This window comes from Azolla caroliniana, unplaced genomic scaffold (assembly GCF_043228905.1).
Source record: "Azolla caroliniana isolate FFs.n. ecotype wild unplaced genomic scaffold, voAzoCaro1.0.p SCAF_13, whole genome shotgun sequence".
In the NCBI taxonomy this organism is placed as follows: domain Eukaryota; kingdom Viridiplantae; phylum Streptophyta; class Polypodiopsida; order Salviniales; family Salviniaceae; genus Azolla; species Azolla caroliniana.
The window spans coordinates 4,298,777-4,359,724 of NW_028230448.1; the positions used below are offsets into that span (position 1 = coordinate 4,298,777).

The 60,948-nt window shown below is 41.4% G+C and overlaps 3 protein-coding genes across 4 annotated transcripts; 1 reads left to right on the forward strand and 2 right to left on the reverse strand.

Moving 5' to 3' along the window:
• Positions 1 to 14,605: 14,605 nt before the first annotated feature.
• LOC147855986 (shikimate kinase 2, chloroplastic-like) lies at positions 14,606 to 18,718 on the reverse strand. 2 transcript variants are annotated; one of them, XM_087329017.1, is made up of 10 exons: positions 18,577 to 18,718; positions 17,436 to 17,500; positions 17,236 to 17,290; positions 17,039 to 17,111; positions 16,628 to 16,715; positions 16,410 to 16,492; positions 15,602 to 15,734; positions 15,376 to 15,454; positions 15,176 to 15,240; positions 14,606 to 14,825 (listed from the first exon to the last, which is right to left on the reverse strand). In XM_087329017.1, the coding sequence occupies exons 1-10, from the start codon at positions 18,689 to 18,691 to the stop codon at positions 14,781 to 14,783; spliced, it is 801 nt and encodes a 266-aa protein (XP_087185143.1). In that variant the 5' UTR covers positions 18,692 to 18,718; the 3' UTR covers positions 14,606 to 14,780. The 2 variants fall into 2 exon arrangements, with proteins under 2 accessions (XP_087185143.1, XP_087185144.1); XM_087329018.1 differs by lacking the exon at positions 18,577 to 18,718 and adding an exon at positions 17,655 to 17,679.
• A 29,880-nt stretch (positions 18,719 to 48,598) lies between these two features.
• LOC147855987 (uncharacterized) lies at positions 48,599 to 53,177 on the forward strand. Its single transcript, XM_087329731.1, has 2 exons — positions 48,599 to 49,078; positions 52,747 to 53,177. The coding sequence occupies exons 1-2, from the start codon at positions 48,654 to 48,656 to the stop codon at positions 52,979 to 52,981; spliced, it is 660 nt and encodes a 219-aa protein (XP_087185857.1). The 5' UTR covers positions 48,599 to 48,653; the 3' UTR covers positions 52,982 to 53,177.
• Positions 53,178 to 56,908: 3,731 nt separating this feature from the next.
• Positions 56,909 to 60,561, reverse strand: LOC147855988 (purple acid phosphatase 2-like). The gene is made up of 9 exons (XM_087329737.1): positions 60,513 to 60,561; positions 60,222 to 60,437; positions 59,483 to 59,683; positions 59,278 to 59,389; positions 58,221 to 58,444; positions 57,980 to 58,118; positions 57,672 to 57,892; positions 57,372 to 57,490; positions 56,909 to 57,268 (listed from the first exon to the last, which is right to left on the reverse strand). The coding sequence occupies exons 1-9, from the start codon at positions 60,519 to 60,521 to the stop codon at positions 57,097 to 57,099; spliced, it is 1,413 nt and encodes a 470-aa protein (XP_087185863.1). The 5' UTR covers positions 60,522 to 60,561; the 3' UTR covers positions 56,909 to 57,096.
• Positions 60,562 to 60,948: the final 387 nt, after the last annotated feature.

A 60,948-nucleotide genomic window follows, 5' to 3' on the forward strand; every position in this document is an offset into this window, starting at 1 on the left:
TCTTTACTGCTTCATGTCCTGTGTGAGCAACCAGCTCTTCAGCTATATTCGGGATGCTAAGATGCCAAAGGACACGTGGGCGAATCTCAAGAGGATTTTCGCCACTAGCAGAACGGCCAGGAAGCTGCAACTCAGACAAGAGCTCAGCAATGTCCGACAGAAAGATCGTTCTGTGGCCGATTACACGGCCCGAACCAAGGAGATCTGCGATTCCCTCGCCTCTATCAACGTGAACGTCGAGGAGGAAGAAATGGTGTAGGTTTGTCTTGGAGGGTTACCGTCAAAGTTCGGAGCATTCCAAACAGTGGTATGCATTAGGGAGATTATGCCTTCGTTCTTCGAGCTTCAGTCGATGTTGCTCGTGGCTGAAAATCACGCGGGTGCGTCAACAAGTACGCACACCGAGAACAAGATGCTGTACACGGAAGAAGATAGGCCCCGTAGTCGTGGAAAACGAGGCGGATTAGTGCGCAATGGAGGCGGCCGAAAAGAATAGAACGTGCGGCATAATCAAAATGCCGGAAGCAGGGGGAGTCACAACGGCACCGGAAGCCATCAAGAGACAACTGCGACGGAATGCTGGTACTGTGGCAAGAAAGGCCACAGGGAGAGTGAGTGATGGAAGAAGAGAGCCAATTCGGACAAAGCCGAATCGAGTGGAAGAGACATAGGAAGGCGTCAAAAATCGCACTACGCCGAAGGCTCCGAATGAGCCGGAAATGGATCGGGCCCAGCCTTCATAATGAAGCACAAGGCCAATTCGATGGGCGTGAACACCTCGAAATCGAGCAAGGTGTGATATGTTGATTCCGGAGCATCAAATCATATGACGAGTCATGAGGAATGGTTCTCGTACTTGGAGAAACCGGAAAAACAACGAATGGTCGAAACGGGAGATGACACTCCGCATACCATCGAACATGTCAGAGAAGTTCCTCTCAGCCACATCGGGCAGAAAGGGAAACTTATGAACGTGTTGCACGTCCCGACAATAACCAAGAACCTGGTGTCGATCGGTCAGATCATCGACTAGGGGATGCAAGTTCAATTCACGCACCTCGGGTGCTACATCGAAGAGGAAGGGCAAGTTATTGCACAAGGGCGCCGTGAAGGGAGGATATTCATCCTCCACACCAATCAAGCCGGAACCGCACTGTTCACTAGAGGACAGAAGGTCGAGTCAGACATTGACCTGTGGCACAAGCGGTTCGGCCATGTTAACTTCCCACAGCTTCGTGAAATGCAGACGAAGAACATTGTTTTCGGTTTGCCGAAATTTCGATACCGTAATGGCCAAGTCTGCGAAGCCTGCCAACTCGGGAAGCAGCACTGGCTTCCATTCCCCATGAGAGTAATCATAGTTGAAATCCGCTGGATTTGATCCATTCGGATGTGTGGGGACCGACACAGAACATGAGTCTCGGTGGAAGCCGTTACTTTGTAACCTTCATCGATGACTTCACTTGGCATACCTAGGCATGCTTGATTGCGAAAAAGAGCGAAGTCTTCATGTGGTTCCTGAAGGTGAAGAGCCTTGCGGAAAGGGAAACTGGACGAAAGATCAAGTGCCTACGGCCGAATGGTGGGAAGGAGTACTTCTCCGACTAGTTCAGGAGATATCTATAGAAGAGGGAATTCGACGCGAATACTTGTGTAGATATACGCCAGAGCAGAACGACGTAGCCGAACGGAAGAATTAGACGATCGACAAAGCCGCTAGGGCAATGCTTGAAGAGAAGCATATGCCGAAGTTTTACTGGCCTGAAGCCATAAAGATAGTTGTTTACTTGCAGAATCGGACCTCTGCTAATGGAGGAGTGTCACCACATGAGTTGTATTATGGCAAGAAGCCGAACTTGGCACACTTGAGGATTTTTGGCAGCATCGCGTACGTGCATGTGCCGAAGGAGAAATGGAGGAAGCTGGACGCCAAAGCCGAAAAGTGCATATTAGTTGGCTATTAAGATGAACAAAAGGTGTCATGAGATGGCAAGACGCGAACCCATGACCTTATGGTATATGGGTCGAGCTCTTAACCATCACACCATCTATTGTAATTCATAGGATATTATTTTCATTTATGTTTTATTATAAGAAAGTAATGTATATTCCAGATTTCTCTGGAACATTCTAGAAGTTTCAGGATTACTCCTGACAACACTATAAAAGAAGGCACTAGGCATTATGTTGAACCAAATTGGTTCAACGCCGGTCTTAAGCCTCTCAGCCGCTTTGTACTTATCTTTTCACATAATATATTAGCTGCTGTCATCATCTTTCTCTCTCTCTCTCATCCTCGCTATCTCTCTCTCTCTCTCTCTCCTCTTCTCACTTCCTCTCTCGGGAATCTTACATAGTCCCATCCTCTAAGTACTAATAGTACTACTCTTCTGAGTACTAATTCCATCTATGCTTTAGTACTAATAGTACATGAGAATCGTGCTCTTGCTGGGTCTTCGAATAAATCAATAGATCATCAAGATAGATGATCAAACAGATATCCACGAGGTCTCTGAATATATCATTTGCCATGTGTTGGAAGACTGCGGGTGCATTGGTTAGGCCGAACGGCATAACAGTATACTCGAAATGCCCATACCGTCTGCGAAAGGCGGTCTTCCATTCATCTCCCGGTCGGATCCGCACGAGGTTATACGCTCCTCGTAGATCGATTTTGGTAAAAAACTTGGCACCATTAACTCGCTCCAAAAGACTTGATATAAGAGGAAGTGCATACCTATTCCGGATGGTGACCTTATTCAATCCGCGGTAATCAACGACGAGACGAAGTGAGCCATCTTTCTTCTTGACAAAGAAGATGGGTGCACCGGCCGGAGATTTCGAATGACGGATGAACCCGCTTGCCAAGTTCTCCTCTATGTAGGCTTGAAGGACTTCTAACTCGGTGGGTGATAAGTTGTAAATTGGTCCCCATGGTGGCTCGGTTCCTGGTTGTAAATCAATGGGACAGTCATAGGGACGGTGATGAGGAAGGGTACCGGCTTTTACCTTTTCAAATACATCGGCATAAGGATGATATTTTGCCGGAAGTAGTACTGAGGAGTCCTTCTTAATAGTGCTGGAAGGATGTACTGATATTGCAAATAGGAACATTGCCTCCTTGTGTCCTTGTTCGCGTAATTGATGGAGTGAAATGGTCGAAACTCGGTGAGTAGATTCTTGGGGTGGTCGATAGCGGACTTCTCTTGTTCTCCAATCTATGGCTGGATTATGTAATTCAAACCAAGGTAATCCTAGGACAATGGGATGCTCTGGACTACTAATTATATTAAATGATATTACACACACAAAACTACCTAGGACAACTTGAATGGGTTCTGATTCTTCTACAATATTCCCGGAAGCAATGGGACGACCATCAATGACTACTACAGATGCGAGACAAGGATGTTTTCTTAGGGATATCTGAGAAGCTTGGGCAAAATTTCGATCGAAACAGGAATTAGCTCCAGAATCTAAGAGTGCTAGGACGGGTACTGGGGGAGTACTTTTAGTACTAACAATGACTTGGGCTAGGAACACATTGCTAACTTGCTTGGAAGGAATGGAACCACTAATGGGCTGTACAGATCTAGGGCTGCTGTCCAACCAAACGGCTCCTATTTTGGCTGGACTCAATCGATTAACTCTTCATCTAATTGACTAAGGATTTCAAATTTGTTTGAGATACTTGGGCTATTAGTACTATGAGTACTATCTGACACTCTATTAGTACTATTAATACTATCAGACACTCCGAAGGGAAGAATTGACTCGGGTTTAGTACAGGCGATGATTTGATTTACCTGTCTTCTTGGCCTATGGGGACAATTGATGGCGATATGCCCTGGTCCACCGCAATAAAGGCATAATCGATTGGCATGTCGTCGTTGCTTTTCTTCTTCCGATAACGAGCCGCGTCGACGCATGGTGTCGATCTCCATCGGTGTCGGAATATTGGCTTGAGCTACATCGCGTGCAAACAGTTTAGCCGTGACTGAGGCGTATGTGGGTTCCGGCCGAGAGCGTGGTATTTGTAACTGACGCTCTGAACGCCGTTCGAAAAGGCGGTTGTCGCATCGGACCGCTCGACTGATTGCCTCCGTAAGAGACTTTGGTTCTTCGGGGAAGGTTAAAAGCAGATCTTTGACATCATTGCGCAAGCCGTAGCGAAACTGCTCCATGAGGGCCTTATCATCCCAGGGAATATCTGAGGCGAGTAGACAGAAATCCGCCGCGTAGGCAGAGGCTGGACGATCGCCTTGACGCAATCTTCGGATCTTGTTGATCGCCGTCCTGATGCTGTCGGTATCTCCAAAGCAGGCTTTAAACTCACCAATAAAATCTTCAAAGTTATTAAGCAAGGGGGATTGTTTTTCTAGAAGCGGAGCGAACCATGCCAAGGCTGAGCCGCTAAGTAACGTGCCTATTAGGCCGACTCGAGATGCATTAGTGGGATATCAGGAAGGATGCATCTGGATGACTAAGCGTACCTGATTAAGGAATCCCCGGAATTGCGATCGCGTTCCATCAAATTTCACAGGAAGTCCAATCTTGGGCTCTTTATGAAATCCTTGGGGACTTGATCCTTGTTGTTGCAACGCTGCTTCGAGTTGTTGTACCCGTAATGCTAACTCCCCATGTTGTTGTTGCGTTTGTTGTTTTTCGAGAGCGATTTGTTGCAGATCCCCTATCAACCATTGGTTTTCTTGTTCCAGGGCAACAAACTTTTGTTTTAGGCATTGTAACTTGGAGAAAACGGATTGATATTCTTGGGCGCTAACAGTAGCCATAGTATAGGGAAAAGGGTAGGAGGATGAGGGAGAACGACAAGTAGGCTGGAGGAAAGGAGAAATTGGTTCAAACTGTCAGGAATAGTACTAAAGCAGAGATGGAATTAGTACTAAGAAGAGCAGTACTATTAGTACTAAGAGGACGGGACTGTGTAAGATTCCCGAGAGAGGAAGTGAGAAGAGGAGAGAGAGAGAGAGAGAGATAGCGAGGATGAGAGAGAGAGAGAGAGAGAAAGATGATGACAACAGCTAATATATTATGTGAAAAGATAAGTACAAAGCGGCTAAGAGGCTTAAGACTGGCGTTGAACCAATTTGGTTCAACATAATGCCTAGTGCCTTCTTTTATAGTGTTGTCAGGAGTAATCCTGAAACTTCTAGAATGTTCCAGAGAAATCTGGAATATACATTACTTTCTTATAATAAAACATAAATGAAAATAATATTTTATGAATTACAATAGATGGTGTGATGGTTAAGAGCTCGACCCATATACCATAAGGTCATGGTTCGAGTCTTGCCATCTCATGACAAAAGGGGTATAAGTGCTATAACCCCCGAACGAAGGAAGTTCGTGTAAGCCAAGATGTCGTGTTCGACGAGTCCGCTTTGTGTTACTTGTCTTTGCCTCCAATCCATGATGACTCCATTCCGAATTCTGAAGAAGAGATCAGCGAGGTCGAGCTGCCTCAGCGTGATGAGGAAACCGAAACTCTAACAGAGAGTCCGATCTCATTTCGGCTAAGCAGGCCGAATGAAGAGCCGAGGAGATTGGAGACTCGGTCGTGCTGTCCCCGCGCAAAGAGCCGAGGAGATGGTTTATGCGTAAAGAAAAAGGGAGGAAGAAAATGTCAGATTACAATTTTGGCAATGCCAAGTCAGACCAGAGCGAGTCCGATTTCAGACCAATCGAAAAGGAATCTCCACAAAAGAGGTCGAAATTGGCCGAAAAGACCGTGAAATTGGGTAATCACGAATTATGCCGATTTACCCACCTGAAGAACCCCGTAAAGAGGTACAGGTACAATGAATACATGGCACACCATTACGCGTACATGACATGAGTGGCGGAAGTGCGTGAGCCGGAGAGCTACGCAGAAGCGGCGAAAGACGCAAATTGGCGTGCCACGATGGAGGAATAGATGCGCGCATTAATGGACAATGAGACTTGGGACCTGGTTGACGCACTCAAGGGTGTAAATGTTGGCATAAAAGGCCAACTCCTTCCAAATTGTATCCGTCCGAGTGTCAACCTGTTAATAAGTTAGGGCTTAGTATATAAGCGAATACCTAACATTGTAATGAGTGATGACGAGCAAAGTATCGAATCTCTGAGAAAGAACGAAGCAATAAGAAGCTTTCCATTAAAGCTCCATCTGTGTAAGTCTCCACACCTATGCTATTTTTCTGTATGTGTTGTTTGCTATCTAGTACCGACTACAGATCCATACATGTTTCCGCACATAGAACTCGTACCCAATAATTAGTATCAAAGCATAATCTTTAGTGTTCGGCGGCAATAGACAACAAAAGAAGCTGAAAGAAAAGACCAGGTCAGAAATCTCAAGTTCACAAACAGAATATGGCGTCAACATCCGGAACAGGAGTTGAAATCAGAAAATTCGACGACAAAAACTTTGCCTTGTGGAAGGAGATGATGTTGGATGTGCTAATCATTCGAAGACAGGTCAAAGCCATTCGGCACAACGAAAAACTTGCTTCAATGACATCCGAGGAGTGGAGATCAACGGACGAAATCGCACGCTCCACCATCCGAATGCATCTAGCCAAAAACATTTATTTCAGCATGGCGAAGAGACGATAACGTTCTCATTGTGGGAGAAGCTACATGCCATCTATGAGAAGAAGTCCTCGTCTTCGAAACTGATCTTGACCAAACAATTGTTCAACATGAAGATTAAAGAGACTGATTCGGCAACCTCTCACATCAACACCTTCATCTGAGTGTTGTTAGAGCTTTCGTCACAAGGGATCAACTTCGAAGAAGAAGTGAAAGCCCTTGCCCTCCTATCGAGCTTGTCGGCGAGTTAGAAGGTATTCTGTACGACTTACGCCAATAGCCGACCGATCCTAAATCTGGACGGAACAACTGGCCAAGTCCTCACAGAGGACATTAGGCGAAAATCGATGGGACTAACCATCAATGAGTTAGTGGAAGCCCATCACTCGACTGAGTCGTTCGACCGATAGAGTCGAACAAAAGAAGAAGCCGACAAAACCGGTCGACGCTACAACCGATCGAAAACAAGGGGTGACCGACAACGGTCGAAGTCGAGAATGGGCTGAACAAGTGAGTACTACAAACATTGCAGGAAATCTGCCCACAATGTTTTCGACAACTGGTCAATAAAAAGAAAAGAGAGTGGTCAGCGATCTGAGCGGAATGCGGGACATTCTGACTCGGACCACTCTCCAGTTGGCAACCAGATCAATGTTACCGACACCCGATCCAGAGAAATCCTCTCCCTAGAGAATTCGTTGATTGGAGAAGTCCTCTACAGTGCACAAGTTGCACACACGTGGCTACTAGACTTTGGTGCCACATTTCACGTGACCCCCAACGTTGAATGGTTCTCGAACTATTCAGCTGATGCCAGCGGCACAATCCGACTAGGAAACGGGCAGGAGTGCAAGATAGGCGGAACCGGGGAGGTTCCCATCAGATTGCCAAATGGCAACACAATAACCCTGCACCGAGTTCGGCACATACCTGATCTAAAGAGGAGTCTGGTTTCCATCGGCATATTAGCGGAAGACGGGTATTGAACGACTCTACACGAGTTGACATGGGTGATTAGCCGAGGAAACCTCAAAATCAGTACTGGGCATAAGTATAATAATCTATACCCATTGATGGCGATCAACCCTGAAGGGGCCGTGAACGTAGCCGAGAAAATCGACCCGGAAAGTTTGGGCATACTCCATAAAGTCCAAAGATGAAGCGCTTGAGGTCTTCACTCGACGGATATCTGAAGGGGAGAACCGGTCGGGACACAGAGAGAAGACACTCCGATCCGACAATGGAGGTGAGTACACCTCCAAATCCTTCAAACAATACCTGTCCGAAAAAGGGATCCGGCATCAAAAGATCGTTCCTTACACACCCATGCAAAATGGGGTGGCTGAACGGATCAACCGAATGATCCAGGAGAGGGTGACGGAAATGCTCCAGCAAGCCGGACTGAACCTGGAATTCTAGGCCGAGGCATTGCAGATGGCAGTGTACCTAATAAATCTGGCGCCATCAAGAGCAATCAGGCTCGAAGTGCCACAGGCACTATGGTCAAGCAAACAACCGACCTACAATAGGCTCCGTATATTCGAATGCGAAGCCTATGCGTTCATCCCCAGGGACAAGAGGTTGAAGTTGGCACCCCATACAACAAAGTGCATATTTCTTGGTTATGGAACCGATGGGGACTTCAGCTACTGGCTATGGGACCCTGAGAACCGGAAATTGATCTGGAGTAGTGACATAGTATTCAATGAAGACTCTATCATCTCTCAACGGAACCAACAAAAAACAATTGGTAAGAAGGTATCCTTCAAAGATGACAACATTGTCATAGAAGGACAGACCCAACGGGCCAAATCAGAGACTTGACAAACAATCGAACTCCAACAAAGTGCCAACTTCCCCGCCGACACCGAATCAGCAACAAGTCCTAACGTCGAACTCAAAGACCAAGCAATCAAAGACACAACCGAATCGACAAGAGTCGACAAAGGCAGAGTCGTGAAGAGGCCAGTAAGAACCAAGTCGACAACAACCACAAGGGAGAACCAACAAACACCTAACAAGACTCCTGACACAACTGGTTCAACAAATACCGATCGTCAATCCGAACCGATCGAAGAATCCAAACCAGATATTACAGCACCTAGGAGATCTGGACGAGCTCGAAGGCAAACAAAGTTTTATTAACCAAGCCTCGACTATGTCCACTACATGGATGTAGGCGAACCACGCACGTATGACGAAGCTATGGCCGCACCGGAAGCCAAAACATGGTTGTAGGCCATGAAATCTGAAATAGACTCGATTCATCAAAATCACACATGGGAGTTCGTCGAACCACCAGCAGGAAGAAAGCCGCTACCTTGTAAATGGGTGTTCCGATACAAGTATGTATCTAACTTAGAGAAACCCAAGTACAAAGCTTGGCTTGTCACGAAAGGATTCAAACAGGAATACGAGGTCGACTACGACGAGATATTCTTACCAGTAGTCAAGATGACCACCCTCCGACTCCTACTAGGAATCGTGGCGACAGAAGATCTAGAGCTCGAGTAGATGGATGTAAAGACGACATTCCTACACGGAGATCTGGAAGAAGACATATACATGTCTCAATCGGCAGGCTCCACGACGACGGGGGAGGACAGTCACCTCGTTTGTCGACTAAAGAAAAGTCTATATGGCCTAAAACAAGCACCGAGAATGTGGTACCAGAAGTTTGACTCCTACATACAACAACTTGGATACAACAAATTAGACTCCGACCCATGCATGTATGTTCGGCAACTGGCCGATGAGTCAAGGATCTATATGATCCTATACGTTGACGACATGTTGATTGCAGGGAGCAATCAAACAGAGATCGGTAAGCTAAAGCGGAGCCTTCATGCAAAGTTCGCAATGAAAGAACTCGGACAAGGCTGACACATACTGGGCATGAGGATAGAGCGAAATTGGACGACCAAAACTCTCCGACTCTCCCTGTCTGAATACATCCGCAAGGTGCTGAAGCGCTTCAACATGGAGAAGTCGAAGCCAACACCGACACCGCTTCCGACGTTGATTAGACTATCGGATAGAGACTCTCTTGCCACGGACAAGGAGAGAGAGCTTAATGGAAAGATACCCTACGCATCGGTAGTAGGAAGTATCATGTATGCAATGGTGGCGACCCGACCTGACCTAGCCTATGTCGTAGGGGTAGACAGCCGGTACATGTCAAACCCAAGAAAGAAGCATTGGGAGGCCATCAAGCACATCCTTAGGTATCTAAAAGGAACCCTAAATGCACAACTGAATTTCGGACTGACAACCTTAGCCGAAGTCGAAGGCTACACCGATTCCGACTATGCCGGAAATACGGACAATCAAAAATCGACATCAGGCCACATCTTCACCTATGGTGGCGGTGCGATATCATGGAGGTTGAAACTTCAAGAATGCACGACTCTGTCTACCACAGAAGCCGAGTATATAGCAACATCGGAAGCAGCGAAGGAAGTGATCTGGCTGCACCGACTGACTGCCGACTTCGGAACTCCAAACTGAATAGACCGACCAGTGCTAACTATCTATTGTGACTCACAGAGCGCAATACACCTCATCAACAATCCCGTCTACCATGCGAAGACGAAGCACATTGAGGTGCGGTATCATCATATCCGGGAGATCGTGACCGAGAAGAAACTCGAAGTCCGGAAGATCGACACCGAGGTGAACATCAACGATTGCCTGACGAAGCCACTCCCAGATCAACGCTTCGGAACGCTAAGGACGAAGATGGGGCTATGATAAGCGACCAAGTAGAAGAAAGCCAAACGAGGAGCAGAAGGTAAGAGCTGACCAACATTCATACTATACCTCTGCCGACTTGGCTACTTGCCGACAGACTTGTAACATAAGATCTAGTTAAATTTGTAATCTAGGTTTACGAGGGAGATAACCCCAAGCACTTGTACATGCAAGAAAGAGTAGTCCTTTTACGGGGGAGTTTGTTGGCATAAAAGGCTGACTCCTTCCAAATTGTATCCGGCCGAGTGTGAACTCGTTAATAAGTTAGGGCTTAGTATATAAGCGAATACCTAACATTGTAATGAGTGATGACGAGCAGAGTATCGAATCTCTGAGAAAGAACGAAGTAATAAGAAGCTTTCCATTAAAGCTCCATCTGTGTAAGTCTCCACGCCTATTCTATTTTCTGTATGTGTTTTTCGTTGTCCAGTGCCGACTACAGATCCATACACGTTTCCACACATGGCACTCATACCCAACAGTAAAGCCGATTGGATGTAGATAGGTGTTTAAGGTGAAATACAACACCAACGGCTCGGTCAACTGATATAAGGCCCATTTGGTTGCGAAAGGCTACGCGCAGAAGCACGACGTAGATTACGATGAGACCTTTGCCCCAGTCGCGAAGATGACTACCGGGCGAGTTCTGCTAGCCGTAGCGGCAACGAAGGGGTGGCATCTACATCAGATGGATGTAAAGAATGTGTTCCTCCAAGGTGATCTCGAGGAACAAGTGTACATGGTACAACCCCCTGGATTTCTATCCAAACTGAAAACTTCGGCAGTCTGCCGATTGAAGAAGGCGTTGTACAGACTTAAGCAAGCCCCGCGAGTTTGGAATGCAAAGATTACGCAACGGTTGCATAGAATGGGGTTTACGACATAAAAGTTGGACTCGTTGTTCGTTCGGCAAGGTCAACATGAACTGGTTTGTCTTTTACTTTATGTTGATGATTTAGTCATTGCCGGTGCCGACCTGGAAGAAATCGGCCATGTAAAGTCTCAGCTTGTGGCATTGCTCGAAATGAAGGATCTTGGTGACCTTCATTACTTCCTCGGGATCGAAGTGATCCGTTCCCCCGAAAGCATATTGACCAATCAGCGTCATTACGCGTTGAATATGCTCTTCAAGTTCGGGATGGCAGATTGTAAGCCCATCTCGATCCCTCTGGATAGAAACGTAAAGCTTCGCCGAGATTCGGGAAAGGCATGTGACTCGACATGGTTTCGACAGATTGTCGGAAGCCTCATCTACTTGATGATCACTCGACCGAACCTCAGTTATCCGGTCGGAATGATCAATCAATTTATGTCACAACCCATGATCAAACATCTTCAGTGCGCACAAAGGATATTACGATATGTCAGTGGCACGAAATACATGGCGTTGTTGTATCGTGCAGACGCAGTCAAGTAGTTAGTCGGCTACACGGATGTCGATTGGGCGGGAAATGTTAACAATCGTAGATCCACATCCGGATATGCATTCTCATTGGGAAGTGCGGTGATCGCGTGGAGCAGTAAGAAGCAGCCGACAGTAGCATTGCCGAGCACTGAGGCAAAATATCGAGGGGTGACTGTCGCTACGTGCGAAGTCATTTGGCTGAAACAGCTATTACGGGATCTACACTTAGAGGTGTTCGATCCAACGACTACTACGACAACCTCCGCAACATCCACCTTGCAAAAAACCCTGTATTCCACACTCGAACTAAGCACATTGAGATGCATTACCATTTTGTTCGCGAGTGTGTCCTTTCTGGTGAAGTCGAACTGGCGTATGTTCTGATGGGTTGGCAGATTGCCGATATCTTCACCAAGTCCCTTGGTCTCGACACGTTACGACATTTCTCGATTGAGCTGGGTTTGCGTCACCTCGACACGCCGAACTTGAGGAGGAGACAGGAACATGAACAGGAGCGTGAAAGGAGCGGTAGTAACCGCGATGCCGAATCGGATGAAGAATTCGATTTCGGGCCGACTGAAGAAGCCGAAGAAAAAACAGGGGCCGTAATCGCAAGGAAGAGCCGAAGACAGCCAAACAAAGGGGAAACAAAGCCAAGAAAGGTGTAAAAGCCAAGACTAAGACATGGTCGGACGTAGTTAAGGGCTTGAAGACAGAAGACGAATTGGAGACAGCCAATTTGAGTGAAAGCGAGAATGAATTGGAAATGTTCAATTCGGATACGCTAAATCAACTAAGGGCCAAGCGGAGAAAATAGCAGCGAAATAGGCGCCAACACCGCGACAGCAAGGGAGCTGAGAAAGGCCACATGAGTAGACAAGCCGACCGAAAGGGTCGAAGCGCGCAGAATCAGATGTGTCGAGGAGCGCGAGCGAGGCGTGAAGCCAGGAGAAGCCGGAGCGAAGATCCGGAAAAGCATATGGAACCTCAAGTTGAGCTTGAGGGGGAGTGTTGAGAGACAAGCGTAACCCAGTGTGTAGACTAGGTGTGTAAAACCATACGCAAAATATGGCCGTGGCAGTGTTTAAACCGAAAGGCCATTAGAACGTTATTCCACGTAAGGAATAGCTTTGGGAGTTAGTGTAGAAGGCTCATTTATGAGCGGTCAAGTACTGTTAGTACTTGTGTCAGCCCGATAGTCAGGGCTTGTATAAAAGGTGCTCACTGAGCACGAAATATGTACAGAGAACATACAGAGAATTATTTTTTAATATAGTTTTTGTATTTTCTGCTCACTCTGTCTCTCCCTCTCTTTCTCTGTGATTTCTGCGTTTTATCGAACTGTCGTACTTCCGAACCGTGTACTTTGTGCTCTTATGCATACGCTTCCACACATGTATTCTTTTACAAGGAAGAAATAGGTCGGTCAACTTTAAATAAAGTATGGCCAACATAAGAGTCTGCATTGTAACATTGAACAAAACACTAAACTTAATAAGAAGATTTTGAAGAAAAAAGAATACCTCATTGGCATGTTGGGCTTTCTCATGACCTCATCATTTACCTTATGAAAGGAACGAGGCAATAAATAGAACATGAGGAGTTGAAGGGCCATTGAATGTCTCAAAGAGTGTTATCATGACGGAAGGGTCGAGGAATAAGAATCAAAAGAATACATGTATATTCACTACAAATGAACACATTGGGTTCATATAGCAGTAGAGACACTAATCAACATTGAGATGTTAAGTAGTTAGTTGTGGCATTGAATGATCATGGATTTTCTAGATCAATCTCATGTCACTTGAGCTTTATCAAAAGGCGCATTACAAGATAACAAGTGACTCAAAAGAGGAGCAAGGGCATCACGAACATGGTCATGATGAGTAATTGATGGAAGAGTGCATTGACTTCATTGATAAGTATATCTATAACCTACAAGAATCTAAGGATAACAAAGGTGTAAATTAAAATCATCAAATTTTGTTACCTCAATTATTTAACCTATATGGTTTTTAGTTTAGAAGTTGTCAAAACTTGCATAGAGGGGAAATTAATTTCTCGTAATATGTTTTGTTTCTATATGCTCAAGCCAAATTAGTAGTTCCTAAGTTATAAAAGGGAAGTCTTGGGATAGATTGATGGATTTTTTGCCGTGTATTGAGGAAACTAAGGATTAGGGAAGTGAGGGAGAGGGAGAGGGAGAGGGAGACCTAAATAATTGTAATTACAAACTTGATTAGTAAAACATTATATTCTACGTAATTGGGTGTTGAGCATGAGCTAGCGGTGAGAGGAATGGAAAGAGAGATAGTAGTGACAAAAGTGAGAGAGAGTTGACAAGAGTGCTAGGAGTGAGATGTGAGATTGCAATGAGAGTAGTCCTAGTAGTGGGAGGTGAGCTAGAGGTGAGAAGAGTGCTAGGAGCAACACTAGTTCTAACAAGTGACACGAAAATGGGGAGGTTGAATGCAAATGGTCATGGATGAGGGCATGTTGTCTAGATGAGAGGTACACTAGAAGGGTCGTGGTGGGTGACCATAAGGTTGATGGTAGAAGCAATGGAGAGGATGATTGTAGTTGCCGCTTAAACAGGTGGGATGATAAGGCATAATATTGATGACGGCAAAAGGAGCCATGATATGGAATCCCTGGAGATTATTGAATGCATGCATTAATCTTGTTTGATAATCTTGTTTTGGTTAGAAGAGAGTGCACCCATGAGTGAAACTATCAATCATTTACCAATGTAAAAACATTCTTAATCTCCCAAAACTATCAATTTAACTTATTTGCACTCATTGTCTTTCCAAATGAGCACTTTTCCTTTTAACGGAATTGTGAGAAGCCCTTGCAATCTTCAAAATGTTACCATAGTCCTTGAATTTGACCCCGAATACTATATACATACGACTATGGTTGAATGCCTTGTGCAATACATTAAGGGACACCTTCATGATGCCTAAATGCTTCTTCTATCAAGAACATCAGAGATACTTCCATAAGAAAAGCCATAATAAAGGAGATGTGATCATTTGGACCGATGCTTCATGAGATTGTTGATTGCATTGAGTACCTGTGAAGGAATCAGACGGTGTTAAAAACAAACTTCTATAATATGGTGTGCAATAAACCCTAGTATGAGAATCCATCCATCTATTTTTTTTAAATTTGATTCACTTTGAAGTACTAATGCCATTTTATGAGAGTTGATAACAAATGTTGCACCAGTTACAGTTCTGGATGATCAGTTTTCAATACACTACAATCTCAGAAAGGAAGCTGCATAATGTTTTAATTGAGCGTTTTTATTGTCAAAGACAAACTTTGAAAGATTTATATAGTTCTTTTAATGATCATAAATAAGATCTACCTCACACTGCCTTTTACACTAATGTAGAAATCCCACACATTTAACTTACATACCTGAAGTGCAACCATTTCTGCAGTAATATTGTTGAGATTATCATGTCCATATTCAGAGGCCAGTTCTGTTGATAGTAATTAAGTCAGACGGTTTAAGTGATACAAAAAAAAGGAATGTCTTACCTGTGGAGGGGGAGGGGGGGAGACGATTAAGACATCAACCATAAGGATTTTCACATGGACAATAACATTGATCTTACTCATTAGAGAGATTGAAGTATCAGCATTCCCATAGTATTGTTTCCTGACATTAAACATGCTCGAGAGACTCTCCAAGGCCTGCAAGTTAACATCTGCTGTATGAAGGTTTTGGAGAAATTTCTCACATATGCATGACTCCCTAAGACCTAGCATTATTGCAAAGAAAAAACATATTGTCTTCTATACTAGTTACCGTTGTTAGTATCCATTTTGTTTCCTTTTTACCTGGCTATGATCAGAAAAGGTGGTCCTCTCCTCTAGAAATGAGTGAGAGTCCGATGTGACACCAGCCGCACGTTGTGCTAGAGCCTCAACTGGAACATCGAGCCACACCGTTACACCATACCTAAGGTAGCTCCTGCACCGTAGAAAAAATAGATATAACGTTGTTTCTTTATACTTGGATCTTTATATACATGTGCACAAAAAAGCATCAAAACGTCCTTGGTCTCAAACATCCTAGCTATATAGCACATGTGCATTAATATCAACAGAGCACCCATCATCGTACGATGCAGTCACATGGGATGCAATTCAGCATGTCAGACAGGTACAGCGACTAAACAAGAATAGAATAAGGTTGGCCCAGCCCATTTTATATGTCCAAACCTTTTGTACAAATTTTCAACATAATTTTTAGGAAAGACTGATAACTTTTAGGGTTCATCCATCTGTAATGGAATATAGTTGAAGTTTTCCTTATTATGACGAGAGAAAGTTTTCCCCGACTTAAAAATGATATAGGAAAATGATGAATTATATATTTTAGTTCAGGGCCTTACACTTTAGATCAAGATCATCAGACCTAGCTTAGGCCAATGATGTAAATGAAGGAATGAATAATGTCAAGTTTAGCAATTCCAAATTTGTATTGGTTCTTGCATCTACTTATCTTTAGTTTAGTACTGGTGATAATATGTCTTGTGTACCAAAAGGAACATGTGACCTATTTTATTATCCTATCTTTTGTGGAATCACTAAATTGAAGACAAGACCAGAAATATAGCAACAGTTAATAATGCAGTTTACTAACCAATTAGTCGGCTGCAAAACTGTGTCCCCACCAGTTGCTACAACTAACCGGCCCATACATGAGAGCTGCTTCAATACTTCAGTCTGTACCATATACACATAACATCAAATGCAAATGTTTGAAAACATTTTCTTTAACTAAAATATATCTTTTTCTCAAAGGCTTCGACAAAAACATTTAACAATTTGCTTCAGCAGAAAAGAAAGAAAGAAACCAACCTCTGCATCTCGAAAGCTTTCACCATCTTCTTCCATCAACTGAGAAACGCTTTTCCCACCACCCGCAGCTTCTTCAATAAGCTTATCACTGCAGCCACAATACTACAGTGTCGTTATTTTCTTCTACATCAAAAATATTTGTTTATGGTGAATGAACATATGACTAATTTTTTATGTTGTAAGAAAAGAGATGACCAGAGAAAGAAAGGGGCATTTCCAAAGATATTGCCTATTGTAAAGAGTTTCAAATAAATTAAAGACGAGAAGAGATTATTCGATTATGTAGATGAGCGTATTCCATTCATCAGGGTTTACAGATCATTGTGTTTCATGCTGTATGAAATGCTCAATGACTTTGGGAAGGGTTTGTTTTACTTATTGAATCAATAGTACACCATGTTAATGTTTTACCTGTCAAAGAAGTAGTAACCTAAAGATTCTGCCAAACTTTTGCCAACTCGATATTTACCACTTCCCATCATACCTGTATGAAAATCCATTGCCAGAATATATATTCCAGTAGTTTGAAAACATGAACCACGTGCTATTATATATTTAGATACCCAAAAGAATAACGGATGTTTTTTAGATTGAAGGCATAGACAGACCTACAAGATAGATACAAGTCCCTTTCAAGTCATCCACCATTTCGCGAGCTTTTTCCTGCATCGGCCAGCATTCTTAAGGAGATCAATGGGATGTTCTTTTCAATGAGAAAGCTGAGTTCATAAAACAAGAACTCAAATAATATGAGATTATAAGGCTTTGGCACAAGTTCCTACATTATGATCTAAAACAATGGGGGCACCTTTAGAAGCAGCGCATGATTGCCATTATTATCGGCTCGAGATGAGGTGCATAAAACAGTGCCTCCTTAATCAATCAATCAAAAAAACAAATAGAAAGCGTCAAAACTTTCAACGTGGTTTTTGATATTAGCTTCCGTGATTGAGTTCATTATGATTTACAAGTAGAACTTTTCATCAGCAAAATTGTCATGAATCTAGCTAGATGCCATGTATCTTACCATTGCTCATAACTCTTACCCTCAAATGTTTTCTCATCAGTATCTTTCATGCTCCCCTTAAAGGTACAAACAAGGGTGATTTTGATACCATCATAGTTAATGCAAAATCTTTTACATGAATAATCAGAAACCTTAATTTCACTTTCAACTGCTTCAAGCACTGACCAATCATTTCACAGTTTTTCCAAGTTCGTTTTCCAAATATGCACTGACCAATCATTTTTCTTTCTTATGGTTTTCAGATCTTAATCCAATACCTAAATGATGTTTTGACTGTGTTCACTCTTTTGAGACATTCCTGGAACTCTTTTAACACATGCTTTCTGTTCATTCACAGAAGGCTTTATGTGGTGGCTCAAATCCATAGATTGGCCTTCGTCCATGCACATTAGGCCTAGGTTTTATGGATATGAAAAGGATTCTTATGTACGTTCTATTCATTTTCCATCCATTCCTTGTAAACAAATACCCTCTTTGTGTATTCAGGATTTGTGAGAGTAAACTGTTAAAATTTCCATCCATATGTTGATGTGTCATCATGTCATTAGAAATTTGAAAAACATTTAAATAAATGATGCTGATGATGATATGTCATGCATGTCACTAAAACATTTGCGTTCCTTTCTTCTAAAAATATGATCTTACTTAGCTTACTATTCCCTAAAAATGATAAAACTCGAATTTTCAATGTCTCGTTCAATTCAGTCACTACCATGACATGGGTTCAGTTGGAAATAAGGCTTTAATCTCTAATCTTGCCATTTGTTTTGATGGAGCAGGAATTGAAGTACTAATACATTCTTAGCGAATTCGAAAATATCGATTACAAAACAAAAATACTTGCCACATGTTTAATAATGAGGATCAAATTCCAATAGAAAATTCACCCCAAGAGAGACAAAAACCCAGTATGTAATAATACCTGTGAAGGTTCTTCTTCTTCTTCTTCTTCTTCTTGGGTCAGGTGGAGGAGGCATTCTGTAAAAAGGCTGTGAGAGGGATGGGGGAGGTAGCAGTGGCAATGAAACCATCTCCATTTGGATGATGATGAAAACTCAAGAGTGGTAGTGCAGAGAGAAGCAGACAGATGAAAGGAGATTTATCTCCCCTCTCTTCCCACATTCCACTTTGTCACATTACACATTCATAGCTTCTGAGTTCTAACTCCACTCGGACAGGCGCAGCCCAAATCGCCTCACCCCAATTGATACACCCCGGTTGGTTGATACGCCCCCCGTGTTGGAGCTAAGATCGCCAGTCCTGAAACAATATCAGTAGTATATGATGAAGACTAACAAGTTATGATAGCAATTGTAGACTATGGTGGACAGATCAGACAATGCAACCTCACAAAAACAAGATCAAAGAGACAGGATACAAGTGAGAAAGAGAGGATAGTGTGAATACGTTCATAAAGTACCCGTATTCGACACTCCCCCGTAATGGGCATATACAAAATAAAATATGTACTACATGGACTAAACAAAAGAATACATATTTATACAACAGTTGTTAGACATATCGGCCTTGTCCAAATTAGAAATATCTGGGTCAGAAGGGCTGAAGCTGAATCGACCAGTCCGAGAGTACATCTAAGTCGGGGTGTTCGAAGATGATTCATCTACGCCGATTGTCGAATGTCGGAAAACCTGTCCTGTGTACGACTCAATCAGATTGTTTTTCCTGAACGCCCATCTGGTGCCTAAGAGACCGAAATCGGTCTGTCCAAAGACACTTGGTCATCCCTTCTACGACATTATCGGCTGTAGATATCTTCTCAAGGCCGATTTTCCCTGAAATGACGCAGTCCTGAACGAAGTGGTATCGAATGTTGATGTACTTGGAGACTTTATGATGAATCAGATTCTTTGACAAAGCAACAGTGCCCTGACTGTCGTTGTAGACAACTAGAGCTGAACTGGGATCGACATGTCGAAATGCACACGCCAATCGACTGAGCCATAGAGCCTCTTTCGTCGCATCGGGCGCGACTAAGTATTCGGCCTCGATCGTTGAAGTGGTTGTACATTCTTGAAGTTTCGACTTCCACGAAATTGCTCCATTGCCGAATTTGAAGAAGTATTCGGTCGTCGACTTTTGACTGTCCACACAACTGGCAAAGTCTGAGTCAGTGTAGCCGACTACGCCTAGGTTCTTATTCGGACTGAAGAGGATTCCAAGGTCTTGTGTGCCTACCAGATATCTGAACACATGCTTGATTTTGTTTCAGTGCGATCGGCCAGGGTTGTGCATGAATCTACTTATGACTCCTATGGCATGATCAATGTCAGGCCATGTTGCAACCATCGCGTACATCAGGGAGCCGATTGTCAGTGCGTATAGTACTAACTTCATATCATCCCCCTCTGGACTAGATATCGGACAATCTCTCAGAGAGAGCCAAAGATTAATGCGGAGCGGGGTCGAAGCAGATTTTGATCAATTTCATGTTGAAGGACTCCAGGACACATATGATGTAGTCGACTTGATACAAGAATAATTGTCGCTAATTTCGGAGCCGACTAATCTTCATTCCTAGTATGTGTCAAGCAAGACCTAGGTCCATTGCAAACTTCAACCACAGTTGTTGAACAAGATCAGCAAGCTCTCCAGCATGCCGGTCAGAGTGAAGCATGTCGTCCACGTAGAGGATGACGAAGATGGCAACCCATCTTGAGTTATTTTGGAGAAGAGACAGTGGTCCTCATCACTCTTGGAGAAGCCAACTGATTGTATAAAATCATCGAACTTCTTATACCATGGTCGTGGAGCCTGCTTTGGGCCATAGAGACCCTTCGTGAGTTGGCAGAATAGATGTTCACGGCTAGGTTCAATAAAGCCTTTCGGTTGTTCCATGTAGATTTCCTCCTCGAGGTCACTGTGGAAGAGTGTCGTCTTCACCTCTAGCTGTATCAACTCCAAGTCTTCGGTTGCCACTACGCTGAGTAAGAATTGAAGGGTGGTCATTTTCACAACTGGTGAAAAAATCTCGTCGAAATCGACACCATATTGCTATCGGAAACCCTTCGCAACTAAACTAGCCCTATACATGTAGAATTTGACGTTTCTTTTAGTCGATAGACAATTTTCATGAAAGCGCACATCCATTTCTCGGTACTTCAACTAGGTCCCATGTCTTATTGTGCCTAATGGAGTTAGGTGGCCGAATCAATGCATGTTGATGCTTCTTTCCTAGGAAGTCGGATTGCCGGTGTCCATAAAAAAGAGACCAAGAGAGTATCTCTCCGGTGGTTGAGATAATCGTTTGGATCGTTGTGACGGGAACTCTACGCTCCTTATGTCCAACGCTCGGCCACAACCGAGCTTCTTTTCATACGCAGAAAACGGGAAACAAATGCACGACACAAAGGAGAGAAAAAATTATACACAGGAGGTTTACGTGGAAAACCCCAAACTAGGGGAAAAACCATGGCAGCCCACAGGCTGCAAACTGTCACTATGTAAGAATGTACAACAGTGAGTTCATTGAGGCAACGACCTCGTGCTCACAGATCTTCGCCACAGGCGGCGGTTACAACAGAGGCAACGACCTCTTTATCTCTCTCTCTCTTTGTGTACAATTACGCACACTGATCTCGTGCAAAACAGAAAATGACAACAACTAACTAAAAGTTTGCCCTAAGTCATATTTATACTAATATGACTTTTTGGCTATTTACAAATATAGCCTCGATGAACTCTTGGAAAACATATTTACGAATATGTCTCTTCATCCGGTTCTCACCGGGTCTGCACCATCCGTCTCTCCGTAGCCGGGTACTCCTCTTCCGGTTTCGGTCGAGGCCTATCGGCCTCGGCCGAGATTGTTCGTCGGCACTCCGTATCTGCACCATCAGGCTCTCCGTAGCCCGGTACTCCTCATCCGGTTCATACCGGGTCTGCACCATCCGGCTCTCCGTAGCCGGGTACTCCTCATCCGGTTTCGACCGAGTTTATTTATCGGCACTGTTCTTCTCCCTTCCCATCCGGAGGGACCTGTCTCCCAACACGTTGTAGGACGAATGGGCTCACCGGATCATCACTGATGATCATCTCTTGAGTCTCCGATCCACTCTGTGAATCGCTACTTGGGCGTGCTATGTTGCCGCTCTAGTGTGTTGTGTTGGGTCGTCAAGAGGAGTCAAGGCATCCGAAAAAATGACTCTTTTGACTTCAATTAGCCTTTCGATTGACTTGTGCATTTCTGACTCATTGAAAATGACGACTAAGCTTCGAATGATTTGTCTGTTTTCCAGATCCCAGAGTTGGTAGCCGAATTCGCCTTCTGATCCATAACTGAGGAAAATACATTTCCTGGATTGCAGCTCTAACTTTTGGTGATCGCCCTTTGGCACAAGGGTGAATGCTTCGCAACCAAAAACCCGCAGCTTCTCATCATTCGACCTTTGGCCGGTCCAAAGCTCCTGCGGGATTTGAAGTCCTAAGGCCTACTCGACGACGTATAAATTATGTGCACGATAGTGAGTAGCGCCTCTACCCAGAATCCATTTGAAAGTCCAACATGTTGCATCATGGTGACAATTCGCTTCTTAATTACATCCGATTCATTCGTTCTGCAACTCCATTTTGCTTCAAACTATGTGGGATCATGAGTTCTCATCTTATGCCGTGTCGTAGGCAAAATTTGACGAATTCGTCTGATTGGAATTCTCCACCATTACCCGATCTTAAGCATTTCAACTTTCAGCCTGACTGGTTTTCAAGCATTGCAAGCCATTCTTGAAAGATCATGAACACTCGATTTTTTTTTCATCGGATAAATGTGAATCTTCAATAAATGTGATGACCTAAGAAGTGTCACCGAGAGACTGATGTGACATTGGACCACAAACGTCCGAATGAACCAAGTCAAGGGGATTCAACTCTCTTGGCTCTCTTGTTGGGTGTGTGGCGGCAATTTGTTTGGCGTATTGACAGTGTTCGCAAAACTGATGGTTAGAGAATGAGAGCTTGGGGATGTAGTTGGCTCTAGATAGATGCGTGATGCTGACTTTGCTGAGATGACTGAGTCAACCGTGGCATAGTGATGACATGGGAATGTCTACCAAGAATAGGTCACCCTCTCTAAGAGTGACATATAATGGGTACAGTGAGTGCACCTTTCGTCCTCTAGCAATCAAGAGATTCCCCTGGTGGAGTGGCCACCCTCTTGTCAAGAAACCGACATGGATGCCATCTTCATCCAATTGTCTAACCGAGATCGGCAGTCTTCAAACCTCAGGTACGTGTCAGACAGTGAGTGCACCTTTGGTCCTCTAACAATCAAGAGATTCCCCCGGTGGAGTGTCCACCCTCCTGTCAAGAAACCGACACGGATGCCATCTTCCTCCAATTGTCTGACCAAGATCGGCAGTCTTCAGACCTCAGTTACATGTCACACATTACGTAATACTAATGTAGAACCACCTAAAAGGTTAAGCTCTACTATGCCGATTCCAATTATAGCACAATCCTACGAATTTCCGACTCAAACTGAGTCGGAATGCCGGGCTGAATATTCTTGAAATTGGGAACGATGAGGTGTGACATGGTAGGATACACCCAAATCCAAAAACCATGTGTGTGATTCCTCAATCATAAGTAGAACTTCCGATTTGACTGTGTGTTCTATGAACAAATGTTCGGGTTGTCCGTCAATACTTCGGTTAAAGAGTCGATGTAGTTGACCTCCTCATGTTGGTCACCCTTCTGATTAGTTCGTTGAGCCTTATCATTCTTGGATTTGAGTGTGCGGAAATTGGCCTTGATATGTTTGGGTTTCTTGTAGTAATTGCAGATTCAATTATCTTGAGGCTTGCTCCAGCTTCGCGTATTGGTGGGTGGTCGAGAAGAACTTCTTCCTCGACTGAACCTTGTACTACGTAGGCGTCATTGGCCAAATCGTTTGCAAATGATTTCCTCTTAGTAGCTTCCGTCAAGATTGAGCTCATGACTTCGGAGTACTTCATGGTGTCAGTCGACGCATTGCACACAGTTGTGACAAAAGTTTCCCACGAAGGGGGGAGACTACTCATGAGCAACATTGCTTTTAATTCCTCTTCAATTGTTGTCCCCTAAGCTGAGATTTGGGAGTTTAGGCTTTTGTACTTGTTGAGGTGTGCCTGGACCAAGTCGGATTCTTTCATCCGAAGATTGTAGAGGCGTTGAATCATATATATCTTTGTGGTGGCAACTTTTTTTTCGTAAGTGTTTGAGAGTGTCTTCCATAGTTGGAAGGCAATCAAATACGATTTCACTATGAAGTACACTAACTCTGACAAGTGCATCCAAATGATGGCACGAACAATTCTATCTAGCTTCATCCACTTATTTGATTGGTATCCTTCTCGAGGATTCTCAAACTCGATCGGATATATCTAACCTTTGACAATCACATAGTCCTGCATTTGTTCCTTTTAGAAGTTGAAGTTCGATCTGTCAAACTTCCTTAGACTCATTTCTGATGAGTCGGATCTTGATGCCATTTCTATGTCAGCTGACTAGGATCTGTCCGGGGTCGACTACGAACAGTGGTGGGATGTAGCTGACTGGCTCACCCGATATCATTCTAGTCGGATTTGGACATGAGTCTAATCGACTTCAACTATTGGCAGGATAGCTACAGTCGATCGACCTAGCCGAATTGGACACGAATGCGCCGATTGGTTAGGCAATTGAATATTCAGATGGCAATTGGGTACTAAACTTGCTCGGAGTGGTTATGGAGATTGGAGGGACAAAGCCAAATGTTGCCTAACTGAGTTGAGCACAATGAACTGCTGATCTGAATCCGATTGCCGATTTTATGGGCGGATCACATATTATGTGCCGATTCTTCATGTCCGCCTTGCTCCAGATGACTGTCGTGGTTGAGCAAACAACGTCGAGTTGCCTATCCAAATACTACTCAATCGGATGGAACTGTTGGGGACAAGGCCGTCAATGCGGAAGTGCAAGCAACATTTGTGATGAAGGAGAACCTGTGTATGCATGAGCAAGATAGACACAGAGGGAGAGAGGCACAAACAAAACGTTATATTCCAAATAGCAACTGTTACAAATGAAAACCAACCTTCACTAAAGGTTACAAAGTCACTATCCTAGGGCAACTGCCCTTTATGCTATTTACAAAAATAGCCCGAACTTGGGCTGTCCAAAGGGACAGTGTGAATACGGCCATTATACACTCGTATTCGACACTCCCCCGTAATGGGTGTATACATGGGTTATCTTAAAGAATTACAGGTATATATACAAGGTTTATCAAATAGATCGGTTTTGTTAGAGTCGGCAAGATCCGAGGACAGAAGACCGAATCGGTCGGGTCGGAAGAGCTAAAGCTGATCCTCAAAGAACCGATGTCGGAAACCATCCTGTGCTATGTGTCTAACTTTAAACGAACCGATTTTTCTTTACGCCCATCTGGTGGCGAAGGGACCGGAAGCGATCCGCCGAAAGACACTTGGTCATTCCATCTGCGACATTATCGGTTATGGATATCTTCTCGAGACCGATTTTCCCTGAAATGACGCAGTCCCGAACGAAGTGATATCGAACGTCGATATGCTTAGAGGCGTTGTGGTGAACCGGATTTTTTGACAAAGCAACAACACCCTGACTGTCGCTGTAGACAACTGGAGCCGAGTTGGAGTCGACCTGCCGAAGCGTGTGCGCCAGCCAACCGAGCCATAAAGCTTCTTTTGCCGCGTCGGATGCATATTCCACTTCGGTCGTTGAGGTGGTTGTGCACTCCTGAAGTTTTGACTTCCACGAGATTGCTCCATTGCCGAATTTGAAACAATATCCGGTTGTTGATTTCTGACTATCCACACAACCGGCGAAGTCCGAGTCGGTGTAACCGACTATGCCTGAGGTTGAATTCGGGCTGAAAAGAATGTCGTGGTCTTTGTGCCAGCTAGATATCTGAACACATGCTTGACTGTTCCAGTGCGATCGGTCGGGTTTGTGCATGAATCTGCTGACGACTCCTACGGTGTGAGAAATATCAGGCCGTGTTGCGACCATCGCGTACATGAGGGAGCCGACTGCCGGTGCATACGGTACCGACTTCATATCTTCCCCCCCTGGACCAGATGTCGGACAGTCTCGCTGAGACAGCCGAAGGTTGATGGGGAACGGGGTCGAAGCAGACTTGGCCGATTGCATATTGAAGCGTTCTAAGACACGTCCGATGTAGTCGGTTTGAGACAAGAAAAGTTGTCGTGTATCACGATACCGACTAATCTTCGTACCAAGTAGGTGTCTTGCCGGACCGAGGTCCTTCATGGAATACTTCAACCGCAGTTGCCGAACGAGTTCGGTGAGCTCTCCGACTTGCCGACCGGAGAGTAGCATGTCGTCCATGTAGATGATGAGGAAGACGGGAGACCCGTCTTGAGCTGTTTTGGTGAAGAGACAGTGGTCCTCATCGCTCTTTGAGAAGCCGACTGATTGGATGAAGTCGTCAAACTTCTCGTACCACTCTCGGGTGCCTGTTTCAGGCCGTAGAGACTCTTCTTGAGTGGGCAGACTAGATGTTCCTGGCCGGATGCCACAAAGCCTTTCGGCTGCTCCATATAGATTTCCTCCTGTAGGTCACCGTGGAGGAATGTCTTTTTTACATCTAGGTGAATCAGCTCCAAGTTGTTGGCGTCCACGATGCCGAGCATGAAACGAAGGGTCGTCATTTTCACCACTGGTGAAAAGATTTCGTCGAAGTCGACGCCATATTCTTATCGAAATCCCTTCGCAACTAATCTGGCCTTGTACTTTGAGGTGGTCGATTCAGACGTCTCTTTTAGTCGATAGATCCACTGACACGGAAGAGCACATTGATTCTTCGGTAATTCGACCAAGTCCCAAGTCTTGTTTGCTCGAATGGACTGCATTTCCGACTCCATCGCCATATGCCATGTGGCTGAATCGGCAGATGCCGATGCTTCTTCATAAGACGTCGGTAAGGAAAATTTCGGGAGAGTACCTCTCCGAAGGTTGCGACAGTCTCTCGGATCTGCGAGGTATGACTGGACTAGTCGCACCAGGTGTCAATGTCGGATGGTCGGGAGCCGAGCCATTCGGCTGTCCCGAATCGGTGGATTCGGTGCGAGAGTTGTCGGTTACCTGTGAAACCGATCTCGTGTTGTGGACTGGGCCGTCATGAAGGGTTGGCACTTCGGAAAATATTACCCTTCGGACTTCAATAGGCCTTTCGGCCGTTTTATGCATAGCCGACTCGTTGAACACGACGTCTGAACTTCGGACGATTTGTCTGTACTCGGGGTCCCAGAGTCGGTATCCAATCTCACCGTTGGGTCCATATCCAAGAAAAACACATTTCCTTGACCTTGGTTCGAGTTTCTGACGGTCGTCTTTCGGTATGAGAGCATACACCTTGCAACCGAAGATCCTCAGTTTGTCATAATTCGGCTTACTCCCGGTCCATATTTCCTGAGGTATTTGAAGTCCTAGAGGTCTACTTGGCGACATATTTATTATGTGTACTACCGTAAGTAGAGCCTCCACCTAGAAGCCATCCGACAGTCCGGAGTGTTGGAGCATGGATACTACGTGTTCTTGAATCGTCTGATTCTTGCGTTCAACAATTCCGTTCTGCTCCGAACTATAGGGTGCCGTATATTCACGTCAAATGCCGCGTTCCCGACAAAATTTGACGAATTCTTCAGACTTGAATTCTCCTCCATTGTCGGTTCAGAGACATTTCAGTTTCCGACTGGTCTGATTTTCAACCATTGCAAGCCATTCAGAGAAGATCGAGAACACCCGATCTTTGGTTCTGATGGGATAAGCCCACACCTTCCGAGTCGAGTCGTCAATAAAATTGACGAAGTACGAAGCACCGCCAAGAGACTGATGTGGCATCGGGCCACAGATGTCCGAGTGGACCAAATCGAGGGGACTCGATTCTCTTGGTGCTGATGTCGGGTGTGATGTGGCTACCTGTTTTCCGTACTGGCAATGCTCGCAGAATTGGTGATCCGAGAAAGAGAGTTTGGGGATGTAACCGGCTCTGGATAGGTGTGTTATGTCGGCCTTGCTGAGGTGTCCAAGTCATCCGTGCCATAACGATGACACGGGGATATCAACCAAAAATAAGTCACCCTCTTTGAGTGTGACATATAAAGGATACAAGGAATGTACCTTTGGTCCTCGAGCAAGTAGGAGGTTCCCTTTGTGGAGTGTCCACCCTCCTAATGAGAATCCGGCACGGATGCCGGCTTCGTCAAGTTGTTGGACTGAGATCAAGGGTCTTGAAAGCTCAGGAACGTGTTGGACGTTGTGTAGTACGAGTGTAGAGCCTCCCGAAAGATTGAGCTCTACGGTGCCGATTCCGATTATAGCACAGTGCTGCGAGTTTCCAACTCGAACTGAGTCGGAGTGCCGGTCCGAGTATGGCCGAAACTGAGATCGGTGAGGTGTCACATGATACGATGCGCCTGAGTCCAGGAGCCATGTGCTCGATTCCTCAGTCATAAGCAGAACTTCTTATTCGATTGGGTTCTCTATGGACAGTATGTTCGGGTCAGTCGTCAAAATTTCGGTTGAAGAGCCGACGTAGTTAACCTCCTCATGCCAGCTACTCTTCTGATCCGCTCTCTGAGCTTTGTCGGTTTTTGCTTTGAGTGCTCGGCAGTCGGCTTTGATGTGTCCTGGTTTCTTGCAGTAGTTGTAGATTCAGTTGTCTTGGGACTTGCTCCGGCTTCACTAATTGTTCGGCGGTTGGGAAGAACTTCTTCCCCGGTTGTTCGATTGGTCGGTTGAACCTTGTACTACGTAAGCTTTATCTGCCGAGTCTTTGGCGAAAGACTTTCTCCGAGTTGCTTCAGTCAGGATTGTGCTCGTGACTTCGGAGTATTTAACAACAATTGTTGAAGCATTGCACACGGTTGTAACGAAAGTTTCCCATGAAGAGGGGAGACTACTCATGAGTATCATTGCTCTGAGTTCATCCTCGATTGTTGTCCCCTGAGACGAGATTTGGGAGTGTTGAGAGACAAGCTCAACATTGGCCGGATCGGCTGAGCAAGCCGAGGATCGGATCGGTTGGGACCGATCGGTTAGGCCGGATCGGTACCGGTATGCAGACCGGTGCGTAGGGAGGCCGGATCGGTGCAGAAACCGTGAGGCCATCGGAAAGATATTCCGCAAGGAATATATTTGGGAGTTAGTGTAGGGGCTCCTTAATGAGCATTGAAGTACTGTCAGTACTTCTGTTAGTCCGAAAAGGACTTGTATAAAAGTGTTCATTGAACACACACGATACATAGATTGAGTATTATTTCGAATATAGTTCTGGTTTTTACTCTCTCTGTCTCTCCCGTGCGTATGTGCAAACCTAAGCTTTCCATTAAACCTGCATTTTCTGTTGTTCGGTTTCCTATATTGCTTCCGCACGCCATTCTTTTCAGGGAGCTTATGCTTTCTTACTCGTTGAGGTGTGCCTGAACCGAATCGGATTCTTTCACCTGCAAGTTGTAGAGGCGCCGGATTAGATACATCTTCGTTGCGGAAACCTTCTTTTCATAAGTTTCCGACAGTGTTTTCCAAAGTTCAAACGTTGTCGTGCATGATTGTACTGTGAAGTACACTGACTCCGACAAGTGCATCTGAATCGTGGCGCGGACGATTCTGTCTAGCTTTAGCCACTCGTTTGCCTTGTATGCTTATGGAGGATTTTCATTCTCAATAGGGTCTATCTGACCCTTGACCATGAGATAGTCCTGTATTTGTTCCTTCCAGAAGTTGAAGTTGGAACCGTCGAACCTCCTTAGACTCATCTCCGATGAGCCGGATGTTGATGCCATCTACTTCGGTTTTGGTTGGTAAGACTCAGTTCGGAGTTGACTACGAACCATAGTGGGGTGCAACCGGTTGGCTCACCCGATATCGTTCTAGTCGGTTTTGAACCTGAGTTGGTTTGGTTTCGGATACTTGTTGCTGAACCTGCTTGGAGTGACTCCAGTTAGCTTCCGATTGTATGCCGAATACCGATTACACGAAACCGATTGTTTGGGCCGATTCTGCTTCGGATGACTGCAGCAATGAGAGGGACGGATCCAACTGATCCTCCCGAATGTCGATAAGCCGAGTGAAGCACGAAGTGGTTGTTGCCAGGAAACCAATCTACAGCAGGTGGTTACAGCAAGCGGGTGAATAGCGTCCGGTGACCTATTCGAATGTTGTTTAACTGAATGAAGCACGATTGGGTCAGTTGTTGCTCAAGGAGCTCCCCTCAAGCGGTTACAATAATAGGAACAAAGTACAACCGACTGGCTTACTCCAATTTGTGATTTAACAAAGTGAGATGCAAGATTTTTGTTTTTCTTCTCCCTTCTCTGTTCTTCAAAGAAAACGAAAACAGAATGTTGTGTTGTGCGATGACGGCCATCAACGGGTTGAAGAACCTCCAACACTCTGATACCAAATGTTGGGGACAAGGCCGTCAATGCGGAAGTGCAAGCAACATTCGTGATGAAGAAGAACTTGTGTATGCATGAGCAAGATAGACACAGAGGGAGAGAGGCACAAACGAAACATTATATTCCAAATAGCAACTGTTACAAATGACAACCAACCTTCACTAAAGGTTACAAAGTCACTTTATATAGTGACTATCCTAGGGCAACTGCCCCTTATGCTATTTACAGAAATAGCCCAAACTTGGGCTATCCAAAGGGACAGTGTGAATACGGTCATTATACACTCGTATTCGACAGGAACGTGGTTGGAGCCGTCGGGGTGGATATCCCACTTTGAGTGGTTACAATCACAAGAGCGAAAAGCAGTCGATTGTCTTGCTTTAGAGGTGATTTAACTTAGTGAAGTGCAGATCCACAAGTAACTTTCTCTTCTCAAAATGAGACCTTGGTGGTTGTTGAGCAACAGATTTCAGTTCGACCGAGCTCTCAGAATCTGTTGTGGTAAGTGTTGTCAACTTGAAGTCTTCAAGGGGATGGAAGCAGGAATACTATTGAGAACGAACGACCAATTGCAGCTTAAAGAACCTTCACTCTGATACTAGATGTTGGAGTTGAGACCGTTAGTCCTCAAACGATATCAACAATATATGATGAAGACTAACAAGTTATGACAGTAGTAGCCTATGGAGATCAGATAAAACAAGGCAAACTCACAACAACAATATCAAAGAGACAGGATATGAGTGAGAAAGAGAGACAAAGAGTAGGCACACAATGTCACTGTATTATTCAAGATGGCAACGACAACAACCTTTTTAAAACTAGGTTACAAAGAATCAATTTAACCACTTATTTAATCGCTTTTGAATTTAATCGTTTGTTTACAAAGATACTAGTTTCTTCTGAATTTAATCGCTTGTTATGTTTGGGGGTCAAAGAAGTCAGAGATGTAGTCGAGACTCGATCTCAAAGAATTTTGGAGTTTGTTCAAGCATGACAATTTTTATGCATCCCACACAATAATGGGTTTATCTGACAAAAACTAAAAGATATGACATTGATGCAAGGCCCTTTGACTCTACAAATCAAAGGGCAATTAGGGCTTGATTGGTGTTTACGAGGTCATATTATGTCATTTTTACATTTGACTACTAATCTCTTGTATCATTACTTCATTGAGTCTCTCTATGGCTATCATCTAAGGGTGAACAATAATGGAAAATACATAACTTTGATTATGGATAGTGGCAAATCTTGAAATGTAGTTAGCATTCTAAATTGCCACTTGTAGCAGAATTCTTCATTTGGAGAGTTTTGATTGGGGGTTTGCCTTTGGGATTAGCTCTAAAGCGACGTGCCAAACTCACAATAGCTAATTGCTTCTTTTGCATTATTCAAGTGGAAGATAGTACTCATCGTTTTATAAAATGTCTATTTTCTTGTCAAATCTGGAGTTACATTTCCCAAATTTGACAAGTTTTGGTATGATGTTAATTGACACCAAGACTATGTGTCTGTCTATTTTTGAGATATCGAGGATTGCGTTATAATTAGGACATGTACAACGTTTTTGTATTTGATGGGAGGCACACCGTTAAAGCATATCAATGAAAGTTGAAGGGAGTGCTAATGCACCTATTTTCTTTGTTGGAGTAAGTATAAAGTCTTTCCTATATGGAGTGGTTGTCATGCCTATTAGCAAGTCAACATGTTCGACTACTAGTTTAATGATGACCATTGTAGAGTTTTTCATAGAGATTTATTAATATAATATGTGTTTTCATGAGATAGATAGATAGATAGATTATATTATCATCTTCGGAGGTCAAATATGACCTATGAGAACAAAATATTTACATTTCACGTGATACGTGTGAAAGTGAGTAGTGACTCTCGAAGTTCAAGAACTTACCAATGAATGTTGCAATCAAGAGTGCGCATTGTGATTGTGATTGAAATTCGTGCAAGGATTGAGCTTGGTCGAAGATGTGTGGAAAACATGGTCAAATATTATCAAAGGTCGAGCATTGTATCAAAGTGTGATACTTAGACTCTCAAACTTGTTTAGGACAAAGTGTGCATAGTCGACCACTCTCATCACTTGTGCCCCAATGCCCCGTCTCACGTCGTAATGCATGTGAGCTAAGTCGCATGGAAGCAATGGCTCGAATAAAAGCCAATGGAATGGGCTCTAACATGTATCGATGTGTACAGTTTCCCCATTCCATGAAGAATATGGTTTTGTGGTTGGGTGCAACATATGTAGTATAATGTATGAAGCGGGAGTCTCCATATTTTCCCCATGTCATGATACATTGGTGCTGCAAAAAGGCCTCATTTACAGAGGAATCTAGTGATGCATCATGAAGCAAATGTGTTGCATCCCATCTACCAAACCACTTTTTCATATCTTGCATCCAACCAGAACACAAAATTTTGCGTTTATGTGTCTTTTGGTCTTTTTGCTTCCTTTCCATGCAATTCTAGCAAGTTGATGTGAGGGACTTTTTTGAACCTTAAGCTTGTATTCAACAACCATTTCCATGGCCAAGATCTCAATGGGATGTGATCCAGTCTCAAGGAGGAGGAGGATGTACGGTGTTTGTTTCTTAACTTGTAGAAACTTTGTAAGAAAATGTTTTTGGACATTTTCAAACTCTTTCCAAGTAGATTTAGGGATGCTATCACCCCATACTTCCACCCCATAGAGAAGCAGTGGTGTCGCCAAAGTACCGAAAATGTATTTCTTGAGGACCCAACACTTAATATCTCCACGATTGCATGTGTTGTCAAATGCATAATATGCTCACTTTCCCCCCTCCAAGCGACGTGTAGCACATCATTCCATCTATGATTTGAAGGAACTTCAAGGCCAAGATATTTGAAGCTTTCCACACATTCAAGTGGCTCATTATTGTACATAATGCATGGTTTATCTCTTTTTTGGCTCTTCACAAGCATAATCTTTGTTTTAGAGCTATTAACACTTAATTTCATATGCATGCAAAAAATTCCATGCCTTAATAAGCTTTTGCGCATCTCCTAAAGTTTTTGCAAAAAGCACTACATCATCCACATATACAAAAGCATAATGACAACATTCCCAATTGCAACTTCTTCAACACCTTCTTCCTTTACAAACTTGGCAACCATTTCTTCCAATTCATCAATGCATAGACCAAATAGAAGTTGTTAAGGTTGGGCATCCTTGCTTCACACCAATTGTGTTATCGAAAAAAATTGAAAGTTTATCGCTCATACACACAACATATAACCTTCTCATATATTCAGAGATTGCAAGCATATATTCACTTGGCACCTTGAGTTGTTCCACTCGCCTCCAAAGATGCTCACGAGGTACCATATGAAAAGATTTCTTAAAGTCTACGAAGCAACAATATTAACCTTTACCTCCACGATGACTTTCCTACATTAATACTCAAAGGGTGACAAGGTGATCAATGGTGCTATGGTGTTTTCGAAATCCAGCTTGTCCATAAGCTTTCTTACCCTTTTTTTTTAGCCCATGCAATTATCTTTGATTCCATTATACATACAAATAGTTTTGCCATTAGTGAGCCAACCATGATGGTTCAATAGTTGTTTACGTTATTTACATCTCCACCTTTATGTAAAGGTTTGATCCAATTTGTAGTCCAATCATATGGCATACCATGTTGCAATGCATGATTAAACATATCTCTTATCCATGCATGTGCTTCCTTTCCGGTCCATTTGAGCATTTCTGCCTTTATACATTGAAGATCACTTGCCTTTCCAGAGGCCAATTTCTTAAGTCCTATGCATATATCTTCCATTTGAGCATTTTTGCCTTTATACATTGAAGATCACTTGACTTTCCAGAGGCCAATTTCTTAAGTCCTATGCATATATCTTCGATTGTAAAGAAGGGAGACATATGTGAAAGAGAACCATAACACATCATCTTTCCGACAAGAGATAGCTAATATAGATTCTTACAATACATATACAAGTCAAGAAGAGTTAAGTCTGTCAGGGTCGTAGCCAAAGACAATTTTAAAATGAAGAAAAGATTGAGAACTAGAAAAAAAGAAGTGAATGAGAGAGAAATAAGATGTTGAAAATGTATTAGCAATGTGAATAAGGGTTACAATAACAATGAGAACAAGGGTTACAAGAGTATGCCAAAGACTGGTGTTGAACCGGAATGGTTCATCAATACTTCGATACATGTTTATATAGCATGCTTTGGATACATGCATGCTTGCCACCTCATAGGCACACATTATCGCCATTTGGCATTCATGCATGCTTGCCACCTCATTGGCACACATTATCGCCATTTGGCATTCATGCAAGCATGACACTTGGTAATCATGCGTTAGCCTATGCGGTAGCGACGTTTCATAATATTATATATGTTTTTTCTTGATCTAATACAAGAATTTATAATTTAATATATATAATATAATGTATCCTAGCGGTTGAAGCTACACATCACAATTAAGGAGGTCATGGGTTCGAATCTTAGTTATGAGTCTTGGATTTTTGGTATATGTTCATGACATTATCCCCTTCCTTTGACGACGAGTTCCACGAATCGTAATGCACAAACTAGGAGTTGGGTTATTTAAATATCATTGATGAAATTCAACTACAAGTTTTTTGGTATTATTGAGTGTTTCAGCTAGCTCCCACGTTCGATCTACAGGTGTATAACCGAATCAATCAACAAAATAATACAATTTGCTCTTCACAACTTTGGAGTCCAAAATGGATTTCACTTCATATTCTAGGCCTTCATCAAGCTCAATAGGAGGTAGAGGGGGAACAATGCAATCTGGAAAAGAGTTTGAAGCATAAGGCTCCAAGAGTGAGACATGGAACACTAGATGAAGACGCATATGAGGAGGGAGATCGCAATGAAAAACAACTTCATTGATTTGTTTAGTGATTAAATATGGACCAAGGCGTTGATAATCCACCTTGTCACAAGGCCTAGTGGTCTTCACATTACATAGTAAGAGCCATACACGATCTCCAACTTGAAATTTGGGTTTTTATGGTGATGAGTTACGTTGATGGCGATCTGGAAATTTCTTATGGGTGTAATGAGCATGATGTAAATGATGAGAAAGAGCAATATGAATTTCTTGGATATGACCTATGTGATCCTCCGCACTAGGGTTTTTCAAGATTTTTGGGTGGTCAAGCATTATCCAACGAGGATGAGCACCCATGTTGGCAAAGAAGGGAGTAAGTTTGGAAGAAGAATGAATTGAATTATTGTAAGAAAATTGCGCAAAATGTAAATAATCTACCCAATCATCCTGTTGATAATTGATGAAGCAACGAAGGTATTGTTCCAAGGTTTGATTGGTACGTTCGGTTTGATCATTAGTCTCTAGATGATAGCTTGAAGAGAGTTTACAATCAATTTGGAGGAGCCCAAACAAGTGTTTCCAAAATGTCAAGATAAATTGTGGTCCTTGATCACTAATGATATCATTAGGAAGACCATGATACCGAAACACTTCACGCATAACCAAATCTGTTGTCTCTTGACTATTAATAGTCTTTGTGCATGGTAGAAAATGTGCCATCTTAGTGAACCAATCTACAACAGTAAGGATGGAATCAAAACCTTTGGAAGATGGAAGATAAGTAATGAAATCCATAGATATAGACTTCTAGCGACCATCAAGAACTTGTAAGGGTTGGAGTAAACCATACGGTCGATGCCAAGGACACTTGGACTGACGACATGCATCACAATTGCGAATGTAGTTCTCAACATAATTATGAAGATGCGGCCATCAATCATTTTTAGAAACTAATTCCAAAGTTTTGTGAACTCCAAAATGTCCGACCATTGGCATGTCATGGCAGTGTTGTAAAATAAGGAGTCGAGAACGGCCATCAGGGACATAAAGTAAATTATTTCAGAAAAGTAAATTGTCATGTCAACTAAACTGATTATAATCTTTACGAGAATTCACGGACCTTGAACAAGAAGCATGATCTGGAATGATATGATTCAAGACATCTTGTGTAAATTCGTCTGCTTCAAGATCAGTATGAATCGTACTAATAAGTATCGAGTCTGTGGGCATCTTAAAAGCATTAGTGACCATCACTTGTAAATGATTAGGACCAAGGAGGATCTGCTTTTGATGATCAAAAGTAGGTTCCCCTAAATTGGGTGCCATGTAGGAACATCGAGATAGCACATCCAGCTTTCCCTAGTGTATTATGGGGCAATACACGATCAAGAAATCAAAGCGTGTAAGAAATTGTGCCCAACGATCCTGTTGGCGATTTAAGACTCGAGCATTCGGGAAATACGTTAGGTTCTTGTTATCATTATAGACAATGATTTGATGGGGAGAACCTTCCAAGAAGTGGCGCCAATGCTCAAAAGAGTCTACAATAGCCAAAAGCTCCTTGTTGTGAATCTCATAATTAATTTCCGCAGCTTCAAATTTCTGTGAATGAAAAGCAACTAGATATAATAGCCCGTTTTCTTTGGGTTGTGAGAGGGCACTCCCGAGTGCAAACTCAGATGCATCAGCTTCCAAAATTAAAGACTTTTCTTGTTCATCATGGATAAAAATAGGAGTTGATGTGAATGCACGTTTTAAGCTTTCGAATGCCTCAACTGCACTAGAATTCCATATGAATGGTTGGTTTTTAGTGTTAATTATGTAAGAGGCAAAACCTTCTTTGAGTAGTTCCTCATAAATTTGCGGTAAAAATTCACAAATCCCAAGAAACACTAGACATCACACACAGATTGTGGTGTTTCGGACTCTAGAATTGTTTGCACCTTTGCTGGATCCATAGATATTCCTTCTGGTGATATTATGTACCACTTGGTTGAGATCAAAACTACATTTCTCGAGTTTAGCATAGAGACCATATTCTTGTAATTGTCGTAGAACTTGGCGTACATGTTCATCATGTTCTTCTTGAGTCTTGGAAAATATCAAGATATCATCTAAATAAATGATGGTGAATATATCCAAGAAGTCTCGGAAAATATCATTGGCCATATGCTGAAAAACCGCAGGAGCATTTGTGAGACTGAAAGGCATAACTGTATACTCAAAATGCCCATATCGAATGCGAAATGCAGTTTTCCCTTCATCAACCGGACGAATTCGAACTAGATTATAAGCACCTCTAAGATCGATCTTTGTAAAGTATTTGGCTCCACTCAACCGCTCCAAAAGTGTTGGTATTAAAGGTAAGGCATACCTGTTTCGAATTGTGATTTTGTTTAATCCTTGATAATCTATGACCAAACGAAGCGATCCACCTTTCTTCTTGACAAAAAAATATTGGTGTGTCAATAGGAGATTTGGAATGACGAATAAATCCAATAGCTAAATTTTCATCTATATAGTCGCGAAGAACCGTGAGCTCTACAGGTGATGTTTTCCTGGTTGAAGATCAATAGGACAATCGTAAGGTCGATGTTCAAGGAGTCTAGCACTTTTTCCTTATTGAAGACATCTTGGAATTCTTGATACTTGGCTGGAAGTAAGGTACTCGACTTTTGTTGAGTTGGTGTTGGCATTGTTATTATCACAAATATGAACATTTCTTCTTTCTACCCCTCTTTGCGTAAGTTTTCCAGACATATTGTTGAGATCTTGTGGCACTCTAAATTTCAATAGGGAAATTTGATATGTGGTTTTTCTTGGATTTTAGGATAACTCGTTTCCTCCGATCAATTTGGGGGTTGTGAAGCTCAAACCAAGGTAGACCAAGGACAATCGGATGCTCAAGTCTATGTATGATATTGAATGAGATGACACAAGCTAAATCATTGAGAACTACATGAACTAATTCAAACTCTTCAGTTATGTCTCTAGAGGCAATGGATCGACCATCTATGACTGTGACTAATACTAGATTTGCAATGGTTTTAATAAGATATTATGTGTCAAGGCAAAATTTTGGTCCATGAAACAAGAGTTGGCTCCTGAATCTAAGAGAGCATATGCAAAGACCCGATGACATCTAGAGGTACTAACCTCAACTTGTGCCGCAAAAACCCTATTAACTTGGTTCGATGAAATGGAACCATTACTATGGATTGACGCTACAAATGATGGGTTATCCAACCAAATGGCTCCCTATTTTGGCTGGATTTACTCGTTTAACACCTCATCTAGTTGGCTAAGTACTTTAAAACGATTTAAAGGTGTAGGGATACTAGGATTGCTAAATGCATTTGGAGAATCAAGATCCAATTTAGTACTAGCACTTGGAAATCGAGAAGCAAGTCCTTGTCGAAATTGATCCATCAATGCCTCTTCGTCCCAAGGAATGTCACATGCAAGAAGGTGAAAATCAGCCGCATAGGCTGAGGCTAGGCGATCCCCTTGTCATAACCTTCGAATCTTAGTAATAGTTGTTCTCATGCTATCGGTATCTCCAAAACAAGCTTGTAACTCTTTAATAAACTCATCAAAATTATCCAAAATATGGCACTTTTTCTCGAGTAACGGCGTAAACCAAGCCAATGTTGTAATAGGCAATAGAGTCCCGACCAACCCTACTCGTGCCGCATCCGTTGGATATCGAGTGGGATGCATTTGAAATACTAGATGTACCTGATTTAGAAATACTCGAAATTGTGATCGAGTACCATCAAACTTCAATGGGAGACTAATCTTGGGTTCTTTTGTCGAATTTGGTGCTTGTAATGCTTGTTGTCACAATGTTATTATTGTTGTTTCAAGTTGGTGAACCCTTTGAGTTAATTCTTCATGTTGTTGAGCTTTCTCGACATTCATTTGTTGTAAATCCCCGAGCAACCTTTGATTCTCTTGCTCCAAACCAAGGCTATGAACTTGGTGCTCAAGCGTTTAAGATCACCTAGAACGCGCATATATTCTTGTTCACTTACTACTGCCATGGTTATGAGAAGATAGGATGAGATGTTCCTTGGAAAAAAAGATTACAATGAAGAAGGTTATGGATTCCGGTTCAAATTGTCAAGGTCGTAGCCAAAGACAAGTTTTAAATGAAGAAAACAATGAGAAGTAGAAAATAAGAAAGGAATGAGAGAGAAATAAGATGTTGAAAATGTATTAGCAATGAGAACAAGGGTTACAAGAGTATGCTGAAGATTGGCGTTGAACCGGAATGCTTCATCAATACTTTGATACATGTTTATATAGCATGCTTTGGATACATCCATGCTCGCCACCTCATAGGCACGCATGATCGGCGTTTGGCATTCATGCAAGCATGCCACTTGGTAATCATGCGTTAGCCTATGTGGTGGCGACGTTTCATAATATTATATATGTTTCTTCCTGATCTAATATAAGAATTTATAATTTAATGTATGTAATATAATGTATCCTAATGGTTGAAGTTACACCATCATCTTTGAGGAGGTCATGGGTTTGCATTTTTATTACGAGTCTTGGAGTTTTGGTATATGTTCATGACAAAGTCACCATAACACTCGACACGTTTCTACTTTAGATTCCCCAAAATATAGCACATGCATGCATTTTCTCTTGCATTTGGAGAAATTGTTGAGTAACTTCCCATATTCTTCTCTTTCTTTGAGTAAGCCTTTTGTACTCATGCAAATGTTTTTGGTAATTTTCCTTATCCTTAACTACATCCAAAATCATAAGGCACTTTCGAGCTTCATGACATTCTTTATCAAACCATTTTTTCTTTGAACTACATTTCTTGATGCATTTCCAAGATGTGAGCTTGGTCGAACAACATTTCTTTGCACATGAGAGAATGACTTTCTTAAAAGCTTCCCATTTGCATTCTAGTGTGGCACTATGTTGTATCTTTTTCATTTGTAACATATCCTCAACAATCTTGGTGCACATGGGCGCTCGCTTAAGGTTCATCCTCAAGTGGGGTTGTTTATTATCTTCAATGGTCTTCTCACAATCAAACCTATGCATACATTTGAGTTCAATACATAAAGCTCTATGATCTGATTCCCATGTCCATTCACCAAGTGAGAACTTATGTATACGATCCAATATACCTTCAAAAAGTAGCACATAGTCAATTACACTATTTCCATTGTATTTTCTACATGTAAAACCATCAGTGTTGGGCCATAAGGAAACACCATTTTGCAATAAGAAATTCGGTACTATTGCACATTTGTAGGAGTAACTTTCCAAATTGGTCCGGTGTCGTGAAGATGTTTTACTACGGTGGGGAAGCCGGGTGGAGCGAATAAAATGGAGATGTGCACCGTTTGCACATCCTCCTCAATAAAATGTAGATACTAATGAGAAAAGGAGGGGTGTAAGGGGAGGAATATTTGGCCTCCCACATTGTTAGGTCCCTCTCTCCTTGAACTATAAAAGGAGGTGAGGGGGCTCTTCTTAAAGGGTCGCCCATTTTGAGTTAGGATGATGTACCGTTAGATCTAGGGTTTGGTAGTTTTCTCTTCTTCTTCTTCTTATTTTGTGTGATCTAGGTTTCATGAGTTTGGGGGGTTTGGGTCTCACCTTCTTCTTGGTTGAGTTAGGGTTTTGGTTTCAGGTTCCTACAATGGCGGCCCTTCGGCATTCCGGTGGCGGCATTTGGTGGCTCGACTTCTTCTCCTCAATGGAGAGCATTTCGTGTGGTGGCCGGTTCAAGAAGGGAGGGTGAAGTGGCACAGGAACACTCCATCTTCGAGGCGTGACCAACGGTGGATGTCATGGTTCCGACAGCCCACTTGACTTGTCTTCGCCAATTCTCATTCGTTAACTTGTATTTAGCCAATTGTTTTGTAATAGCCATCGGATTTGTGGCATGTAAGCCATCTTGTTGTAAAGAATTTGTAATATACATATATATATATATATATATATATATATGTTTTGGTATATCCCTCTTCTATTTTAATCTGTTTGAGAGTCCTTAATCACAGCTAATCGTCTTGTTGAAACCAGAATCTTCATCAATTGGAAACCGATCCGGCCGGAATCCGATCCAGTTGTAACTGGTCGTAGCCGATCTGGTCGAGAATCGCGCAGCCAGAAGCCAACGAGCCAAAGACCCATCAAGCACGAGACCTTCACCCCCCTTTCAATCCCTAGTTCGAGACCCCCATGGTCCCGCCCAAGCCGACACATACACGCAGATACCAGCGACACTATATCTTTTTCATCGCCAGAAGAGCGGTTATACATTTGTATACCCTCTTGCATCCTTGAGATGTGTGGCATGAAAGATTGTTCTGCTTCAATTTGGAAACTTCTTGTACATGCATTCATGTCACCAAAGACAAAAGCTTCCTCTTTGGATTTGAAATAAGCAATATCATTTTCTAGATTGGCAAAAGGTTGATCTTTATCCAAACAAGCATAAAAGTTAGAATCTTGATGAGGAATGTAACATCCAACTACAAAAGTGGGCAAATCATTAGGTGTTTCTATTTTGAGCCATATATAGCATTTATGTTCATCATTTTTTATGATTGACACATATTTCTGTATTTCCCCCTTAATCAAACATGCCACCCCTCCTTGTCCTCTTCTTTGTCTTGGACTTTTTTCCCATATCAAAGAGTGTACATTATAGTTTCCTAAACCTTGAATCCTTTGAGTATCATGCTCCCATGTTTCAACAAGAAGTGTGATATCCGAGTCATCGGTGAACTCCTCTATACCAAATCCCGCATTCCATGGGTATCCATTGTAGGGCCATTGGGGGGCCATTGCAATTCCAAAAGCATAGTCATAAAAGACGTGGGTTAGTCTCACAGGACATGTGTTCCTATTTGCCTACATTTCCATCTTTAGGCACATCCTTAACCTTATTTCCCAATATTTCTTCATATGCTTTATGACGGGCATTTTTTTGTGAGGTAGTACTATCTTCACTCACAAAGCATTTTGTACCTTTGAGGTATACCCAACTATTTTCGAGTATTATTCGCCGCTTTGTATCATCCGTCATTGTGTACACAATAGGCCTTTCTCCGGAGCGAGTAATACCATGTTTCCCAACTCGATGTGCCCCATATCCATTCACATCTGACATACCATAATGCATGCTAAAAATTTCACCAATGGCCTTTCTGAGGGATGCGGGTGTTTCCACACTCTCCTCTTTAATCCCACAAATGACAATGTTCTTTGATCGTTGTTCACATTCTTTCAATTCTCGAGCATCTATGCTTTCTATATTATTCTCTTGATTCATCACATGCATAATAAATGAGTTTGATACCAGATCCCCACCACATCAATCAGCCCATGACTTCGTTGTGCGTACATTTTTCATCTCACTTATATCCCGCCGCATTGTATCCATTTTTTCTTCTTTTAGTGCTTCCTTTAACTCAATCTTGTTGAGGCGCTCATTTGTTTCTAAAGAAGCTCTTTTACCTTCTTGATTCTCTTCTTCAAATTTTGAACCATTTTCCATTCTCAATGACAACTATTTGGAGCGTAGCATTCTCTTTCATTAGTATCCTAATCTCTTAACCTTACTTGTTTATGGTTTCTTGAAGAGAAATCTAGTGACTCATAATCATTTTGTCTAGTGTGGCCGAGTTTATTGCATTGGCGTCAAGAATCATAGGTGATCTTGGCTCATTATAAATCATACTCCCACTTTTTGTGGCCTCCTTACGAGTGTTTGCCATTCTAGGACCAAACCCTTTCAATCGATTTAGGGTTTCAAAATCAACCTTGAGTTGGAGGAACCGTGGGACAAAGAGGGTTGTGAACGAAAATGCTCACAACATCTCATAACATTCTTTAGAAATCTCTCTAAACGAACTTTCCAACAAGCTATAGAACACAAAACACACACACACACAAAGAAAGAAAGAAAGAAAGATATATTAACGTCTTCTAAGGCCAAATTTGGCCCATGAGACAATTGGTTTACAAAAAAATGGGATATTTACCCATTCATTGAAAGTAAAAATAAAATAAATTAAAAATAGATCTTAAGATAAATAGTTCTAGTAAATAACAAACATGTTCTACAATGAAATGGCTTTATACTAGGCCTAGTTTCAACTTCATCTAAGTCTCTCGAAAAGAAGCGATAGGTCAAAGGGTTTCGATGTGGACGTGACCCCCCGTGGTCCCAATGTAGAAGGTACCCCAACCATAACTTCTAGTCAGCGTAGCTCACGTTGTCGTGATGTGGCGTGCTCAAGTGTGGGAAAAACCGGCGAAAGGGGGGTCAAAATGTGCATGTGCAATGTGTGTGCACAAGGTTGTTAGGTACGGTACGGATACCATACGTATTTAACGTATTAATACCTGTATAGTACCTCCCAATTTAAAAATACGTTAAATACGTTTTCTTAATATGTTAAATACTTCTAAAATTTGAAAATTATTTACCTTTCTAAAAATTATCTATAATATTGTAAAAAACATCTATGTTTACACAATTTTGTGATGTACAATATAGTTCTGCATCCTAAAATGCATATAAGACATTTGAACATTTCACATCCTAAAATACTTGTAGTAATATGGATGTCGACATTCCCTTATTCTATAAATCAGTGTAAGTGTGTATCACAATATTCTACTTCAAATTGTAATTATTTACAATTATGCCTTCATACATTGAGGAATCGTCTACGATTATCACACTCATGATAGGTTTCTCTTTTTTTTTTCTTCTTCTTCTTCTATCTTTTGCGATTATCACACTCATGACAGGTTTATGTCTTCTTTTCTCTCTTCTTCTTCATCATCTTCTTCATCGTCGTCTCTTCTATTCTTCTTTCTTCCTTCCTTTAGCTTCTTTTTCATTAAAATCTTTTTTTTCTTTTGCTTTTTGTTAGGATTTTAGTTGTATTTTAATTATAAATACGTATTATACCTGTTTTTTTATAAATACATTAAATACCATATTGGATAAATGTACATGACATTTGACTAAATAACATTGAGGTATAGTACGTACTATACAAATGATGAGGTACTATACGTATTTAAACGTTAAATATGGGTACGTAAACAACCATGTGCACACAATGGTAATTAATTATACACATGCAAAAGAAAAGGGAAAAGAAAGGGTGGAAAGGAGGTATAGAAACTCGTGTAAAAAGTAAGAGAGGAGAGATAAAAAGTAGAGAGGAGACATGCTATAAATTTCGAGACATAGATTTATATATTACATAATAGAGAGTTAATGGGCTAGTCGATAGACATATTGACTCCTAGTTAAAGGTGCACGGTTCAAATCCGGTCTTACAATGCAACGTTATTTAAGGAATTTTATTCCTTTTGCATTGAAGACGAATGTGGCGACGCCCCTTCCTTTTTTTCCTATAAAAGGAGGTCGAGGGGGCTCATTTGGGAGGACGTTTTGAGAGGAGGAGACTATCGTCATTTTTCTTTCAGAGCTCTTCATCTTCATCTTCATCATTTTTCTTCATCTTATACCCCTTCATCCCCTCATCGCCACGTGCTCGTCTTCTTCGTGTTGGCACTCAAAGTGCTCGTTTACGGTGCTCGTGAGCCCGAGCCTCGTTGGTTCCGACATTGTTTCGCCCCCGTTCGTCGTTGCGAGCCCGTGTGCTCGTCGTTCGGGTGGACGTGGTTCGTTGGGGTCGGCATTTTTGTGGCGCTCGTCTTCTTCGTGTTCGTGCTTGGTGTTTGGATTTGCTCTTGTCTCTAAGGTCATTTAGTATTTATGTTTTGTTGAGCTTGTGGTCAACTAGAGTTGCCACATTGTAATCAAACCCTATTTTATAAAGGGCACTCTTGCATTGCAATCAAACTTACATATCTATTTCTTTAGCCAATGTCATTCATGCTTTCATTCTTTAATTCTCATCTCCTTGTACGTTCATCCGTCTTCTGACGAGGGAGCGTTTCGGGCATGCCCATGTACGTCTCCTCCTCAAAAAGGTGTACGAGCATTCGTGCGTGTGTTTTGTGTCTTCCTTGTACGTTCAGCCTCTTTTGACGAGGGAGCGTTAGGACTTGCCCATGCTCCTCTCCTCCTCATAAAGGCGTAAGAGCATTCATGTTTGTATTCTCGTCCCTATCCTTGTACATTCAGCGTCTTGTGGCGACGGAGCGTTCAGGCGTGCCCATGCACCTCTCCTCCTCATAAAGACGTATGGGCGTTCGTGTTTGTATTCTCGTCCCTTTCTTTGTATGTTCGGCGTCTTGTGACGAGGGAGCGTTCAGGCGTGCCCATGCACCTCTCCTCCTCATAAAGACATACAGGCATTCGTGTTTGTGTTCTCGTCCCCTTGTGCATTCATTTTGCGTGTTCATCTTTGCTTGTACCCATTTGATCATTTGGCTCATGCAGTGATCTCGAAAACTCGACGAGTCGTGATCAACGAAGGCCACCGACCCCATAAAAAGGGCAACAAGCCCTTGCTCGGTAAGTAGTCTTGTCGTAAAGCAAACCTCAAGTCTTCCTTATCCCGTCATACTCCCTAGTCCAAGACCCCCGTGGTCCCACCCAAGTAACACACACGTGCGAAACTTCGCGACATAAATTGGTGAACCCGACGTGAAAGGGCGGCAAGGGAGATCCAAGATGTGAGGAGGAGAACTCGTTGAAGCGATGGTAGCGGCTGTGGACCGCTTGGTAAATGCCCAAGAAGGCATCACCGGCCTAGACTGGGCCATAGAGACGGTGGTCAGCACAATGGGTCGGTTCAATGGAAGAGATACCACGAGCTACTTGGACGCCTATAAGGCCGAAATGCTTATGCGAAACGTCCCCGAAGATAGGCAGCTAACCGGATTCGCTAGAGTGGTAACGCCGAGTATCTACGCAGAGGTACTCGAGATCCAAGCGGGTTGTCGCAATTGGGAGAGTTTGAAGAAAGACTCCTCGAGAAGTACGGCCTTGATGATTCACTCAGAATTTCGAAAAGGGATCTAATGGAGTGGGTTGAGCTTCTCAACAAGGGGAGAAATACTATGACACTTCTACAAGATTTTGAGAAGTGCTTTGCGCGACTCTCAGCTCTCGGCAGGACGGTGCTTGACACAAGCAAGGTCCTACTATTCATCAAAGTTGTTGATGTACGAGACCAAGAGAAGGTGGGGCTCCTCCTCGAAACTTATGATGGGCTCAAAACAGATTGGGCTATAGTGAAATGGGTTTGTAGTCGCTTCGATAAGAGGAGGGAATGGAACGACGTGCCTCCGTTGAGCGGCGAAACATCCACAGGCTCCATTAGTGAGTCACATGAACGCAGGGTGGTAGGGCACCTCAAGAAAGAGAGCAAGAAAATGCAAGGTTCATCCCCGAGAGAAACATGGTTGAAGCAACGTCTGGAGGATCGGCAATAGACAACCTCACAAAGATTGTGCAAGATCTCCAAATAGCGCAAGCTAGGAGAGAGGGTGGCGGCCCTCAAGATCAACGTCCCCCGTTCGCGTAAAGATGTATGTGGTGCGACAATCCCAACCACCTACGAAGGGAGTGTGGAGACTTTCAAGAGACCCTAAGAAGGAATATTGTCTATCTTTGGAACAATTGGGTCTATTCGAAGCACGACATGTTCAAGCCGTCCACTACTCGGCGTCGGCTAGGATCTGAGTGGGGAAAGAGGTGAGGAGGCAAGAGGAGAAAGAGATTGACTTCTAGTCGTCAATCCTTGGAAGCCTCTCTAGGGGAAAGTTCAAAAGAGAAGAAGCGGATGAAGCGGACGAAGCGGAAAGAAGGGTCCAAGAAGCAACCGAGTGGAAGGAACCCGGTGGAAGAAAAGACGAAAATGAGGTAGAGCGAGCAAGCGCACAAGCATGAAGTGTTCTCGAATATGCTTTGCATGACCAAGTTAAAAGTTCCCAGATACACATGGATGACAACATCTACATGATCTCCCTTACATACATGGCATCATATAAATGCATACATACACGTGTATATGTAACCATACGTATCATATGTGCATTCACATTTGAGAATGATTTAATCATACGTGTATGGTAAATCATCTCAACGTTGGATTGGATAGATACGAATGGTATTGATTGAATCACATGTCATCAAGTTTTCAATACTTTAGAAATTATTAAAGTACTAAACGTTAGAAAGAGAGAGAAAGAGGGACATAGAGCAAGAGAGTGGCAGGACATTAGAAAGAGAGAGAAAGAGGGACAAAGAGCAAGAGAGTGTCAGGTGTTATGAGCTATCAACTAAAGCTTCAACTTTTATGGCAATATTACCAGGACCATTCACCTTCCTTCTCTTCGTCCCCCTCAGATTCTTCCTATTGTTCTGATCACCGCCATCATCATGATGACTCTGATTCTGTTTTTGTTTCTGAGGATCACCATGGTCCATGATTATGATTGTTTTGAGGATTACCATGACTATGATTCATCTGGTTCTGGCATCTGATTCTCATTGACATGGTGGATCAAGCCTCTGTTCTTCTTGCTCATCATCATGCTATTCTTGAGATTAATGTTGGCTCTGAGCATGTCCCTAGCTCTAAGGATCTCCTCCCTCATCCTCTCCACGATCATGAGCTACACCTACTTCCTAGAGTTCCACATCGCTCCCCATGAATTATACTGAGGAGGCTGAGATGTAGCAAAAGCCATGGAGCATTGCATCCATGGCCTGGCGGTAGAATCGTTGTAAAGAAAGAAGAAAGAAAGATATATTAACGTCTTCTAAGGCCAAAATTGGCCCATGAGACAAAAGGTGAACAACAAAAATGGGATATTTACCCATTCATCGAAAGTAAAAATAAAAATAAGATAAAATAGAGTTTAACCTAAATAGTTCTAAAGAAGATCGCCATAGCCAAAAACAAAGTAAGAAAAGAGTAAAAAAATTAGAAAAAGAGTAAAAAAAGTAATAAAAAAAAAGGAACACGTATTTTTCCCTTTTCAAACGTGTTCGTTTCCAAACGTTTTCAAACGTTTGAATGCTTCCACGAACACGAATATTACGTTCTATGTGTACATGCATACATATGCTATATGTACATGATCTCCCTTATATACATGGCATCATATAAATCCATACATATGCATACAATATATGTATTTATACATACATACACGTGTATATGTACATGCATACACACACACACACATGCATACATATGCTATATGTACATGATCTCCCTTATATACATGGCATCATATAAATCCATACATATGCATACAATATATGTATTTATACATACATACACGTGTATATGTACATGCATACACACACACATGCATACATATGCTATATGTACATGATCTCCCTTATATACATGGCATCATATAAATCCATACATATGCATACAATATATGTATTTATACATACATACACGTGTATACATGCATCCACACACACACACACACATGCATACATATGCTATATGTACATAATCTCCCTTATATACATGGCATCATATAAATCCATACATACGCATACAATATATGTATTTATACATACATACACGTGTATATGTACATGCATACACACATACATACATACATACATACATGCGCATACATACCATACCATACCATACCATACCATACGTACGTGTCTTCTTCTTCTTCTTCTTCTCTGCTGTCTGTCTTGTCTCCTTTGCCTGCCCTGTTCCCATCGAATCGATCTTCCATCCATGGCTTCTTCGTTGCTCCCTCGAGCAGCCCGACTGGCTTCGGCGGCCCCTGCCACCGCCGTGAAGATAGAACCCCGTCTTCTCCACTCGCTCTCCCCAGCCATGGCTTCTTCTTCTTCTTCTTCTTCTTCTTCTTCAATCGATGTTACCTCCGCTTCCAACACTAGCCCTGTTTCTCCCAGCGTCTCCAAGCCTGCAGATTTCGTGATCTCCAAAGTCGACGCACTGATGAATTGGGCGAGGAAAGGTTCCATCTGGCCCATGACCTTTGGCCTCGCTTGCTGCGCCGTGGAGATGATGCACACGGGCGCCGCCCGTTATGACCTTGACCGCTTCGGTATCATCTTCAGACCCAGCCCCCGCCAATCCGATTGCATGATTGTTGCCGGAACTCTCACCAACAAGATGGCCCCTGCTTTGCGCAAGTAAGAGCACCTCTTTCATCCTCTCTGCTCTGCTCTGCTCTGCTCTGCTCACGCTCTAGTGGTAGATGGATAGATTTTGTTTATCCCTGCTGTTCTAAAAAATATGGTCTATGGACCCAAAGTGAAACATTTTCATGTTATGTGTATGGGGGGTCGGTTAGTAAGCAGCTCGAATGTTTGATGAATATTCAAGGCAGATGGATGATATGTTCCATCTCCTTGGAGGGCTGGAAACATGACCTACGGAACCCCAAAACAAGCAGTACAAGGGAGTCTCTTTATTTTTGTTGGTATAGAAGATGTAGCAAAATATGGCGCTTTTTTTTTTTTTTAAGGTCTCTCTAGGCGTGAGTAGAGATCATGTATATGCTCGTAAGGGGTGGGAGTTAGTGTGTATGACAGTTGAAATGTTTTGCTGGGAAGCACTGTATTGGACCGACTGAATGTTTCTCACTGTAGTGTGGGATGCTCCTCATCCTTGATCTCCAGGTGAAAAGAGGTTACAATCAAAATGACCTTTAAGACCAAAGAGAGAGAGCGAGGGGTGTCATAGTGCAAAAGGACTACAATAACGTGGCATAGGCCTTTTGCAACAAACAATAATAGAGTTTCTTTCAATGTTGAAGTTTTATGAAGAAGAGTCTCCAATGAATTTTGTCCTTCGAGTTCATGTTGGTTTATCAAAACCATCCTTCAAATGATAATGGCACCTTCATCTGATCTCATAAGATGACAAGACGATGTCATGTGCAGTGTTCCTCTGGTTTGCCTTTTAGAGACCATAACTGGCCCCAAAGGTCTTTTGATTTCAGACTGTTCCTCTGGCGTCACTTCTAGAGTGCATAACTGGCGGCGAAGGTCTTTTGCTTCCAAACTGTTCTTATGGCTTGTCTTCTATAGAGCATAACTGGCATCGAAGGTCTTTTGGTTCCAGAACACTATATCTCCTTGTCTCCATTTGCAATTGATGGGGTGTTCAGTTGTGGATCTGCCCAATCATATATTGTATGCCAAGTGAGACGCAAGTATCAATGTAGCTGGGTAGAGTCATTGAGGATGGAGGCCCAGGGCACTGAAATCCTGTTTCTGAGAGCAATATGAGCTTTGAGACAGAAAAAGATGATGTTGATGACTTGTGTCCATTTCCCACAAAGGATGTCGTCTCAGGGCAATCTGACTAGAGTGGGATGTATAGGAACATGCAGGGATCTTAAACTAACTGCCACACAGGAAGATCACTTTAGAAAGACTTAGAGGAAAAATCAGCTGATCAGGAAAAACGAGTTTGTGATTACAAAGTTGTAGAATGGTTTATATAATCAATATCTACAGGTAGCTGGAAACTCAACAGTCACCTAACTAGGTTCATGCAATTCTAACTATGTTCGCACCAAAATTTTCATAGAATACACATTAAGTGTAACAAACCCTCCTCTAAGTGAAAGATGTGAACTTGAACGTCGTCACTGTCCAGGTGTTGGAAGAATGCCCAATCCGTTGTGAAAATATTGAAACTTTTCTTTGGATAGAGCCTTCGTAAAAATGTCTGCAACATTTTCATGAGTTGGTACATAGATTGGAACGGCTCTCTCACATAACAATAATGCACCTCAATGTGTTTTGTACATAGATGGAAGATGGGATCCCTTGCAATAGCCAAGACACTTTGACTATCTCTAAATATACAACTAGGAGATGGTTGCTCAAGTGACAAATCAGACAATAATCTCCTAAGTCTAACACACTCTACTGTACCACTGAATGCTGCTCTATATTCAACTCCACAACTTCATGTGGCCACTCTAGGTGGTTTCTTGCTGAGTCAGGAAATACAAGAATTGCCGATCATGAAGCAAGTGCAATTGTGCTGTTAACATGGACGAATTGCCTTTCCATCGAAGAGGTTGAATCGTAGTGCCTTCGAGGTTATGGAAAACCTACTTGGTTGCTTGCTAACGTTTTGTTCCAGGGCTGTGCATAAACCTGCTTAATTGTGAGACTGCAAATTGAATGTCAGGTTGAGTGTTGCACAAAAATATCGAACAACCTACAGCTTGCTTGTATAAGAGTACACCAGCTGGTTCTCGTTTGACTTGATATGAGAATCTGGAACTTGTTTCTACAGGAGTGGAGATTGATTTGCACTCTTCAAAACTGAACCATTGTAGGAGCTTCTTGATGTACTTTTGTTGACTCAAGAAAATGCCCCCTCAATGGTAATGAATTGAATGCTGCGGAAGTAATCGAGATTACCAAGATCTGTAAATTCAAATGTCTTACTAATATCAGCCTTGAAATCTGCAATTACTTGCTCATTAGGTCCTGTGATTAGCAAATCATTAACACGAAGCAGAAGAATTAGTAATTTTTCACCATCCTTTCGGACATAGAGAGTGCTTTCAGTTGGGCTGTTCACAAAACTGAGTTGAAGAGGATGATCATGGATCTTTCCATTCCAAACTCTAGGTGCTTGCTTCAAGTCATCCAAATCTTCAAATATCTCACAAGTTTCTGCACCTTTAATGAGAAAAACTAGGAGGTTGAGTTACATAAACCTCTTCTTCTAAATCTCCATTTAAGAAGGCGGTTTTATGTTCAATTGGTGAACCTTCCATCCTATATTTGTGGCTGTAGCAGCTATAGCTCTGTGATTGTGGCCATCCTTGAACTGGGGGTGGAGGTTTATTCACAGTCTATCCCCTCCTTTTGGGAACGGCCTTCTGCTACAAGTCTCACTTTAAAATGATTATTACCATCCGCATTATGCTCGACTTTGTAAATCTACTTCATGGCAATTGCTTTTCTACCTTTAGGTAGATCACATAACTCCCAAGTGGTATCCTTATAAATACACTCAAGTTCTGATTTCATGGCTTCAACCCAATGGTCATATGCTAATGCATTCTCAAGAGAGAGTGACTCCTCATCACAAAATTCAACAATAAGAGCAGGATGGACATAATGCAATTCAACATGTGGATTGGCTGACCAGGGGTTTACCTTAAAGAGGAAATGTGAGTTTGCTGTCCATAAGGGTGTTAATCAGCCATATAGGGACTTAGAAGAGGCTTGTTCTCCCTCTAATTTTATGTTAACATCATATTGATTAATGACCTGTAAATCAGCATTATCATCATCAATGTTTGGTTGCTCATTTTCAACCACATTATATTATCAGCAATGTTTGGTTGCTCATTTTCAATTTGAACATTGTTTGGCTTCTTATTGTTTGGAGCATGCTGTTCATGCAAAACGTGCAAATTACCTCCATGAGGTTGGGTTAGTTGATCACCTTCAAACATAGCATTTTGGAGCAATGGTAAAAAAGTATCACATGCATTTGGTTTAATTGGCTATTTGGAGCAATCCACAAGTGTAGTTGAAATGTAATTAAATCTTCAATGTGGCTTTATATCCGCATTAACTCGTGAATATGTTTTTTTATATATGAAAAAGTTGCAGCATTTCAGTTACCTCTGTTTCTTCGTCTTCTGGGCCCATGTAAAAGGCCGAAATGCAACCGCCAAATATACTCATAAACCACATATTAAAACTTCAAAATGTATATCAATCTTAAATGCAGTAAAGATAGTGTACTTTTCAAAATGAGAGGTATATTTGGTAAAATTCCTTTGATTTTTAAAGTTTTGCATTGAATTTGGCATCAGGGTGTATGATCAGATGCCGGAACCACGTTGGGTGATTTCGATGGGAAGCTGTGCAAATGGAGGGGGTTATTATCACTACTCTTACGCTGTGGTTCGTGGTTGTGATCGCATCGTACCAGTGGATATTTATGTTCCTGGTTGCCCTCCAACTGCAGAAGCATTGTTATATGGCTTGTTGCAGTTACAGAAGAAAATTGGTAGACGCAAGGACTTTGCCATTTGGTGGAGCAAATAAATATATATGGGTGAAATAAAAGCTTGTAACACAGACTTAACAGTTACTTTTTCAGATGTTTGAATAGTTTTCTGACATAAAGGCTCTTTTTGTAAGTACCACCAATAAGTTCACATAGAGCAGAGTCTTTGAAGGGCTTCTAGATTTTGATGTGGTATTTAGCAAACCTAATATTTTGGTGCAACGTACTGCTTTCAAAATGTACTGTTTTGTCATTGGTGAAAGTCGATCACATATTTATTGGTTCTCTTCCAAGTGACATGGTTCCTTGCTAGAACACGCAAATTTGGCTTGCAGTGTTGGGAGACATTTATCTTACATGCAGGCGCAGGCGGTATCTATTAAAGCAGTTTCATTAGATTATAGAGCTGATCTGCTGTATATAACTACATGGACGAGTATGCAATGCACATACAACAATTATTATGTATATACACAATATTAATGAATGCATGATACTTGTATAACTGTCTTTTATCTATGATTGATAGATGTATCCACATTAATTGTTAAACGATGATGTTTTTACATGTATACAATTGTACTTTCAGGTAGAGAGGAACTCTTGAGACTGGCAATTGTAGATATTAGAGTAATTTGGCCCAACAAATGAGTGTTTCCTATGTGTGTTTGTGTGAACCTATTCAAACCCATGATAATTGTACTCTCGCACTGTTCTATTATCTTCTAAAGATGGTTATCGTTCGATGCATGATTTGGATTCAGTATTTCACCCATAGATATGTTTTCATGTGCTTTGGACACAACATATTGATAAGATTGGATAACGAGTAAACCATTTTGTAACTAATTATATGGTGATTGTTAAATGCATGACGTTCAAGTATTTATTGCGGTATTGGTGTGGAATTAATTTGCAACATTGATTACATACAACGAAAAAATTATTCATGTTGATCAAATTTAGCTCAATTGTGTAAGCAATAGGTGGACTATTGCCCTTCCTTTTGTATTTCCTCTTTATTTTTGCATAATGTTAATTACGATTCTAACAAAGGGGCGTGCCTTATAGTATTTTGACACGAAATCAAGAGCACGTTCAACTATCTCCAAAAACCATCTACATATTGACTACCACATTACAAGTCCTCACACTATTTAAGCGTGAACTAAAAACAAACTAAATGTAAGCTACCTTTGAATATTTGGGTGTCAATTATATATTTACATAGTTAAAGAGAACAAAAGAATTCTTGGCCAAACAAAATTGGCACTTTTATGAATATGCGGATTCTGAAAGTCCATGGAAATCTATTTCCTTGGATTTCCTTATCGACTTGCCCTTTTCAAATGTTTTCAATGCAATTGTTATATAATTCATTGATTAACTAAGATTGCACATTTCCTTCTCTCTATGAAGATTATATTTCATTTCGTTTCACAAATTTGAAAACAAAAGCTCAAACAGGCGTCTCCCGTAAACAGTCTTCTAGCTATCATCCAAAAGTGACAATTAAACCGTGGCTTCATAAATTACCAACAAGATGATTGGGCTAATACATGTCATCACAATAATTCATTACACTCTTTGCAAATAATAGAATACATCTTCTATCAAATATACTTTGTTCTTTGCAAATACATTTCATCACCCTCTTTGGACAATGCTTGAGCATTCCAAAATCTCTACAAATCTAGTTCAACTTCGAGGGATTCAGGCAAAGCTTTCATAGAACTTACTTGATGCGTAAGACTCACTCAAGCTAGTGCAAATCCACATTGTCAAGAATCTTCACTACAAAAATTTGTGTGCCAAATTGGGGATCATGTCTACATTTTACAATGCAATGTGCGAACCCAAGTTAGCTTGTTAATTTCTTTGTCCATTCTTGAACTTGATGTAGATTCAATATTTATTCCAAATCATGTTGTTCATAACAAATGATATTACTTGATTGATTGGTTATCTTATAACGTTTAGGGTTTAGAGTCTTGTATGTGGACACATAGTCCTTGGAGCACATCTATGCTAAAGTTAATAATCTACTTAATGAACAAGAAATGCTTGTGCATGAATAAAGTAGATATTTTAGATATCTCAAGCACTCTCCCTTCAAATTCTCAAAATAGCTCTCTCACATAACTCTACTCAAAGGCTTAGCTTTTATGATTATCAAGTTTGTTGTATTTAAGGACCCCGATTACAAACAGTAAGTGGGACTTCAAAATGTACTCATCTAAGTACATTAAGACAATAATCATTTAAAGAGTAGGAGCCCATCAACGTGTGCTCATTTAAGTACTATTGAGACAATAATCATTAGAGTTGTAGACCTTATGACTAACAAAAAATGAAATCCGGTAAACATTTAACACATTTAAGTTCCTAAAACAAAGCTTGAAGGGATTACATTTGCTTGAAATCATGATTGATTTGAGTTGTAAGATATTAGACACACCTATGTAGATGCCATGGAATTTGTCAAGTAAAAACGCTTTTCAATATCTCTTTAATTCTCATGAAATGTGCAAGCATCATCAATGTTAAACATGAGGCAACAAAACATTATGGGTGAGCAAATTTGCAAGTCACTGTAAACTAATATTTTGATCGAACAATGATGAAGCACCTAAGCAAAGTATATTTTAAACCTAGTTGTGTTATTGTCTTGTGTCCTGTCCTCCTCTATGCTTCAAGAACAAAATGACAAGCAAAACGAGTGAAGAAGTCCTAGAATGCTAATTTAAGTGGGTACCAAATCCAGTTAATAAAAAAAGGACAATAGGTTTGCAACCAAATAGGCTAAAATGTGGTCATTTGAAAGATTTTCAAAACAAATGAAGCAAACAATCATACACTAATTTAAAGAACGAGGGGCAAAACGAAGTATATGAGGACCACAATGTACCAATTTGGTGGAACGACTAGTTGTGAGCTTCGCTACTTCACCAATATAGTAAATAATAATGATAAGGAGGAATAAATGATAAAAGGGACATGATTGGAAAAGAAGCAAGACAAAAAGGACGATGGTTGGCCCAATAGTAGAGGCAAGTCAGTCTTGAAACCTCTTGGTTGATTGTGACCTTGACCAAAAAATAAAAGTGAAGTTGGCCTTTTCTTGATCACATGAGCAAAAACGAGATTAAGGATACTACGCTAACCATGTAACTAGCATGAAGAGCATATTCTCTAGTTTACGATTGTCTCTCTCCATGTCAACTCACATTCTATTCATCTTTCTCCTAGTTATTTTATCCTCTTATAAACTATGGACACAATGGGTTCAATAACTATGACTATATCTTCTCGTTCCTAGTGTTAAAATTCTCTTCTAATTGTTTTCCATCAACGAATACTAGCATAATTGCGTTTCCAAATTAGTTGTCTTTGGGTCAGTTGTAATTTTCTTCTTAGGATATCTTATGCTCATTCCTCTCCAGTTATAATTGTGTTTCTATGATGCGAACACAACTTCTTAATTGTTGGACAAATGCAATGCCCTACATCATAATTGATCCCAAGGGTATTGAGACATTTGAAGGGGCAATGCCACTGGGCAAGTTTATCTTAGTGATGACAAGAATTTCTAATTTCGTAATGTTTCTTGTTTAGATAAACATTTAATGGTTTTGAAATCAATTATGGAGTTGCTCTTTCATCTCATTTATGAAAATCTTGACTAGGTTATATGATAATATTAACAAAATGTTATGACGTGTAGAGTAAATCTTAACCCGATTTGAGTGTACGATGATGTTGAAAGGTAAATCCGTTCTTAATTAAGTTAATTAATTTTTATATTCGAACCTTTTGTTTGATTTCATTCTACAAGATTCTTGGCACATTGGTATAGCCACAATGTGGGATGCCAGGGTTTAGTGTAGTCCAAACAACCAATCATTTCCATAACATGGCACAAGAGAATGATTATGTTTCATTCAATATAAGTAAAGATGAATATCTTTGCAATGCATTATAAATTTATTGATAGAATTACATATGATCAACCAAAAACCAAAAGAAAGATTATTTATAGCATGTATTTGCATGCAGCTTAAGCACTAATACAAATTTTGTTATGTTGATGTAGCATACAAGATTGCTATGTGGCATTGCGCGAAATGTTTTGTGAGTTATGAAATGTGAATTCTTAAGATTTCCAATATTGGTTAGAGAGCCAAAGAGAATCTGCTGCGACACCTAGGTTGTCTTGATTGCGGTGCCAAGAATAATATGCATGTGTCCTATTCTTTATGTCAAGAAGGCCATGCCCATAGCTAGCTTCGCGATATGCGGAATATGCGGGTTGAGGCTCTGTGAACCTATTAAAAAAGCACACAATAACTCATGCATCACAAAAGTAATATTTTATATCGAAAGAAGACCTTTTGTGGCAAAGAAACATATTCCAAAGCACAAGATTACTTGTCAGAGAGACCGTCGGCACCACCATCTCCAAGGACTACATAAACTGGTGCAGATGGGTTAGGTTGTGGGGTACACATCCCATTAGTAATGTTGTAATTTATGTTGGAGAAGCGATACTAAACACAACATTTAAATAATTAGTTAATATCCAATTCAAATACCTAGAAATTTAGTCTTGCAATGTGTTGTCCTTACCTAGGGAATAGTTGTAGTATTATTCTCGATATTTTGCCTAACAAACTCTCTGAATGTAAAATCAAAACAAAAGCATAAAAGAATATCTAAGGTTATACTTACTGATCTTTCATATGCATGACAATGGCCGGCGAACACAATGTCAACCTTAGCTTGCACGAACCATGATTCAAATTGAACTCGCATGGTTTCACCCTCCATATAATGATCCTCATTGCTATTGTACAAGGGTGAATGCATCAAAACAATAAGCCATGGAGTCTTTGTCCTATCAACAGAGCTCAGTTCCTTCTTTAGCCATACATATTGAGGAGTATATTTTCCTATACAAATATGAGCTCAAGAATGTGAGTGTTGCCTTAATCAACTTTCCCCGAGAAAGTGAAACTAGAATAATAGAGTGTACTTACCGAATGCCGAGTAAGAAGAAAGAACGATAATATGGGCTGATGCTCTCTTGATGGAGTACCACAATTGTGATGTACTATTTGAGGCTTTATAGGGCACACGATAGCGGTTCAAATATACCTTGAATGGCGTATTCTCTCCCTAATGGATAAAATGAAATTGAAAAGAGTGACATGTCATCTAGACTTTACTCAAAGAGAGAGAGAGAGAGAGTAGGTATGTAATCAATGATATCAAACTAACCACATCAAAGAGAAGATCAATCTCATGGTTGCCTGCCGTCCAAATCCAAGGTTGGTAAGCTGTGCTTCGTTCAACAAAGCGGCCCCATGTATCCCATCGGTTGTGGTCATGGAAAGGATAAGTGTCAGCATAGGAAAAGTCACCTACAAATAGAAGTGTTTGACCTTTTCCTCGCACGTAGCGGTCAAGTGTTCTATTGGAATCAAATGTTTGTCCAAGGTCACCTATTTAAACAATCATTTGAGTAATTACCATAAATGAGAACAAGAATTGAATAGCAAAAGTGATATATTTTGTAATTAGTTTGAAAATTCCATGTTTTATCATGACTATATCAATGTCAACACATGAATTAATTATAAGATCTTTCCCAAAGTCAATCATGATGTTCAAATTATTCATCACAATCTTTATTGCATGCTTGCAGTATCATATCTTCAATATCCAAACATTTCTAATTTGGCATTGTGTCAATACTCTTTAGTGTTTCCAATCCATCATCGCATACCTTAGATAATGTCAATTGTAAACATAATGCCCAATATCTCAAAGAGATGGACCATCTAGATTGAGGTTTGTTTTTATTCAAGAAGTGATGAATCGAGACCATCATGATACATGCAATGTAGGTTGTTAATGTTCTAGTTTTCATGCAACATATCTTCAAATGGTTTGGGTTTCATGGAATATAGCTTGTTAATGCTCTATATTTTCAAATTGATTTTCTCTTAAATGAGTGGAAGGATTGTCCTCACTTTTTGGGGTTATTTTAGTAACTATAGCATTCAGACATCAATTATTTAACACTTGAACCCCGACCACTAGTATACTATCTTGTATATGGGAATTATTCTTACTTGATGATAGTCCTTGATCATCCTATGCACATGGGGACTATTTAATAAGTTTAGTTTATTATGTCATTCTACTAAAGGCAAGAACCCCATCAAATTTTAGAGAACGAGAAAACAAAATGAATGAAAATAAATAGGACTTAAGATAATTTATCACATTTCACCAATGAAGTTTCTAATAAATAGTTTCCATTTCATAGTACCAATTATTCCAAAAGTGTAGGGAACATCGGGTCCAATTGGTGGAGGTGTCTGAAACGAAAACTCTCGAGCAGAGGCTCCCTCCCCTAGTTTGTAGTAATATTTGGTGTTAGGCTGCAAAAACAGTATAAGCAAACATTAAACAAAAAACTGTTAAGAATATCTATATCTTAGTAATCACCTAAGTTTATATGTATATGTACACACCTTGAGGTTATCAATTCTACAATGATGAATAAACCCAGATGTGTAGTTGTAATATGTGTATGTTAGGACGTCAGCTTTTTTACTCTTAGAGTACTTTCCAGAGTTGAGACCATATTGGACAAGATTAGATCCGGGTTTTGAAGGTGTAATCCATGATATATAGACTGCTTCTCCAATGTGATCTCCTTGTGTGATATGCACCTACATCCGAAAAAATTCACTTTGATATTATCGCATTGCCACATTGTAGGAAAGTTTTGTTCATTATGATTTAGGAGTGTATGTAGGTTCTACAAATTGAATTCGGTATGTTCATTATGATGGGAGGCCATATTGTGAAAACTATTAAATGAGCAAAAAATGGGATATGTTCATTCATGAAGGAAGAAAACAACATGATTTAGTATGTGATAGAGAAGGTTTTCCACAAACAAAATGTCCATGCTTATCTGATATGGATCTTATTATCTATAATCAACATAATGGTTATGTTCTAATTACAAAATTTGTTTTGCTTGATGACAAGAATATTATCTCTACCCATCCAAACACAAAAATCTAGCTACAATTCAATGAGGTCCAGTAATATGACCAAGTGTAGCAACACGCCATGAAAGAATACAAAAGTATACGAATGAATGATAAGCTCCAAATGTTCAAGTTTTTTGTGTAAGAAAGCAAATTATAAATATTTACACGCAACAATGCATTATAACATTAAGAACTCAAGATTTGTTGCCTGTTGTGGAGCATTGTAGCCATTGGGCACTTTGAAAACATCACTATCCAAGGGCATGTCCCCAGGATATACTTCTAATTTGCGTTCGATCTTTGAGCTTGTCACTCCACCGTTGATGCATAGTGTGAAAGTAGAGACCAATAATATTACATTAAACATGGCCACAACAAGATTAAGGTTCGCAATGCTTGTCATACCTATAGTTGTCCCTGAAACCTATTGCACGAAATGGATTATAAATAGAACGTCAACAAAATATCCCTCTCCCACTCTCAAAAAAGAAGATCTTACCTTATGCATAAGAAGAAGATGATGGACAAGTTGTCATAATGAGTGAGGGTGTCACTTATAAATAGATATCACATCAAAGTATTACTTAATTCATTTATTTATTTCCATTTGAATTGGAGAGCATATATATGAGTTATTCATGGAATATACTTAGAAATGCAAACTCTTATTAATTTAATTTCCACATAGAAGCGAAGACTATGCCAAAGTTATATTATAAAAGCGTATTTAGATCATGGTTTACGAATGACATAGACTTTAAGAAAATTCATACCGTATATTCCAAATTCGATTTAAAATCCTTGAGTTGTGGATAATATATTCGACTTCATTTCAACTCTAATTTTTTTATATTTCTCCAAATGCCCTCAATTAACCCTCAATAGAGAGGAAAGGGAATGAATCGACTATATCATTACTCAAATAATATAAGGAA

Coding starts and splice junctions, on each gene's coding strand:
- LOC147855988 (XM_087329737.1), bottom strand. Junction 58,119..58,220: donor TTGATCTTCTCTTTGATGTG/GTTAGTTTGATA, acceptor TTTATCCATTAG/GGAGAGAATACGCCATTCAA. Junction 57,269..57,371: donor GCCGACGGTCTCTCTGACAA/GTAATCTTGTGC, acceptor CTTTTTTAATAG/GTTCACAGAGCCTCAACCCG.
- LOC147855986 (XM_087329017.1), bottom strand. CDS start 18,691: ATGGAGATGGTTTCATTGCCACTGCTACCTCCCCCATCCCTCTCACAG. Junction 15,735..16,409: donor GTTTTGCAGCCGACTAATTG/GTTAGTAAACTG, acceptor TCTACGGTGCAG/GAGCTACCTTAGGTATGGTG. Junction 14,826..15,175: donor CAGAAATGGTTGCACTTCAG/GTATGTAAGTTA, acceptor ATTCCTTCACAG/GTACTCAATGCAATCAACAA.
- LOC147855987 (XM_087329731.1), top strand. CDS start 48,654: ATGGCTTCTTCGTTGCTCCCTCGAGCAGCCCGACTGGCTTCGGCGGCC. Junction 49,079..52,746: donor ATGGCCCCTGCTTTGCGCAA/GTAAGAGCACCT, acceptor ATTTGGCATCAG/GGTGTATGATCAGATGCCGG.